The sequence below is a fragment of the Zea mays genome, chromosome 6 (genome assembly GCF_902167145.1).
Source record: "Zea mays cultivar B73 chromosome 6, Zm-B73-REFERENCE-NAM-5.0, whole genome shotgun sequence".
In the NCBI taxonomy this organism is placed as follows: domain Eukaryota; kingdom Viridiplantae; phylum Streptophyta; class Magnoliopsida; order Poales; family Poaceae; genus Zea; species Zea mays.
Window position 1 is genome coordinate 119,658,136 of NC_050101.1, and position 72,089 is coordinate 119,730,224.

The window sequence follows — 72,089 nt, forward strand, 5'->3', positions numbered from 1 at the left end:
GACAAGCTAATGTGGCATATGAGTAAAGAGGGAAGGGAATAAAGCAGTATCTTGGGTGAGATGCCACTCATGCACGAGATCATAAGCATTGAAACATGAACCATAAATGACCCACAATTCATACACTTGTACACATCTAGCATTTAATTGTCTTGTGAGGACTATGAAACAACACATGGTACTATACATTGGAATAACTATATCTTCTATAGTAACATATGATGTGACAACTTTGGATATCGTGACAAGAAACAATGGGTTGGGAATAGTCTTAGACGTGCCAAGAAGAAGAATGCGCCCATGAGACATTAGATGTGGAGAAGAAGGTTGTGTCTAGGACCATCAGATGTGCTGGAAATATGTGAGAGAAACATGTGAGGAGAGGAAAAGTTATGGGTGTTTATGGTATTTTATTATTTTTGTTCAACCATATGAAGCTCTTTTGACAAATAAGACTCCAAATTTTTTTAGCTTTATCGAAAACTTTTACGTCTATCTTAATACAATAAAGCGTAAATTGTAACCTTCCCAAGCCATCGCTCAAGAAAGCGATATAATCACATGGCAAAGAGTTTGGACTATGACAAAGATCAAGAAAAGAAACTTTTATCCAAAAGCGGTCAGAAAATAGTCGAGTACACGATGAAGGCAAAATTAACAAAGCACTAGAAGCAAAAATGTTAAGCATCTAAATTAACTTTTCAAAGATTTCAAGAACATTCTAATCTGATCTAATAAATAACTCCATTATATGAAAAGTAAACAATCATTAAATTATATCTGTAGCTAAAAATGTTGGGAAGATAAGATAAAATAGCTACTCATGTCATTTTAAATTGTAGTATATTTTAGTTTTTGTCACGAAGAAGGCCTCTTGCCGAAGGTCCATATTAACAAAAACCATTGTTCAAACAGGTTTTCAGGATTCAAGTATGAGGAAGAAGCTTCGGTTCAAGATGAAACTGATCACCGAGAAGCCGAAGTAGACAGAGAACAATTTAAATATGACAAAGCTAAGAGGTGTAGCTGAAGGAATGATAAGGTCTTAGATCATGCAAAGCTACCTTCAAAAGAAAAGAAGTAGAATACTTGTAGTAGTTGATGGAAGTTTGCATCTCTATCTTATTAAGCTTCCATACTTACTTTGTTGCTTGCCTAGGTTGCATGCTTAATACTCAAACTCAGAGCAATCCATCTCGCAACACACAAGACATATGATATTACACATTCTAGTGGCCCGAACCTGTATAATTCTTATGTTCTCTCATATTTTGCACGAACCATCGAGCTACCGTTAATCTCACCGACCACAAAAGCAGTACGCGATACATCTCGCGGTGCGTTGCCGGTGCTAAACACTTGACACCCCTCATATCTTTATTTTTATCCTTGTTGTGGTCGTTACATATGGAAGATTGCTAAATTATTTTGAGCCATTTGCAATTTTGGCATTATCATTTGTGGGCTTCACCAATTTGTCACCGGACCCACAAATCATAGACACAATGGCCCCACAAGTCATAGGCACAGGATGACATAATAACAAAGAAGCAAAACTGATAGTGAAAAAATAGCAATTTTTTCGCCGGAGCCTACGTTGTGTGCGTGGACGGAGCGAGGTCTATATCTTCGAAAGCATCATTCGACTCCCTGCATTCGTAGTCGAGATTAGTTTAGGGTTAGTTGCAGCCACTTAATGGGAGTGATCAAGGTCTAATTCGACCCTCGTCCCAACAATCACATTGGCTCTTTGAATTGATTCAACATATTTTTAATCTTTCTTCTCTCTTGACACCTTCAGAGAGAAGGACTTAAATCTATCATCATATTGTCATTGTTGTGTTACTTCTTAAAATCTCGACATATCCATAGTAGACTACAAAATAAACAAACATTTAATTACATGACCTATATATAGTTGAAAGTGAGCCAAATTTGTTTTACCTACATACAAATTATATATTTTTTCTTAAAAATATTATCATGTGATAAAAATATATTTATATAGTGACTTATTAAACATAGATGACGTTTTCATGGAACTCCTAAAACGTGGCCTAGCTATTTTCTCCTCTCTTTCTGAGATGTACTTCTCGGCTGCCGACAGAATCTCACGGCTGTTGTTTCTTTCTCGTATATTCGACCTGTTTAACTAGCAAGGAAGGCCTAGATCCACAGGGCTTGCGTGTAAGTGTAATCCCTTCGCATCGCTCTCTATTTAAGGGTTGGTTTGACAACCTCATTTTTTCAAAGGATTTTTATTTTCACAAGAGAAATTAGTTTATTTTTCTTTGTGAAAACGAGAATCCCTTGGTAAAATGGAGATCCTAAACTAGCCCTAACAGAAATTACATAATTTCAGCCAGAGGATACTCATGATTAAATGAAGTGACCGTTTTGGAATATGTTTATTTTCCTAGGGGATACTCTTTGAAGCATTATTAACTTTATTTAAGCCCCGAGCCCACATTATCAAAGTTTTAGGCTCCACCGGTAGCAAAAAAAAAAATCGCGACATGATGACCAGTACGCGCAACAACGACAGCATTGGCATGTATGGGTGAGTGGTGAGTGGTGACACACCTTTTGTTTTGTACCAATGTTTCGGCCTTCGATTTGATAGAGTGACTCTCGCACGGGCTGTCAGACTAAGGTTGTGCGCAACGCTGGCCCTGGCCATCCCCCTCCCCTTGCATGCCGGCTGTAGAAGGCACCCCACGGCCGCAGCGGTGTCCCTACAGCGCCCCCTACGTGTCGGCACCCTTTTCTCTCCTCCCAGATCTAGCGTATCACTGTTCATCACCCTAAACACTGTGCTGTGGGTCCACGAGTAATTGTTAGTAGATAAAAAATTGATAGTTGATATAGAAAATAATATTTTATAGTTGTAGTGGGGTATAGGGGTTGCGGGAGGTGAAAAAATAGGGAGGAAAATATGGGGAAAAGTGATATATGGGGAAAAATTTAGGGGTAACGGTTGGTTGCGGATTGCATAACTCACGCGGTGGAGACAAACGCAAACTTAACTCACGCGGTGGAGACAAACGCAAACGCGCACGCGCAGGCACACGCAGCCGCAAGCCCGGACCGGACTGGAACATGATCTGGAACAGAGCCTCCACAACCACGCGCTCGTGATGTGACATCGATGACACGGACGTGGCCCCGTGCAACGGGAGGGATCCGCGCCCTTTCAGCCGCAGGTGCGGTGTCCGTGTGCCGTGTGCGGTGTGCCGCGTCTCTCTGCCACACAAGTGTATTTATTAGCCCTTGACAACAGTCTTAAATTCAAGACTAATATAATTATTAGATCATGTTTGTTTCCTTACAGGATTATATAATCTAGCTATAGATTATATTTAAGCACTTAAATCTGTTTATAAATTATTATAATCTAGATATCTAGATTATATAATGCACCTAAAACAACCTATGTTGTTTATTTGCCTTTTAACTTATTTATTTAATTTGGATTATATTATAATTTTGAGAGTAAACAAACAGGCTCTTAGTCTTTGGATTAAAGTTTTAGGAACGTTCAAAGTTCTTTAATTCCGAGTTAACATCCATAATTTAGTTCGAAAACATATTCAATATAAAATGTTGTATCGAAAATAGATGTAATGAAAAGCTACGCAGATATGAGAATTTAGTTTTGGGTCCCACGCGAACCGACACATAAGATTTTGGGTTTGAGTTCCACGAAACATGAACGAGAGATTTCATACCAATTACTTTTTTAAAATCTCGCATACCATTTAGTCGTCTCGGCTGAACATAAAATTTCTATCGAAATTAATTGCCTTTTCTGACCAAGTAGCTACCTTTTTCCTCTCCTGGTGGATGCTGCTGGGAGATCATGCGCGGATCATGGATGGATGCTGGTGGTGTATCACGGCGGGTGGAACAGGAACAGCATACTATTTATGCAATAAGAAGAATATACATATTGCGGCCAAATGTCCTTTGCTCAAAATGGAGAAACCAACTGCAGCCATGAGTGGATTTGCCAAAAATGAGCTTTGTTTCTTGCGCATACCAGTTTTTGACTATAGACTTGAAACACCTGATGCTGCTTCAACTGGATTGATAAAGATGACTGGGGTAAGCTTGATGCTGCCTCAGTTCAAGCTGAATTGGCAAAATTGTCAATAGTTGAATGGGCTTGGGAAGCTTTGCAGCATGGGGAAGATTCTTTCCTAGTTGCTTTTCCATCAGAAGAAGATTCATAATTTAGTTCGAAAACATATTCCATATAAAATGTTGTATATAAAATAGATGTAATGAAAAGCTACACATATATGAGAATTTAGTTTGGGTCCCACGCGAACCAACACATAAGATTTTGGGTTTGAGTTCCACGAAACTTCAAACAGACTCACTTTTGATGGTTATTAGAGGTGTTCATATTCAAGTGCAAGCGTCGTCGGTCAATGCCGCCGGCCGGGGAAGTGAGGGCGAGGACGGGAGGCCAGGCAGGGCCGCAGGGGGCTGAGACACGGAGACATTGACAATTTGCCATTATGATTTGTGGGCTTCGCCAGTATGCCATCGGATCCACAAATCATAGACACAGATGGTCCCACCAGTCATAGACACGGGATAACATAATAATAGACAACCAAAATTGAGAGTGACAAAATCACAAATTTCTGGACAGACACGAGGCCAGCAGCTCAGCACAAAAGGGCTCGAGTGGTTAGTTGAGCACTTGAGCGGGCCGAACCTTTTCGTGGGCTCGCCATCACATATAGCAATTTGCTTTGCTGTTCGTGTTCCTATGCTTCTTGTTCCTCCTGCTAAATGATATTTAATATTATCTTTGTTTTTATTTATTTGACGCCGCACAGTCCAACTTTATACCAACGGTCTACATATAAAACCAAACGGAGAGAGTAGTATATTGCAACGGCTGTATGGCACAGGAGAGCCCACTGCCAAGCCACTCTCACTATAAAAAATAAATTTAAAATTAAAATAAACATTTACATAAAAAATAAATTTAAAATTAAAGTGGACATATGACCCATATACAAATATTAAACGGTAGATATTGTATTTTATCTTAGAAAAAAAACGAAAAAGGTATGTGTCTGCTTCTTTTTTATAGTTCGCTCGGACACTCATCCTCCTTCAGCTAGCGAGATAGTACTATTCGAAAGCGCTACGCTGCGTGCGGCTTCGTGTCGTGTTGGACTTAGGTATTTTCTCACTCTTATCTAAGAGGTAACAATCCAAGTCACCTGGCAACATACGATGACCGTGAAACCGTGGAAACTGATGATTTATAGGAGTAGAGAAGGATTACAATGGACCGGATTTGGGTCGGGTAGAGCAAAAAAACCGTCCGCGATCACACATGTGAAGTCTATCTAAATCCATCCACGATCACACCCGTGGGTGCAATTCCAAACCCGCATCTGAACCCGTCGGGTTTCGGTATCACCCATGAGTTTTTACTCAATGTACACTTTTAAACAACAATTTAGTTATAAGCAATTAAGTACTAACAATAATTAAGTTATATATATATATATATGGATTTTAAGCCTTCTCATGTTGAGCAGCAACAAAATATTTCATGAATCATTAGCCAAGTTACTTACTCAAAATAATTATTATCACATCTTAATAGTTTTTGCGCAAAATTAGAGAATGAACCAAATTTTGGTTCAGCGCGGGCCACCTGCATGTTGAAATAGAAATTCACACCCACACCCGCGAAAATTTGGATTATATACGGTGCACCCACGTGGCAAAATCTCCATCCATATTTACACATGTCCCGCCGGATTTTAGGTTTGCGATTAAATTGTATTCCCCACATGCTACTTCACTTTTCCTCTTTCAGCATGTTGGGCTACATCGTGCTTTTTTCCCTCTCACATCACACTTTGGCCTAAATAAGACCATATTCGTTTCTTCCTGATTCTACCCCAGAATCGTTCCAGCTAATCAAAACTTATGCAAATTACGTAAGCAATTCGGCTAGGAATCGTTCTAGACAACGATTCCAAAGGAATCGAACAAACCCTAAAACTTTTGAGTGACACGCTAACACAGTTTTTGCAAGCAAACGATGACGAGTCATCTTGATCACTGAATTGAAAATGACATACTTGTGTTGATTTGGATGATTGGCTACGACCAACTTGATTAAGAAAGGAAAATCTCGTATTGGCCTATATTCGATTGTTTACCATATTTTTAGCGTAAAATACAGTAAATAAAAAATATAGACTGTGTTGGCGTCTTTTTGGATCAAACACCGACAATCCCTAGATCCTGCTTGCGGGAAATGAGATCTTGAGGAATCTTTCTATGGGAGCTCGGACCGTCCATGGTAGGTCACCATACCGTCAGCGACTCCGCGTAGAGAGCTTCACTCTTCTCTGCGGACGTGTGGACCGTACGCGTGTAGACGACAGACCATCCACAAGGGCACAGTGGGCTTCATGAATCTAATGCAGAACCTAGATCTCACCTTCCAGGAGAAACCCCATCAGGGAGGAAAGATCCTAGGGTTGTCTTAGATCGATAGGCCACCCAGGACACCTCTAGACGACGTCGAGCCGAAGAAAGGTGAATATTGAGGTTGGGAAACTATGGGTAAGGCTAAATTACTCCTACTCCTAATATATAAGGTAAAGTTGGATTGACAAATCGGTTGTTGTGTGTTTCAATCAGTCGTACCCCTTTGTGTGTAGGGGATGTTTAGACTCGTTCCTAGAGGGTTTCCAATAGTTTTATCGCGTGATTTGTTAGGATAATCACACTAGGGATAAGGATTCTAGACTGAATTAATCTAATCACGGATCATCCAAGCTATCTCGTGGATTGTCTAGGGTGCGAACTCTCTGGGCCACATGGCGGAACCGTCTGGCTGTCTAGGTGCCAAATCTGGCGCTCAACACATACCCCATGCCTTTTAGTGGAGCTTAGCGAGCCAATAGAACATGGTACAATCTTTCTAGCCAATACAACTTGATGTGAGAACATTAGTATTCTAAGCATCTTGCATACACTAGGCTGCTTTAGAAAATGACCATTTAATGACTTAGATTACTTCTCACCTTGCAACGTCTCCAACATGTATGTATTACTAGAAATTATTTGTGTAACTCTGTAAGGCCCTTCCCAAGTTGTGGACCATTTGCCAAACTTCTGGTCCTACTCCTTAATGGAAAGATTGTCTTCCAGACCAGATCTTCGACCTAAAATGACTTAGCCTTTACCTTCTTATTGTAGGCTTTGGCAACTATAAGCTTGTCTTTCTCATCTCCTTCAGAGCCTTCATCCTCTTGTCAGTCACCTCATCAATATTATCCATCATTAAATCATGATAGTCACCGACAGATAGATCATTTTACCTACCAAACCTGATAGCATTTATGCTTATCTCTACAGGCAAAACAATTTTTGCCCATACACAAGCTCAAAAGAAGAAACCTTAGTATCAGACAAAAAATATGCTAATGCCTAGGATGATTAGATATTTTCTTCTTAATAAGGCAAATCAATGGCATATTACTTGATCGGCCTGACCATTGGTCTGAGCATAATATGGAGATGAATTGAGCAACTTAATCCTATATGATTTAGCAAAGAAGTCCCTAAATCTATAGTCAAAGTTTGGGGAATGCTGAATCTATGGATAATATGCCTAGTCACAAACTCAATTACCTCTTTGTGTGTCATATTCTTCAAGGAAACGACTTTGGTCCATTTGGTGAAATAGTTAGTAGCGACTAATACAAACTGATGCCCTGGAGATATGGTATTCATCTGGTCAAGGTCCGGTGCTCCATTTATCTCAGCTTTCTTTTGTTCCAAAAATTGGCCTCTCTACGTAACCGGATCTATGCACACTAGACCGAGGTCCGGCTCGCCAAGCCAACTGAGCCTAAAATAGTTTTCCCTGCGTAAATGGTCTAGTGAACACCCAAACTTGTCTGGTGCACTAATCCTATCAAATTATTACTCATATTTGTTGTTTTTACTAATGTCATAGAGGGTGAGGGTGAATAGGTGACACCTTAAAAATCACAACTTAAACACAAACTTGAATCACAAAATAAAAGTTAGTGCAAAACTAGATCCAAGAGAGCGAGCAGAAGGGGAGTTCTTTTCACTTAATTTCTTTCACAATATTGTGGAATTAACTTAGAACAATATTGCAAGTGAACATAAGAACTTGGAGTGAGGGTGGAGGAATATATCGGAAAAAATCAAACACACCAGACAAGGCAACTTTTCCTCTAGTTCGATCGAGCCTAAAATGTGTGTCTACTCCATGTTGTGGTGTCCCCACGGACAAGGGTTTCACTCAACCACTCTCAAGTGATCCAATGATCAACTTGAGTGCCACGGTTCTTCCTTATACTTTTCCCTTTGCCAGGATCTCCACAACTTGGAGTCTCTTGCAACCGTACATAATTTAATGAGAGTTACAACTCTAGAACAACATTAGGGAGAATAAGAACACACACAAGAGCAAAAGAACAACACTTCAAAGCTACAACACGAACACATAATAGCAGAATAGCACTATCTCTCTAGAATAGGTGTTCAGATCGGTTCAGTGTGTCTCACACATGAGTATGAGTGAAGTACTTGATCTTGGTATGCTTGGTGTACCGTGGAAGTCAAAATGGGGGCTATTTATGGCCCCAGGGGTCCATATGGTCGTTGGACCTTCCTCCAAAACCTGTTAGAAATTTGCTCTCAGGTGGCGCACTTGACCGGTCTGGTGCACCACCGGACCGAGAACAAGGATGGATACTCTAGGATCTTAACTGAGGCCTTCCAAGTCGGGCTAGCACCAGACTGGTCTAGTCTAGCACCAGACTACCACATGTCCGTTGCTTGTTGAAGTAGTCGTTGCATGCCAAAGAGCAATTGGAGCCAAGGTTCGGTGCACCACCAGACCCTCCACTATAAACGGTCCGATGGATTTTTATAATAAAGTTCCTGAGGCTGGCGAGTTCGTACGGAAGGGGGTTCGATGCTCCACCATACTGGTCCGGTGCACTAGGCCTTCAAAGCCTAAGTCTGGGCTCTCTGGGTACATGGTCTGGTACACTACCATACTTATCCGATCAGGCCCAAACTAGCCCAAGTTAAGCTCTTTTGAGCATAACTTCTTCACTTTGATTTGAGTGATCTTGGGAGCTTCCCTACGACTTATACAAATACTGTTAGAGCATAATCAATTGAACAAAGTCTAGGAAACTCACATATTTCTCAACTTTTCACCAAGAGTTCATTTTTGCCCAAACTAAGTCCAAAAGGCATTTTTATCTACAAAATGAGTTAGAGTACAAACACAAGTGCTAGAAACATTATAATAGCCATATGCAACATATATAAAGGTTCAAACCTCATAGTTTTAGCCTTCTATACAAATTTACATATCCTGGCTTCTTTTGAGCTTATTTGAACTTATAATCTTCAAATTGCATTCAAGCGAACCAGTACTCATACACTTGGCAAACAAGTTAGTCCGAAATATTGTGTTGGACATTCAATCACCAAAATAGGATGTAATGGTTAACTTGCCCATTTCCCTGTCAGTGCCCTAGAAGCCCAGAACTTATCTTCTCTGCGTGCCTGGTCTGGTGCACACCGGACCAATGTCTGGCGCGTCGTTGTGCACCAAACTAAGTACTTTTAGGATTTTCTTCTTTGTATAAGTTTGGTTGGCTTCTTGAGAATTTATATGACTAATACAAACATATCTAGAGTCTATCCAACTAGTCTAAGTCATAGTTCCTCGTCTTTTTTATCATCTCAACTCATTTTCTCAATCTAGCTCAAACTTAGCTCTAAAACACCAATTTTTGCATCTAAACTTTGCAACCTCTCTTAGGTGTACAAATATGTTTCTATGAGCATTTATAACTTATCCAAACACTTGAACTACTCATACTTCATCTTTTCCAAAATATGTCCCTTTTTTCTAAGTTTCGAGCTATTGCATTCACTTGATCTTTCCAATTCATGTTATGAACATGCAACCATTCACTTAGCAAACTAGTTAGTCCATGATGTTGTGTTGGTCATCAAACACCAAACTAACATAGAAATGGATTAAAGCACATTTCCCTTTCACATATGGATAAAGTGGCAACACTATTTTTTTGATATTGTTATTCTGCCTTTACTCTTTTTGCTTATAATGGTATATTCATATGGATGTGATGACACTAGTTATTTTTTCTTCGCTCATGTTCTCTCCTAATGTAATATATTCTCAACATGTCTTTTGTTATAGCTACCAATGAATCATACGTTAATTTGCTCTTTGTATGAATCTTAGGCCACTAGTTATTAATAGATGGAAGACATATAGTATGCTTTTGTGACTAATTCCACCTATATATCCTTGTTGAAAATGTCATTCATTTATCTAAGGCCAAAAGTTAATATTACCTATTAGCATGTTTATTCTATGAATGTATAATCATCTCTTTACATATTATATGTCACAAGACAATATTGTCACCAAATAGTCCTACATTAGGTTGTTGTTTTCATGTATATGAGACACTAGTCCCCTATATCTGATGGTTTGGGTATGTTACCATTAAATTAGTTTTCAATTTGCATTAAATTTAGTGTTTAGTGGTAAATTAAATACATGTGTTTTGAACACAAGTTGTGAAGTGGTGGCTTCCTATTGATGTTTTAGTGTTGGTTGTCAATTGGTATGCTCCAGTGTAGGTACCTACTTGGACTATTGTATCAAACCAAGCCTATATATATCTTGCATAAGGAAACTTATTAAGAACAATATATGTTTTTGACGATTCATTTATCCAATATAACTATTTACTGAGAGTGATTACAAGGATGGTACCAATGATTTTGAAGAGAGATTTCGATGCTTTTGAAGAAGAGGATTTGGTGTCCTCGTGAAGTGAAGGAAAACTCAACCGATCTCTGTGGCCGTTTAAGAGAGGAAAGGGGTTGAAAGAGACACATCCTTAGTGGACTTCTCAACAGGGACCTATGTTCTTCAGAGCAGAACCTTGGAAAACAAATCACTATGTTCATTGCATTGATCTTTACTTTGTGATTTGGTTCTTCCTCTCCCCTCTCTCTTGTTCTCTTTCTTGTATTTGATTTCATATCAAATTGAGTTGGCTCCCAAAGTAATTTCGCAATCGATTAAGCAACTCTTGCAAGAAGAACACTTCTCTCGCACTCTGATTGATTTTATACTCGTTCCTGGGGTTAAAGTTTGTGTTCAAGTTTGTAAATTTTAGGTTTCGCATATTCACCCCTCTCTAGGTGACTTTCAAGATGTACTACAAAAGAAGATAGGGCCCCACAATAAATAAAGTGACAATATCTATATGTCTATGTGTGTTGTGTGTTGGTTCTTTTGGCTATATATATAGATGCAAGTAGTGGTTGCACATGATATTGAAGGGGCCATGTTGTGGACTTGTTCTCAAATACTATGAATAAAGAACAAGGCAACACAGAAATTGTTAAACGTTAAAGTCCTTCGTCCTTCGAAGCATTATTTCCCTTAGGATATAATGAGTTCCGGATGAAGGTTATGAAGGACAAACCTTCATAAGTACAACAAACAACGAGAAAGGATTCACATAAAGTATGAGAAATAACATAAATATTTAAATATTATCATTAACTCATTTCTGTGAATTATTATTATTGAAAAGATAACAAATTACAAATGTACCTTCGGCTTGAAGGAAAGCAAAAGTACAAGCGTGACGCAAGAGCGAATGCCAAGTCATCGTGAACAGTACGGGAGTACTGTTCACCTATTTATAGACACGGGTCGCAGTCCATGTAAAATTACATCCAGACCCTTTGCTTTTGATAATAACTCTATAGTAATCTATCGAGGTCTAGATAGTCTTTTCCTCTTTAAGCCGGTTTCCTCTTTCCGCTATCATGCCGAAGCTCTTCTACAAACAGCTTCAGCTCTGTGCCATCCTCCATACCCCTTCTGTGCTTCTTCACGTTGTGGTTTTAACTCAAGTCCGAAGATACCTGTTCACACATTGTACTCCAGAAACATTGTTAAATTATACTTTTGAGGACCTTCGGAAGCCGAAGGCCCCCAACAGTAGCCCCTCGCAATATTAATTTGTTAGAATGATAAATTCAGATTGCGATATGGACGAAGGCCCCGAGCCGAAGGTCCGAAAAAACACCTTCCCTTTGCTAGAATAGCAACAACCACTTACAAGCGGGACCCTTCAGTTTTCAACGTACTCGGCATATAAATAGGAGCATATCGCGGATTCATTTGACACACTCCCTTGCAATCTGCTTTTGCTTGCCCAATTTTTAACCCTTGCGCACCAACACTTTCTTGGCTTTGAGTTTTTTTAAGCTTCGTATTCAAGAGTGGTTTTTCAGCACCTCCGAAGATGTCTGAAGATAAGAAAGCTGTTGCTGAAACAAAGCTGAGCCTTCTTGAGGAGAAGAATCTTGGCTTTCTTGAATCAATATCAAAGACAAATACAGAAAAGATTACAAGGGAAATTTTGGAAGGTTTGTCTGAAGATACTGGTGATAGTGACAGTTATGATGCATAAAGTGGGGGGAAGACTCGGAAGATCGACCCTGGCGGCCAAGCCACGCAGTTTTTGGAAAATCAACCATTAAGCAAAGCCATCTTGTTAATATGAGGGGTAGATATTTTTGGGATTTGTCTATTGTGAGGGCTGACGAAGGAGAGAAGACTTGTCCTACTCCCGAGGAAAATGAAGTTGTGATCTTCCGAAGCTTCTTCAAGGCTGGGCTTCGGTTCCCTCTAAGCAATTTCGTGGTTGAAGTTTTGAAGATATTTAAAATCTGCTTACATCAAATTACTCCTAAAGCAATCATAAGGATGGGAATTTTCATATGGGCCATGAAGAGCCAAGGTTTGGAGCCAAATGCAAAAAGTTTCTGCAATATGCATGAGCTATTATATGAGACGAAACCCTGGGATAAAGAACAATATCATAACAATTTTGGCTGCTATAGCTTCGGTGCTCGATCTGGGTCAAGTTGCCCCGTGCCAACATTTTGAAAGAGATGGCCTGGAGACTGGATGAGGGAATGGTTCTATGTGAAAAACGATTTGAAGGCATGAGAAGATATTAAAGATATCATCATGCGCCCTATCTGGCAGCGTTTCGGCCTTCGAAAACCGAAGGTGGATATGGATGAAGCAGCCGAAGAATGCCAGAGGGCCTTCGGCGTAGTTTGTTCTTTCATCGGGACAAGGGATTTGATCCAGGAACACATAGCCTACAGAGTGTGGCCACTTGTAGAAAAGTGGGAGATGCCAAAGGAGACCATCAGCAAACCTGACGAAGGTGGTCTAGTTAGGTTGAAATACACCTTCAGATACGAGGGTAAATTTATTGAACCAGACGATGATTGGTTGAAATGTATTGAAGCTACAAGCAATGAACTGCTTGGGCCATATTCGAAGGCGGAAGATACTGCACTATCTGCAGCCTTCGGAGGCCGGAAGAAGAAAATGCTCAACCGTGTTTTTGATGCTATTGGGTTCGTCTATCCTGACTACCGTTACCCAATACGAGGTCAAAAAAGAAAAAGTACGGCTTCTGGGAAGGAAGTTGCTTCGGCCGCTCCTAGTGAGCCAGCGCCGAAGAGAAAAAAGATGAAAGTTCTTACGCACCGGCCACGCTATATTGAGCCGGCCACAGTGCCTGAGTTTGTCAGTGAGACCTCTTCGGCCACTGAAGCTAAAGAGCCTACTCATCTGCAGAATATTGAAGAGCCGGCTGCAATGCCGGAGATGGAAAAAATGGAAGAACCAAGGGCTGAAGAGGCAAAGTCATCGAAAGTTTTAAGTCCTTCAGCAAGAGTTGAGGTGCCAAAGCCAATGCTGAAGGCACAGAAGGACCTTACAACAACCCCCAAGAGAAAGAGAATGGTTAACGTATTAGATGTGCTAGAAACAATAAAATCTTCAAGCTCTAGTACGAAGATAGCTGTCGAAGCTCCAAAGACACAAATTGAGGCCGAAGCTGCCAAAAGTCAAGTGGAAACCAAAACTAGGCTTTCAGAGCCTGCCAAGAGAAAAGAAACGGAAAAGGAATCTGTAGGAGAAATTTTATCTGGGAAAAACACCATCCCTATTCCTGAAGCATCTTCCGAAGCTCCTGAATATGTCTTACGTCATGCTTCGGGTAAAAATCTGACTGAAAAAGAAAAACGAGAAGCTCAGTTCTATGCGCAAAAATTGAAATATCCAAAAGGGGCGCTAATATTCAACGACAGCGGAGAAGAAGACTTCTTGTATTGTCTCCCTGACAGCAAGGAGATTGCTGTCTGTCGGGAGATGAGCAAGAGCTTCGGATTCCCGACATTAGAAGACGGGCTTTCGGTGTTGTCAAAAGACGAGCTGGCCGACAACTTAGCATATAATAGTTTAAAGGTGAGAAAATGAGATTTTTGTATTATTTTTTGAAGCCAAAATTTTTCATTTTCTTAAACTTATTGGCGCATTTTTTGCAGGGCCTTATACTTAGCAATGCCCTCAGGGCACAAAAAGATGCCGAAGATGAAGGGTATACCATATCCTTGAACAACCTTCGTTCCGAAGTAATTGAACTAAGGAACGAAGGTCTCGAAAACGATAAAATATTACATTCGTTGGTGAATAAAATAAAAGAAGACGAGGCTGCTTCCAAAGCTCAAGCTGAGGCCCAGAAGCGCGAAATTGAGGATCTTCGGAAACAGCTAGCCGAAGCTAAAGAAAAATGCACAGTTGCAGAAGCTAAACAAGAAATTAGTGAACAATGGGTAAATCATTTAGAGAAAAACGTTGAAGAACTTCGTGCATCCAAGGAAAGGTGTTATGAAAAGTCTATAGAGTGTGTTAAGAAAATAAAAACTAGCTTCGCCAGCGTTGGCGCGTATTCAAGCGAGGAAAATTTCGTAAAAGGTGACCCCGAGGGCCCAATTGAGTGGACCAGCCACGAAGCCGAAGCTTTTGAAGAAGTTTTGAATGGTCGCGGAGACATATGCGCCTTCTCGGGTGCTAGAGGGATTGCCACTATTTTGGAGAGAAGAGGCTGCGATCATGTGAAATCCTTGGCGCAAACTGAGGCCGCCTTATCTACTGAAGATATAAAAGATCCCTCGGCCGAAGCAAGCTTGGTTGGTGGAAAATTTTTCACCGACATCTGGGAAAATGGTGGCCGGGAGATGGCTCAAGAAATTATAAGGAAAAGTAAAAAAGGTATTCACGACGCTAGAAAAGTAGCAGAGGTCGCTGAGAAAAGTGCGGATCTCGAGAGGCGAATAGGTATTGACTACTAGTTTTTGACTTTATGTTGTAATTATATGATTTCGGACTTATTTATACTTTGTAACACAGCCGCACTATCTTCTCCCCCAAAGCCTGCCGAGCCATTGGCGGACCCCAACGCAAAGGGGGACGACGAAATTAGAAAATGGCCGAAGCTATTATGGATAAGGTTGTTGATCAATTATTAAACGAAGCTGCGGAAGTGGTCTTAAGAGAAGATTAGCTGCTATTGTAAAGACATTTAGAATGTAATATTTGCTGGACAAAGTGTGTAATATTTTCATAACCTTGAATGTAATATATAAGCTGCTTGTAACTCAATTCTTTACGATGCATGAAACTTTATGTACATACCGTTTTTGAGCCTTCAGCGAAAAAACACCTTCCCTTCTTTTCATGCTTCGTAAAGAATATCCATATTTCATAAAAACATCCAATCTTCGTAAAATCAGTAAGCAATAGATCTTTTTAGAGTTTGACAAAGGTATGCTTCTTCAATGATTATTTTGTGTCTTGGCACTGCTTCTTCAAAACAATCTCCGAAGAACAACATTGGACCCCCTTCTTGCGTCATTGATGCAATATGATGTATGATGTTATGTTATGTAAATGATGTGATGATGTGATGTTATGCAAAATGATATTTGCCGAAGATCAGCGCTTATTTTTCGCTGTAAGCCTCCCTTAGGAGCTTCTTCGCCTTCTATTTCGGCGGTATCAGCGTTTATTTTTCGCTGAAAGCTCTGCATTCCCTTTGGAACGACTTTTGAGCAGAAAACTTACGCTGCGCTCCCTTAAGAACGACTTTTTTGTATCTTCGGAGATACTTTTGTAATCACGAGCTCTTAAGACCGAGCTTCGGCAATTTTTCTGACTCCGTAAATCTATGGTTGTTACAAAAAATTGTAAATGAGAAAAAAACTTGAGCTTTAATGATTGTTCCTTATTTAAACGGAAAATGAAAACGAATGCAAGAACTGTTGCCAAGGTAGGATATCTTCTAGTAGATGTGCTTCGACTCTGGCACAGTACTGTTGACTGTGCGAGCTTCGGACTCCTCTCTGAAGTCTCGTTGCTGATGAGTGTGCTGGCTCCCTTCTGGCTGCTGGCCTCGTTGCATTGGTGGTGGAGGTGGAGGCTGTTGCCAAGACACCTGAGGTTGGCTTGCCGAAGCAACAGAAGCTGCAGGATGGTTACCCACATACTCTGGAATGTACGGTAAATGATATGAAGCAGTATGCATAACTTGCTTCGGCTGGCTCTGTTGGGCTGCAGCTTCCGCTATCTCTTTCTGTTTCTGGATGGTGACATGGCACATCCTGGTAGTATGGCCCTTGTCCTCACCGCAGAATAAGCAATAAATTTTCCTGGGCTGGTCCCCAAATCTTCCTCCGAAGCCCCTGGCGCCTCTGCCCCTTGGAGCTGGCGGCCGAAGATAGCTCTGTTGTTGCCCCGAAGCCTGAGAGGAGTATTGTGGCCGCTGTTGCTGGCTTCCTCTGTCATCATTTTGAGTGGAATGGATTGATCTCACATGTCTTGGGTGGATTCTCCCTCCGAAGCCCCTGGTCATTTCGGAGAACCTGTAAGCTTCCTCTCTTCTTTGATGAAAATCATTATCAGCGTGGATGTATTCATCCATCTTTTGGAGCAGCTTTTCCAGGGTCTGAGGGGGTTTCCTGGCGAAGTATTGGGCTGTAGGTCCTGGCCGAAGCCCCTTGATCATGGCCTCAATGACAATTTCATTGGGCACCGTTGGTGCCTGTGCCCTCAGACGCAAGAACCTTCGGACATACGCCTGAAGGTATTCTTCGTGATCCTGGGTGCACTGGAATAAAGCTTGAGCGGTGACCGGCTTCGTTTGAAACTGGTAATCAGCATGTCCTTCAACTTCTGCCATGACGTGATTGTTCCTGGCCGAAGAGAGGAGTACTAGGTTTGTGCAACATTCTTGACAGCCATGACGAAAGACTTCGCCATGACTGCAGTATTGCCACCATACGAAGATATGGTTGCTTCGTAGCTCATCAAAAACTGCTTCGGGTCTGAATGTCCGTCGTACATGGGAAGCTGGGGTGGCTTGTAAGACGAGGGCCAAGGTGTAGCCTGCAGTTCTGCTGACAGAGGAGAAGCATCGTCAAAGGCAAAATTTCCATGATGGAAATCCTCATACCAGTCATCCTCGTTGAAGAAGCCCTCTTGATGAAGCTCTTTGTGCTGAGGCCTTCGGTTCTGCTCATCTTGAGCTAGATGACGAACTTCTTCAGAAGCTTCATCTATCTGCCTTTGCAGATCAGCTAGCCGAGCCATCTTTTCCTTCTTCCTTTGTACTTGCTGATGGAGCATCTCCATAGTCCTGATCTCTTGGTCCAAGTCGTCCTCCTGGAGCGTTGGACTAGTGGCCTTCCTCTTCTGGCTTCGGGCCTCTCGAAGAGAAAGGGTCTCCTGGTTCGGGTCCAGCGGCTACAGAGCCGCAGCCCCTGTCGCTGAAGCTTTCTTTGGCGGCATGACGAAGGTCGATGCTTGCCGAAGGTGTTCGAAACTCGAAAAGTGGAAGTGAGTTCACCGGAGGTGGACGCCAATGTTGTGGACTTGTTCTCAAATACTATGAATTAAGAACAAGGCAACACAGGAATTGTTAAACGTTAAAGTCCTTCGTCCTTCAAAGCATTATTTCCCTTAGGATATAATGAGTTCCGGATGAAGGTTATGAAGGACAAACCTTCATAAGTACAACAAACAACGAGAAAGGATTCACATAAAGTATGAGAAATAACATAAATATTTCAATATTATCATTAACTCATTTCTGTGAATTATTATTATTGAAAAGATAACAAATTATAAATGTACCTTCGGCTTGAAGAAAAGCAAAAGTACAAGCGTGACGCAAGAGCGAATGCCAAGTCAGCGTGAACAGTACGGGAGTAATGTTCACCTATTTATAGACACGGGTCGCAGCCCATGTAAAATTACATCCAGGCCCTTTGCTTTTGATAATAACTCTATAGTAATCTATCGGGGTCTAGATAGTCTTTTCCTCTTTAAGTCGGTTTCCTCTTTCCGCTATCATGCCGAAGCTCTTCTACAAACAGCTTCGGCTCCGTGCCATCCTCCATACCCCTTCTGTGCTTCTTCACATTGTGGTTTTAACTCAAGTCCGAAGATACATGTTCACACATTGTACTCCAGAAACATTGTTAAATCATACTTTTGAGGACCTTCGGAAGCCGAAGGCCTCCAACAGGCCATATCTCAAACATGGTAGTATGAAACTTAGAACTTGAAAGTAGTGGCTGCATCCATAAGGAATGATACATGCTTCAAACTTAGAATTCGTTGGTGGCATCCATCTATTATTAATTGTAAATCTAGAACTATCATGCTATCTATTAATTATGCTAACTATATGTCTATGTGTGTGCTTTTGAAATGAATTATTTTGTCTATGTGTATGTTATTGGAATAGACCATGTTTTTTGAAATGAGCTTGTTAGGCTATGCCAGAAATGATCATTAGAGGTGGCTATGGTACAACAGTAAAAACTATTGCACTATCAAGCTTCATGTGCAATGCCCGCACAATCAAACTATCAAAAGTCATAAAAAAATTTCAACTCAATATATTAAAGTTTAAGTTATAATTTCCTATATTGAGAGAAATATCTACTCAATATGAAGAATTTAAAAATTTAGATTTTTCTGTTTTTTACATCTCTTGACATAAGATGATATATTGCTAGTGCAAATAATGAAGCACATCTACAATGTTTTTATGAATTTTCTTTTAAGATTTTTGGTATTGTGCTTGCACAGAAAGTTTGATTGCACAATAATTTTTATCGTGATACAGCAACCATCTTTGTAAAACTAATTTACATAGAGGTAGCTCTCGATTGCAGCCACCTTTGTGAATAGATTTATAGAGGTGGTTGGTATTTTCAGATGTCTTGATTTACTAGAGATGGCTGGACTTCTGTCTCAAAAGGATAGAGACGATTAGGACAGACAATCACGTCTATGGAGGCATCTCAACCGCTCCTACGGTTAGAAATCATACCGGCGATTATCAAATAAATATTTAAACAATAGTAACGAAAAAATGAATCTAATACCACCGACTACTTTTGGTATTCTTCTTCAACAAACAAAACAAAAAACATAAAAAATCGTAGCGCATCAGAGAGTGCACGTGCATCAGAGGTGATGGATCCTAATCATTTTGATGACAACTCCTGTATAATCGTTTTAAAAAAGATGCCAAATGCTTCTTTCCTCACGCACGTGCGGAGGACATACTTCGTTGTGCACACACTAGAAGCCAAAAAGATTCTAGACAAACTCAGATGTTGCCGCGGCGGAAGGAGTAAAAACTGAGATGTTACGGTTTTGGGTTTCGGGGATTTTCACGCTTTTGGGACTTAGCCATTTCTAACAGTCTCTGTATCTGAACTTCTATCTCACTTTCTATTTCAATATTCACAATATGTAAAATAGTATTTTACATGGCTAGGCCTAAGGAAACTTGTAGGGAGGATTGGCTATAGTAGTAGTCGAGACGGTGGCCGAGGACAAGGCAGTGAGGGCACTGCTCATTGGCGGTGGGAGGAGCTGGTTAGACGGTGCTAGACATCCGCGGGAGAAGAATGAGAGAAGCTTGGTATTACCGTGACGGTGGTGCCAGAGGCACTCACACAGGATCCGAAGGAGAAGCTTAGTTTAGATTGGTTGTGGTTGACGTTACCATAGAGGCAAAGTGTATATTATTAGACTATCTCCCACAGCTTACCTATCCATATACTCATATTCAAACTCTACTCTGCGAACATTAAAGGTGTAAAACAACGTTTTGGATGACCATACGAGTAAATTATTGGACACGGTTTTAAGCCAGACAAGGGTGAGAAGGCTATAGAGGAGCATTAGAAGAGGGTGAGAAGGCTACAGAGGAGCATTGGAGGAAGGAGATACGCTGGGGAGGACCGAGGATGCTTCCACACATAGGAAGGAGGTGACCTAGGGTAATGGTCGCCAGCGCACATAGGTCGTAGTAGAATATTTTAAAGCCAAATTAGAGAAACAATATAACCCTATAAATTTGTAACTAGTAGAGTTTTCTTAAGAATCTTTGACGTATTTAGGGCTAGTTTGGTAACTCTATTTTTTTTCAAAAATTCTCATATTTTTAAGAAAAAAATGAACAAATTTCAGTTAGAAAAATGGAGTTACCAAACTAGCCCTTAAAGTGTCTTTTCATCATTGTGGTTGGAGGTGCAAGTGGTGTTGATAATTATTCGATCTGAATCCTAATTATACGGATATGGCGGTTGAGTTATTATATCCATGCGGATATGGATAATCTGAATCTGATCTATGTGTGGATGCAGAGTATGATATGATATCACCAAAATCCGACGGATATGGAGTATCTGATATTTTACGCGGATTATCCGATGCTTAAAATAGGATAATATCAGATTATTTTGTCAAGTACTCAATAATGATTGATTATTGTACAAATAAAACTAAAATTTATATATGGTAGAATAGGAAATGAAACGCTATACACGACAGAAATCAATCGCCACCCCCAACCCAACAGGCAACAAGCCAACATAAATCAATCATCGATTAGTCGATCACACGATGTATAGTGTGTGACATGATGCTATTTATTATTTACATACTTAGTTATTTATTATAGCTATATTCAAGTTATGTTGTCAACTATTAAACTTTAATTTATGAATTATTGATCGCTATAAAAATAGATGTATACATGCATTATTCGACCTTTGAAATATGCTTCTGCCACGCTTTCGCTTCGACTCCGCACCATTTCCAACATCCTAAAATATCCATATCTATCCGCAACCACATAGTATCCGCTTCGATTCGAATCCAACGACAAAATTAGGAGTAAGATATAAAAAAGACATTATTCGCTTCGATCCGATCTATTTGCACTTCTACTTGTGGTGGACTGGTGGTTGATAAATTTGTAGCAAATTACGGGTAATGCCACTAGTGATGCCTTGGACTAGGCCCCTGTGGGTAGGGGTGGATATCGAGCCAGCTCGGCTCGGTTCGGCTCAACCGAGCTCGAGATGGCTCGTTAAGGAAACGAGCTGGCTCGGCTCGACTCGTTAAACAATCGAGCCAGAGAACCAGCTCAGCTCGGCTCGTTTGCGAGCTCGAGCTGGCTTGTTTAGCTCGCGAGCCACAAAAAAATAGTATACATGTATATATATACAACAATATAATCAATTGCTAGTTAATTTCATACTAATTTAACACAAGAAAAGACTAACAATAATCATAATTTTATATATCACATCATTTAAACCCTAAATTAACATAGTTCATCACTTATTAATTCATCAAATACAAGTATAGGCTTTGTTTTACAGATAAATGCTAGCTCATTTGAGCTAACGAGCTGGCTCGAGCTCATGTCGAGCTGGCTCGTTAACGAACCGACTGAGATGAGCTCGTGATATAATTGAAACGAGTCGAGCCGAGCCGAGCTGACCATGAGTCGAGCGAGCTCACGAGACACGAGTATTTTGTCCAGCCCTATCTGTCGGGTATGAGAGATGCTACCTTTCACGGTTCCACTCCCTTTAGGCCTAGTCGGATGATCCGAGTCGCCCATTGGAGATCGACGGTTAGACTCCAATCTCCCATTTCAGTTTCAGGAGGAAGGATGTCCTACACGTCATTGCAGCCAAACGCCAAAGCCGGTGCAGACCAACGACTGGGCACAAGTCAGAACTCAGAAGCGAGCGCGCGGCACGCTGCACGCGCGGCAGGGGCAGAGCCCCCAGCGACCCACCACTTCTCCCCGTGCGCGCGCGCGTGAGGCGCTGCTCTCTTTCTTTGCATGTGAAGGAGTGAGAATGAGAGAGTGGGGACAGCGTGGGAGAAGGGGAGCAATGCCGTTCGTGTCCGAGTGCGGGCGGCGGGGCGGCGGCAGTGGCAGCTCCAGCGGGTCGTCGTTGTCAGCGCGGCGGGGAAGTGATAGCAGGGCTGGGGTGCTGCAATGGGATGAGGTGGAGGAGATCGATGGAGAGGTGCAGAGCTCGTACAGGGGACCCTTCGACACAATGGACGCGCTCCAGGACGCGCTACCAAACAAAAGGTCAGCCCAATCCGCCAAAGCTCGCGCCTTTGTCAGTCTTGTTCCGGTGATTCGTAATCGCTCTGGATTTGATTTAGTATGGATTTTGAGGTGGATTGTGTTGGCCTTTACCACTTCTTGTGTCATACGGTGCAGTGCAGATAGAAGGGGTTATAACACTATAGAGTGTTATATGGATGGAATGATGTAGGTGTATTTTTTTTTTCATTCTGTAGTCTCCAGTGTGCGTGCCTGGAGGATATTGAGGGGTTTTGTTTGACTAGAACAGTGCAGTGAAATTTGTTTTGGTTGTGACATTTTGTGGCATTTTGGGTGTATCTGAATGAATCTGTGGAATTTCTCTGCTCTCTGGTGATCATCCGCGCAAAGTGGTGGAGGCACTCAGTATGGATCCTTTGGTGGCTGCAATGCGCATATCAGCATAAGCATTGTAGAGGAACTGCGACTCCTGATTGTCTTCAAAGTTTATTTCTTGATCGCTCTGGTTGGTGGGTGCTATGGTACAGAGGCTGGACAAAGACAGTAGTGGATTTAGTATGTTTGGCTGGCCGCTCAATTGCATCTGTCATATGGGGCCTCTTATGGAGTTTTTATTTCTTAGTATGCCTATGGGGTGCCATGGCAGTACCATAAAGATTTCAGACAATTTGTTGGGGAAGATCCATTGGAGTTTTGATTAGAGCTGGTCATGGTTCTTCCATGTAAATTATGAGTAACTTCTTATTTGAAATGTTATCATTTTCACTAAAGACTTGCTCTTGGGTCTTGGGTATGCCTTTTGCTTGTGACAGTTTAGTGCTATTGTAGGGTTCCTTGCAAATCTTCATAGGATCTTTGTATGATTATGTCATAGTTCATGTCAGCCTGAACAATGTGATTAAATATTTTCTGCAGACATACTTCAACCTTTGTGACATGTACAGCAGTTCACATATATGGTCAACCCAAAACACTGTTTTGCACTGTAGACTATATTGTTCATCACAGAGTGGAGTTTGAATATGGCTATGGGGATGGGTAAGCTGCTAGAGATAGCTTAGTAGTATAGGATAGATATGTCAAGAACCCAAAGGTCTTGAGTTGATGTTCAATTATGATGAAGTTGGTTAGGATTGCTTAAGGTTGATAGTAAAATGGATATTGAAGTTAAAAGGTTCTTGATACTTCACCACTAGCTGTTCCCAGCTAATTTTGAGACTAATAAGCAATAGTAACCTTTGGAATACTGCACACTCTTTTTAAACATTTGTCCAGGGGGTAATTATTTTTGGAAGTAGCAGTTTTTTTATTGATATGTTTGCACAATACATAGAATTATATATTCATATATAAGAAATTCATCATGTTATCTAACCTAGAATTTTTAGTTTTAAAATTACGGCCAAGCTTGTAGCTGATGGAATTTAATGTTCTTCACAGTAACAGAAAATTATGGCTGGTCTTTGGTTTCTGTTTGCTGTGTGCTTCCTGAATCTTTATTGAGCATTTTCATGTACATATGGTTTGATATGGTGCAGTCCTACCTACTACCTCCGTTCTCGAATATTTGTCGCTCGCTAATTTATTTTTAAACTAAAACGCGACAAATAAAAAAACGGAGGAAGTAGTTGTTTTGTCAGTGTTATCTCTGTAGATTGCATTAACCAGAGACACCTTCCACATGCCATAACAATGAGCTTCTTTGATCATTTTCAAGGATAACTGCAGCTTGCACGCTTTCTTTGCAGTTTTGCTTTTTAGTAGGCTGTTGTGTATATGACCATGTTAAGAGAAGTGCCATAGACAGTTTTGAAGTTTTTAGGGTTTAATAGGGTAAGATATTCACCACTCAGCGGTATCAGTGACCCTGTGGCCTCTTGAATTGATGTGCAAATAAGTGCCAAAAGTTGTAATAGTATACAAATGGTTACAAAGTGATTATAGTCTTTTTTCATGTTTTCCCAAGCGTGGTTAAACATAATCATTTTTATCTATCATGTATTTAATATCGTGGGCACATGATCAAAGGGGCATAACTCACATGCATTTGTTAGCTAGCTTTCAGAGTACAAATTATATAGGTTATTAAGTATTTAGATACTCGTCTTATTTCCTGTCGCTACTCGTGCACCTGCTATCTTTAAATATTTCGTTCTCACAAACTGACTGGAAATTGTTTGTCTCTGACAGTGCTAGATGCGGCTGCGTAATCATATACTCCCTCTGTCTCAAATTAAAAATTGTTTTATCTTTTTAATAGATTCATACAATAGTTAATGTATGTGTTCTATATATGTATCTAGATTCATTTTCATCCATATAAGTATAGATATAAAAATATAGAGCTAAAACGTCTACTATTTTAAAGGGAAATTTGGATCCATACCATTAAAAGATCACCACTTTGGATCCATACCATTACTATCTCACTTACATGTGGGTCCACATGAGTCAATGACATGTGGGGTCCATGGTATATATCTAAAGTTTGGATCTTTTAATGGTATAGATCCAATTGTTCCTATTTTAAAACGGTGGGAGTAATTTACTGCATATATACTTCTTCCTTTTATTATAACCGATGTTAATTCTTACATACAACAGGAAAGGAGCATCCAAATTCTACAATGGCAAAACGAATTCTGTGGCAGATGCTGCTCAACCGGCAAAAGGCACTGCTGATCCTGTGAACCCATCCCCTAAGAAGCGCAAGGGCTTCCTTTCATTCGGCTTCAGCTGGACCAAGTCTTGGAGCAGACGTGGTGCAACCAGCAGCTCAGAGAACTTCGGGAAGACGCTGTCTGCAGCCCTTACAGGCAGTGCTCAAGGCAACAGCAGGGGCGGTGTCCATGAGCACCAGGGCTGTCAAGACCCTGCTGCCCACTGCCTGCATCTGCACAGGAGGTCCAACATGCCTGGCGTCTCTGCTTCCCCGCCTGGACCTGGTGCCCTTCGGCCTCAGCTGATCTCAGTGCAGATGCAGTCGGTGTCTGTGGCTGGTGTGGAGGACGTGGCGGAGTCCACCGCCTCAGTTTCTCCCAGAGAGAAGCGCAGGAGGAGCTTGCAGTAGTGACAGTTTCGTCTGTCCAGTTCAGTTAGTTGCTCCACCCACTGGTGCCCGTTTTAAGAACGCGGAATCCAGTTGCCGGTGCTCCCAAATTCTCAGTGCAATGGATGCTTTATAATGCAAGGTTGAAGCTGCAATTGTGTATAGTGGTGCTATAGCTGCTAAGTTTCTTACCCTTATTATACATATATAAAATAATGGACTAATGATAGATATGCTGAACTTGGAAAAGTGATGCGTGATCTTATAATTAGAGTTGCGTTGCCTATTCTGATTACTTTATCCGATGTTATTCTGGGGTTGTGCTCCTGGCGGTTGATTCAATGGTACGCAGGAATTGCAGAGCTTAAGCTTGCTACATCCTCTTACTTAGGAAGCAACCTATTTAAGGTCGGTCTTGTTGGGTTATTCCTATCTTATATGTATTGAACGGCTTTATCTCAGTACCTATTAATGTGGGAAACTTTAAACCTGACTTAGGATGAGTGATGTATTAATAGTCTTATGTTAACTGGGCCTGACCCACGAAATAGGGGTGAGAGAGTAATTACACGGAGAGAACCACAAACCCTAAACGGGATTCTAAAACCCCCGCAGTCGTAACTCTATCCTATACAGATGTTGAGACTGGATCGAAAATCTAAGAATACACTCTACGATAACCCCTTGTGAAGATGTCGGCGGACTGCAGCGTGGTGGGGACGCTAAGAATCTAAACGTCACGACAGCGACACGCTCGCGGACGAAGTGCAGGTCGATCTCCACGTGCTTCGTGCGCTGATACTGCACGGGATTGGTGGAGATGTAGACCGCACTGACTTCACAGTAGACGAGGGTGGCGCACTGAAGGGGGATGTGGAGCTCGTGGAGCAGCTGGCGCAGCCAGGAGGCCTCTGCCACACCGTTGGCCACGGCGCGGTACTCGGCCTCTGTGTTGGAGCGGGAGACGACGGGCTACCGCTTGGTGGCCCAGGAGACAAGGTTGGCACCTAGGAACACGACATAACCGGATGTGGACCGACACGTGTCGGGGCAGCCAGCCCAGTCACCGTTGGTGTAGACGATGAGCTTAGGCGTCGGGGATGGTCGGAGGAGAAGTCCGTAGTCGAGAGAACCTCAGAGGTAGAGGAGGATCCGCTTTAGGGCGGTGCGGTGGGGCTCCTGTGGGGTGTGCATATGTAGGCACACCTGCTGGACGGCGTAGGCGATGTCGGGCCTATAGAAGGTAAGGTACTGGAACGCGCCGGTGAGGCTCTAGTAGGACGACGCGAACGGAGGAGGGGAGCGGGGAGACGTCCGAAAAAGTAGCAGTCATATTAGCGGCCAGGATCAGCCGGTCGACGGGGCGAAGAACGCCGGCGGTGCGCCGAGTCACCATCGGGTGCACGTGCCCGTGGTCGCGGTGAATGGCGACCAGGTGGTACACAGGCGGCTCGAAGCGAGCCACCGGGACGTCGGAGGCTGGGGGCATGGCTGGCTCACGTCGGTGATAGATGATGGCAGGGTCGGCAAAGCGAGCCGCGCTCGTCGATGGGCCCGATCAGTGGGCGTCGAGGGAGTGGCGCGCCCGCGGAGGTGGTAGACACGGGCGGGGTCGCTGAAGTGAGCCACGCTCATCGACGGGTTCGTGCATTGTGTGGGAGGGGTTGACAGGGCAGGCATGGTCGATGGGGCCACGCACGACGCAGGCATGGTCGATGGGGCCGCGCGAGGCACAACCAGGGTCGACGGGACCACATGTGGCACAGGTAGGGTCAACGAGGCCGCGCGAGGCGCCGCTAGGGTCGATGGGGCCGCATGTGGCGCGGGAAGAGGCGCGAGGAGGGGGTTGAAAGTCGCCTAGAGGGGGTGAATAGGCGTAATCTGAAATTTACAACTTTAAACACACACTACAAGCCGGGGTTAGCATTAGAACTAAAATCAAGTCCGGGAGAGAGGGGGAAAACAAATCAAATGAGAATCAAGCGAATGAACACGGTGATTTGTTTTACCGAGGTTCGGTTCCAAAGAACCTAGTCCCCGTTGAGGAGGTCACAAAGACCGAGTCTATTTCAACCCTTTCCTTCTCTCAAACGGTCACTTAGACCGAGTGAGCCTTCTTCCTTAATCTCACGGGTCGCTAAGACCCCGCAAGGACCACCATACACTTGGTGTCTCTTGCCTCGCTTACAAAGCACTTAAGAGTAAGAATGGGAAAAGAAGAAAGGCAATCCAAGCGGCAAGAACTCAAATGAACACAAAAATCTCTCTCTCGCAAGCCACTAAGTGTTTGGAGTGAATTTGGGACTCGGAGATGATTTGATCTTTTGTATTGTGTCTTGGAGTGAATGCTAGAGCTCTTGTATTGAATGTTATCTTCAGAAAACTTGGATGCTAGAAGTTGTGGTGGTTGGGGGGTATTTATAGCCCCCAACCAAGGTAGCCGTTGGGGAGGCTGCTGGCGATGGGCGCACCAGACAGTCCAGTGCGCCACCGGACAGTCTGGTGCGCCACCGGACAGGCACTGTTCAGTGTCTGGTGCGCCGCCACGTCACCCAACCGTTATGGTTCAGAGCCGAGTCTATCGTTGGGGCTTTGTCCTCTTGCGGCACCGGACAGTCTGGTGCCCTCTGACTTTGCGACTCTGACTTCTACCGCGCAATGTGCTGCACTATTCCCGCTTGTCAGAGTCAACCGTTGCGCGTAGGTAGCTGTTGCCCGCTGGCTCACCGGACAGTCCGGTGGCACACCGGACAGTCCGGTGAATTATAGCGGAGCGCGCCTGCGTTTTCCCGAGAGTGGCTGCTTCGGAGTTGTATGGGCATGGTGCACCGGACACTGTCCGGTGGCACACCGAACAGTCCGGTGCGCCAGTCCACAGCACACTCAAGTCTTTGCTCCGTTTCAAATTGAGTCCCTAACTTGAATCTTTTATTGGTTTGTGTTGAACCTTATGCACCTGTAATACATGAGTTCTAGAGCAAACTAGTTAGTCCATATGTTTGTGTTGAACATTCAACCACCAAAATAAATTGTAAGAAAAGGTTAACCCTATTTCCCTTTCAGGCGTCGAGGCCGCATGTGGTGCAGGCAGTGGCACAAGTTGTGGCGCTAGAGGTGGAGGGGGAACTAGATCGAACTCAAGGAGGGAGTCGAGATCGATGGGTGGGGAGGAGCCATTAAGGGGGAACACAACTTCGTCGAAGATGACGTCACGAGAGATGATGATGCAGTGTGAGGCGAGGTCAAGACAACGATACCCCTTGTGGTCAGGGGAGTTGCCAAGGAAGAGGCAGCGAGTGGAGCGAGCAGATAGCTTATGAGAAGCGGTGGCAGAAGTGTTAGAATAGCAGGCATAGCCAAACACACGAAGGTGGTCATTGGAGGGGGTTGTGTCGTACAACCCTAATTGGGGAGTAGGGTGGCTCACCGCCTTCGAGGGAAGATGGTTGAGGAGGTGTGTGGTTGTGTGCAGGGCCTCTGCCTAGTAGCTGGTGGGGAGAGACGCCTGTAAGAGAAGGCAGCAGATCATATTAGTGATGGTGCGCATCATGCGTTTAGCCTGGTCATTTTAGGCACAGATGTAGGGGCGCAAGAGACTCAACTAGATGCCATTAGTGAGAAAGAAAGAACCGGAGGCATGGTTGTCGAACTCGCGGCCATTGTCACACTGCAGGGCACGGACCGATCGATGAAACTGGGTGGATACCCAAGCGAAGAAGTGTGTGAGGGTGGTGAATGTGTCAGACTTCAACCGAAGAGGAAAAGTCCAAAGAAAATGGGAAAATCATTCAAAATCACCAAATAGAATTTATAACCAAATTGACTGAGTACAGGGGAGGTCCAGAGATCGCAATGAACCAGGTCAAAAGCCTGCTCAGCCTGAGAAGAAGAAGTAGTAAATGGGAGACGAGTATGTCGGCCTAACTAACAAGCATGACAGAGACCCTCAAAATGTCCTCTACTACATGAAGGATCTATACTGTTGGTAATCTTGCTCATTACATTGGATCCTGGATGGTTGAGGCAATGATGTCGAGTGGTGGAGGAGGTGGTGGAGTCCAGGACATGAGGTGGAAACACGTCGGTGGTGGAAGGGCGGAGTGTGTAGAGTGGCCCCGCACTGTCACAGCGGGCGAGAGGAGTCCCGAAGGCCAGATCCTTCACAGAAAAACCAGAGGGGTCAAACTCAATGGAACAAGAATTGCCCATGGTGAACCGACAAACAAAAAGGAGATTATGGGTGATGTGTGGGGCTACGAGAACATCGTTGAGATAGAAGGGCCCAGGGAGAACCGAGGCACCAACTGAGGTGACCGGTAGAGTGTAACTATTTCCGACGACGATCGAGGAGGGATGGGAGGAATGAGGGAATGGGAGTGAGAGAGTGTGCCTGCATTGGGGCGGTGTGGTAGGAAGCGCCGAAGTCTATGACCCAATCAGATGAGTTTGGGGCCATCACCATGGTGCTTAAAGTGGTGGCGAGGGAGGCATGGTCCCATCCTCCAGCCATCGGGGACCAAGGAGTCAGGGTGGGGGTCCCCGGGGGCGGGAGCTAGGGCAAAGCTAGCGATGCCGGTACGTAGTAGGGCGGCGTGGTCAAGAGAGCTAGCGTCGTAGGACGGGAGGCACTCGGGGCCTGACCCAGCCACATGGAGATGGTCCCGGTCGAGGGGTTGTAGAATGACAGCCATGACTGGCCACCACCTAGGCCGAAGGGACCACCTCAGGTGGAGCCGCCACCCCCGCGGTCGCCCTTGCGGGGGCGACGACTGCCTACACGGACAAGGAGCCGCAGGGGCTACGGGAGGAGGGCGAGTAGGGCCCCCGGTCGACAGAGGACGAGGAGCCTGCCCCTAGAGGGTGCCAGACCACCGGGAGGAGCGTTGTAGAGGGCCGGAGCCAAAGTGGGTGCCTCAGTCACCAAGGTGAGCTCCTCAAGGAGAAGCTCGTTCGGCACGGCATGGAACGTGGGAAAGGGCATTGTCCTCTTGATGAGAGACTTCAGGGGGGCCATAGCGAGGGCTAAGGCCATGCAGAAGGTTCAACACCAAGGTATGGTTAGTGACTGGCTCGCCAAGGTTGCAGAGGGAGTCCACCATACCCTTCATTTGGCGGCAATACTCCCCTACTGAGAGGTCCCACTGAGAGAACTAGTGGAACTGGGCATCGAGGTGGAGGGCCCGAGCATCCCGGTTCCTGAGGATCTGTTCCTCACTGAAAGGGAAATAGGGTCAAACCTTTTCCTAAATGATTTTGGTGGTTGAAATGCCCAACACAAATAATTGGACTAACTACTTCGCTCTAGATTATATAGTCTACATGTGCTAAAGGTTCAACACAAACCAATAAAAAGATCAAAGTTAGGGTTTAAAACAAAGGAGCAAAAGAAACCGAAGAGAACCCTGGTCTGGCGCACCGGACTGTCCGGTGTGCCACCGGACAGTGTCCGGTGCACCAGGGACCGTACAGACTGAACTCCTCACCTTCAGGTTTCTGGAAAGCCACTCTGCTATAATTCACTAGACTGTCCAGTGGGTCACCAGATTGTCCGGTGTGCCAGCGGAGCAACGGCTAAGAAGCGCACCGGTCGACTCCAACGGTCGCCTGCAAACGTGAACAGTGCACGGACAGTTCGCGCAGAGTTAGAGCAGCGCCAGAGGGCGCACCAGACTGTCCGGTGCCCCAAGATGTGAGAGCTCCAACAGTCAAAACCGTAAGAACCCTAACGGTTGGGTGACGTGGCTGGCGCACCGGGCAGTGTCTGGTGGCGCACCGGACTGTCTGGTGTGCCCATCGACAGACAGCCTCCCCAACGGCTGGTTTGGTGGTTGGGGCTATAAATACCCCCCAACCACCACCACATCAAGCATCCAAGTTTTTCAGACTTCTCATTCAATACAAGAGCTAGTGAAATCAATACAAGACACAATTCAATAGAATCAAAGCCTCTCCAAGTCCTAAATCCACTCCAAACAAATAGTGACTAGAGAGAGAGTTTTGCTCGTGTTCTTTGAGCTCTTGTTCTTGGATCGCTTTCTTCTTCTCTTTCTTGTTCTCAAGACACTTGTAATCAAAGCAAGAGACACCAAGTTGTGGTGGTCCTTGTGAGGGGTCTAAGTGACCCATTGATTAAGGAGAAAGCTCACTCGGTCTAGGTGATCGTTTGAGAGAGGGAAAGGGTTGAAAGAGACCCGGTCTTTGTGACCACCTCAACGGGGACTAGGTTTGCAAGAACCGAACCTCGGTAAAACAAATCATCGTGTCACTCGCTTTATTTCATGGTTGATTTGTTTTCGTCCTCTCTTTCGGACTAGATTTTATTTCTAACGCTAACCCCGGCTTGTAGTTGTGCTTAAAGTTTATAAATTTCAGATTCCGCCTATTCACCCCCCCTCTAGGCGACTTTCAGTTGGTATTAGAGCCCGGTACTTAATTAGAGTCTAACAACTCGAAGTGATGTCGGAAGGATCCGCCAAGAGGGAGATGGAAACGACCACAAGCCACGGGAAGGCTCCATCAAATGAGTCCGGCGCCAAAGGAAGGGAGGAATCACCTCCCCGTGTCAAGTCGCATCGGAGTGGCGACAAGAAGAAGAAGATGAATAAAGTGGTCTACTACGAGACCGATTCTTCGTCGCCCTCCACCTCCAGCTCCGACGCTCCGTCCGTCACTTCTAAGCGCCATGAGCGCAAGAAGTTTAGTAAGATATCCCTACGCTATCCTCGCATTTCAAAACGCACTCCTTTACTTTCCGTCCCATTAGGCAAACCACCAGTTTTTTACGGTGAAGATTATTGTATGTGGAGTGATAAAATGAGGCATCATCTACTCTCACTCCACTCTAGCACTTGGGACATTGTTGAGTTTGGAGCGCAGGTACCATCCATGGGGGATGAAGGATATGATTCGGACGAGGTCGCCCAAATCCGACACTTTGACTCCCAAGCCACCACTATACTCCTCGCCTCTCTATGTCGAGAGGAGTATAACAAGGTGCAAGGGCTAAAAAGTGCCAAGGAGATTTGGGACGTACTAAAGACCACGCACGAAGGGGATGAGGTGACCAAAATCACCAAGCGGGGGACGATCGAGGGGGAGCTTGGTCGATTCATCCTCAACCAAGGAGAAGAGCCACAAGCAATGTACAACCGGCTCAAGACCTTGGTCAACCAAGTGCGCAACATCGGGAGCACCAAATGGGATGACCATGAAATGGTCAAGGTTATTCTTAGATCACTCGTATTTCGTAATCCTACTCAAGTTCAATTAATACGTGGTGATCCTAGATATAAGCTAATGTCTCCCGAGGAAGTAATAGGAAAGTTTGTGAGCTTTGAGTTGATGATCAAAGGCTCCAAACAAATCGTCGAGCAAGGCACCACCTCCACACCTAAGGTGCAACCCGTCGCATGCAAAGCGACGGAGGAGAAGAAAGAAGAGTCTATATCAAGTAGGCTCCCCATCGACGCCTCCAAGCTCGACAACGAGGAAATGGCGCTCATCATCAAGAGCTTCCGCCAAATTCTCAAGCAAAGGAGGGGGAAGGATTACAAACCCCGCTCCAAGAAAGTGTGCTACAAATGTGGTAAGCCCGGTCATTTTATTGCTAAATGTCCATTATCTAGTGATAGTGACAGGGGCGACGACAAGAAGGGAAAGAGAAAGGAAAAGAAAAGATACTACAAGAAGAAGGGTGGCGATGCCCATGTATGCCGGGAATGGGACTTCGATGAGAGCTCCACCGACTCCTCCTCCGACGAGGACGCCGCCAACATCGCCGTCAACAAGGGTCTCCTCTTCCCCAACGTCGGCCACAAGTGCCTCATGGCAAAGGACGGCAAAAAGAAGAAGGTAAAATCTAGAGCCTCCACTAAATATACGACATCTAGTGATGATGAAGATGATTTGCTTGCTCTTTTTGCCAACTTAAACATGCAACAAAAAGAAAAATTGAATGAATTGATAGGTGTCATTCATGAGAAGGATGAATTCTTAGATAGCCAAGAGGAATTCCTTATTAAGGAAAACAAAAAGCATGTTAAAGTTAAAAATGCTTATGCTCAGGAAGTAGAGAAAAATGAAAACTTGTCTAAAGAGCTTAGTGAAAGTCGCCTAGAGGGGGGGTGAATAGGGCGAAACTGAAATTCTCAAAAATAATCACAACTACAAGCCGGGTTAGCGTTAGGAATATAATCAAGTCCGCGAGAGAGGGTGCAAAACAAATCACAAGCAAATAAGAGGTGTGACACGCGGATTTGTTTTACCGAGGTTCGGTTCTCGCAAACCTACTCCCCGTTGAGGTGGTCACAAAGACCGGGTCTCTTTCAACCCTTTCCCTCTCTCAAATGGTCCCTCGGACCGAGTGAGCTTTCTCTTCTCAATCACTTGGAACACAAAGTTCCTACAAGGACCACCACAAGATTGGTGTCTCTTGCCTCAATTACAAGTGAGTTTGATCTCAAGAAAGAATAAAAAAAGAAAGCAATCCAAGCGCAAGAGCTCGAAAGAACACAAGCAAATCTCTCTCACTAGTCACTAAAGCTTTGTGTGGAATTTGGGAGAGGATTTGATCTCTTGAGTGTGTCTAGAATTGAATGCCTAGCTCTTGTAAGTGGTTGGAAGTGTGAAAACTTGGATGCCATGAATGGTGAGTGGTTGGGGGTATTTATAGCCCCAACCACCAAACTAGCCATTTGGTGGGGCTGACTGTCGTATGGTGCACCGCACAGTCCGGTGCACACCGGACATGTCCGGTGCGCCAACCACGTCACCAAAGTCGTTGGGATTCGACCGTTGGAGCTCTGTCTTCTGGGCCCGCCTGGATGTCCGGTGGCGCACCGGACATGTACTGTAGAGTGTCTGGTGCGCCAGTATGGGCGTGCCTGACTTCTGCGCGTGCTGGCGCGCATTCAATGCGCTGCAGGTAGCCGTTGGCGCCGAAGTATCCGTTGCTTCGATGGCACACCGGACAGTCCGGTGTACACCGGACATGTCCGGTGAATTATAGTGGACTAGCCGTTGCGAATTCCCGAAGCTGGCGAGTTCCTGAGGCGCCGTTCCTTGGAGCATCGGACACTGTCCGGTGTATACCGGACAGTCCGGTGAATTATAGCGGAGCGCCTCTGGATTTTCCCGAAGGTGACGAGTTTGACTAAGAGTCCTCTGGTGCACCGGACACTGTCTGGTGGCACACCGGACAGTCCGGTGCGCCAGACCAGAGGTGCCTTCGGTTGTCCCTTTGCTCTTTTGTTGAACCCAATACTTTGTCTTTTTATTGGCTAAGTGTGAACCTTTGGCACCTGTATAACTTATACACTAGAGCAAACTAGTTAGTCCAATTATTTGTGTTGGGCACTTCAACCACCAAAATTATTTAGGAACTAGGTGTAAGCCTAATTCCCTTTCAATCTCCCCCTTTTTGGTGATTGATGCCAACACAAACCAAAGCAAATATGGAATTACATAATTGAACTAGCTTGCATAATGTAAGTGCAAAGGTTGCTTGGAATTGAGCCAATATAACTACTCATAAGATATGCATGGATTGTTTCTTTGTTTTTAACATTTTGGACCATGCTTGCACCACATGTTTTGTTTTTGCAAATTCTTTTGTAAATCCTTTTCAAAGTTCTTTTGCAAATAGTCAAAGGTAAATGAATAAGATTTTGCAAAGCATTTTCACGATTTGAAATTTTCTCCCCCTGTTTCAAATGCTTTTCCTTTGACTAAACAAAACTCCCCCTAGATAAGATTCTCCTCTTAGTGTTCAAGAGGGTTTTGATGTATCAATTTTTGAAATACTACTTTTCTCCCCCTTTTGAACACAATAAGATACCAATTTGAAATTTACCAATTGAAAAATCATTAGTTTTTAAAATTAGGTGGTGGTGCGGTCCTTTTGCTTTGGGCTAATACTTTCTCCCCTTTTGGCATGAATCGCCAAAAACGGATATTTAGAATGAAATATAAGCCCGTATTAGAACTTTCTCCCCTTTGGACATAAATAAATGAGTGAAGATTATACCAAAGATGGAGTCCTTTTGCTTTGTGCTCATGCTTTCTCCCCCAAAAATGGAGAGTTGCTTGGAGTGATGACGAAGGATGAGTTACGGAGTGGAAGCCTTTGTCTTCGCCGAAGACTCCAAATTCCCTTTCAATACACCTATGACTTGGTTTGAAATAGACTTGATAACACATTAGTCATAGCATATGAAAGAGACATGATCAAAGGTATATAGAAGAGCTATGTGTGCAAATCAACAAAAGAAGTTCCTAGAATCAAGAATATTTAGCTCATGCCTAAGTTTGTTAAAAGTTTGTTCATCAAGAGGCTTGGTAAAGATATCGGCTAATTGATCTTTAGTATTAATGTAAGAAATCTCGATATCTCCCTTTTGTTGGTGATCCCTTAAAAAGTGATACCGAATGGCTATGTGTTTAGTGCGGCTATGCTCAACAGGATTATCCGCCATGCGGATTGCACTCTCATTATCACATAGAAGAGGAACTTTGGTTAATTTGTAACCATAGTCCCTAAGGGTTTGCCTCATCCAAAGTAGTTACGCGCAACAATGTCCTGCGGCAATGTACTCGGTGAAAGGGAAATGTGCCTTTGGGCCATTTCTAAGTATTTTGGTGATTGAGTGCAAACACAAGTGCTTAAATGTGAAAATATGCCTAAGGATGATCAAAGTGCAAATCACAAGTTAAGGTATGTTTCTAAGCCTTAGTACATTGGTTTTGTGTACTAATATATTTGTCTAAGTGTTAGAAACAGATAGAAGAAGAGAAGAGAAGACTTGGCTGTGTACAGCCAAGGGGCTGCTTCGGTCTGGGGCACCGGACTGTCCGGTGGTGCACCGGACAGTGTCCGGTGGTGCACCGGACAGTGTCCGGTGCGCCAGGCTGCCTCGGCCGAAGAGGCCGCTCTCGGGTTTTTCTCCGGCGACTTCGGCTAAAATTCACCGGACTGTCCGGTGTGCACCGGACTGTCCGGTGAGCCAACGGTCGGCCGGGCCAACGGTCGGCCGCGCGATCGGCGCGCGACACGTGGCCGAGCCAACGGTCGGAAGGAAGCACCGAACTGTCCGGTGTGCACCGGACTGTCCGGTGCGCCAGATCTGCAACGGTCGGCAACGGTCGGCTTCGCTTTTTAAGGAAACAAATCGGGCACCGGACAGTGTCCGGTGTGCACCGGACTGTCCGGTGCGCCACGAGACAGAAGGCAAAGATGGCCTTCCAGATTTGTTCCCAACGGCTCCTAGCTGCCTTGGGGCTATAAAAGGGACCCCTAGGCGCATGGAGGAACACACCAAGCATTCCTTGAGCACTCTTGATCACTCACACATCAATCTCGCGCACTTGTTCGACATTCTAGTGATTTGAGCTCCGTTCTAGTGTGCTAGTCTTTTGAGCTCAAGTCTGGGTCTTGTGTGTGCGTATTCGCTGTGATCTTTGTGTCGTGTGTGAGTTGCTAATCCCTCCCTTGCTCTGTGATTCTCTGTGAACATCTTTTGTAAGGGCGAGAGGCTCCAAGTTGTGGAGATTCCTCGCAAACGGGATTAAGAAAAGAAAAGCAAGAACACCGTGGTATTCAAGTTGATCATTGGATCACTTGAGAGGAGTTGAGTGCAACTCTCGTCCGTTGGGACGCCACAACGTGGAGTAGGCAAGTTTTGTACTTGGCCGAACCACAGGATAACCACTGTGTCATCTCTGTGATTGGATTCTTGTGGTTATTGTGTTTTGACTCCTCTCTAGCCACTTGGCATAAACTGTGCTAACACTTAACAAGTTTTTGTGGCTTAAGTTTTGAAGTTTTTACAGGATCACCTATTCACCCCCCCTCTAGGTGCTTTCAATTGGTATCAGAGCCGTTCTCTTCAAGAAAGGGACTAACCGCCCGAAGAGATGGATCCTAAGGGGAAGGGAATTGTGATCAACGACAAGGAGAAGGAGTCCTTCGTCAACGAGCCAAGGGATGACAAGTCCAATGACTCGGGCTCGGGCCACAAGCGAAAAGATGGGAAGAAGAAGAAGACAAGACGCATCAAGGAGATCGTCTACTACGACAGCGATGAGTCCTCTTCTTCCCAAAAGGACGACGACCACGACAAACAAAAGACGGTTAACTCAAACTTTTCTTTTGATTATTCGCGCATTCCATATAGCTCAAATGCTCATTTGCTCCCCATTCCACTTGGCAAGCCTCCTCACTTTGATGGAGAGGACTACGGATTTTGGAGTCACATAATGCGTACTCACCTATTTTCTCTCCATCCAAGCATTTGGGAGATTGTGGAAAGTGGAATGAAATTTGATAGCTCGGATAGCCCTTCATTCATTAATGAGCAAATCCATAAGAATGCACAAGCTACCACTGTTCTTCTAGCTTCATTATGCAGGGATGAATATAACAAAGTGAGCGGCTTGGATAACGCCAAGCAGATCTGGGACACCCTAAAGATTTCTCATGAGGGGAATGACGTTACCTTGCTCACCAAAATGGAGTTGGTGGAAGGCGAGCTTGGACGATTCGCGATGATAAGGGGCGAGGAGCCAACTCAGACATACAACCGGCTCAAGACCCTTATCAACAAAATAAGGAGCTACGGAAGCACGCGATGGACGGACCACGACGTCGTCCGACTAATGCTCAGGTCCTTTACCGTTCTTGATCCTCATTTGGTGAATAATATTCGTGAGAATCCCAGGTACACCAAAATGTCGCCCGAAGAAGTCCTAGGAAAATTCGTCAGCGGGCGAATGATGATCAAGGAGGCAAGGTATGTGGACGACGCCTTGAATGGACCGATCAACGAACCGCAACCTTTTGCTCTCAAAGCCACAAGGAGCAAGGAGGCACTACCCAGCAAGGTGGCGCAAATTGAGGCAGCCGGTCTTAATGATGAAGAAATGGCCCTCATCATCAAGAGATTCAAGACGGTGCTAAAGGGTCGCAATGGACAGCCGAGCAAGACTAAGACCAAGGGGAAGCGATCATGCTTCAAATGCGGTAAGCTTGGTCATTTTATTGCTAACTGTCCTGATAATGAAAGTGACCAGGAAAAGGGGAACAAAAGGGAGAAGAAGAAGCACTACAAGAAAGCCAAGGGCGAGGCGCATCTAGGCAAGGAGTGGGATTCGGATTGCTCCTCCTCCGACTCCGACAATGAGGGACTCGCCGCCACCGCCTTCAACAAATCGGCCCTCTTCCCCAACGAGCGTCACACGTGTCTCATGGCTAAGGAGAAGAAAGTAAGTACTCGAAACTCTACTTATGCTTCTTCTAGTGATAATGATTCCAGTGACGATGATGAAATAGACTATTCTAGTGTATTTAAAGGTCTAGATAGAATTACAATTGGCAAAATTAATGAATTAATTGATGCATTGAATGAGAAGGATAAACTCTTAGAGAAACAAGAGGATTTATTGTATGAAGAGCATGATAAATTTTTAGAAGCTCAAAAATCTCATGCTCTAGAAGTTAAAAGAAATGAGATGCTTACTTGTGAATTATCTTCATGCCATGAAACAATTTCTAAATTAAAGAGCATTAACGATGAGTTGAATGTTAAGATAGAAATAGCTAGTAAATCAACAACTTGTGTAGAAAATGTTGCTATTTGCAATAGATGTAAAGAATTTGATATTGATGCTTGTAGTGAACACATAGCCTCTATTGCAAGGTTAAATAATGAAGTGGCTAGTCTTAATGACCAACTTAAGACTAGCAAAAGTGAATTTGATAAGTTAAAATTTGCAAGGGATGCTTACACAATAGGAAGACATCCCTCAATTAAGGATGGGCTTGGCTTCAAGAGGGAAGCCAAGAACTTAACAAGCCATAAGACTCCCATCTCCACCAAGGAGAAAGGGAAGGCTCCTATGGCTAATAGTGTTAAGAAGAATCATGCTTTCATGTACTATGATAGGAGATATTCTAGAAATGCTTTTAGAGGTCATGATGTTTTTGATTCACATGCTTATGACTCTTATGCTATGACTGCTTCTAGCTCTCATGTTATGCATGGTAGAAATGGGCTTAGAAGAAATGTTGTTCATCAAATGCCTAGAAGAAATGTTGTTAGGAAAGTAGTGAATGAACCTTCTACAATTTATTGTGCTTTGAATGCTTCCTTTGAAATTTGTAGAAAGGATAAGAAAATTGTTGCTAGAAAGTTAGGGGCAAAATGCAAAGGTGATAAAACTTGCATTTGGGTCCCTAAGGAAATTGTGACTAACCTTGTAGGACCCAACAAGAGTTGGGTACCTAAGTCCCAAGCCTAAATTTGCCTTGCAGGTTTATGCATCCGGGGGTTCAAGCTGGATTATCGACAGCGGATGCACAAACCATATGACGGGGGAGAAGAAGATGTTCACCTCCTACGTCAAGAATAAAGATTCCCAAGATTCAATTGTATTCGGTGATGGGAATCAAGGCAAGGTAAAAGGTTTAGGTAAAATTGCAATTTCTAATGAGCACTCCATATCTAATGTATTTTTAGTAGAGAGTCTTGGATATAATTTGCTATCTGTTAGTCAATTATGTCATATGGGGTATAACTGTCTATTTACAAATGTAGATGTGTCTGTCTTTAGAAGAAGTGATGGTTCACTAGCTTTTAAGGGTGTATTAGACGGCAAACTTTATTTAGTTGATTTTGCAAAAGAAGAGGCCGGTCTAGATGCATGCTTAATAGCTAAGACTAGCATGGGCTGGCTGTGGCATCGCCGCTTAGCACATGTGGGGATGAAGAACCTCCACAAACTTCTAAAGGGAGAACATGTGATAGGTCTAACCAATGTTCATTTCGAAAAAGATAGACCTTGTGCAGCTTGTCAAGCAGGGAAACAGGTGGGAGGAGCACATCACAGCAAGAATGTGATGACCACTTCAAGACCCCTGGAGCTGCTGCATATGGACCTCTTCGGACCCGTCGCCTATCTGAGCATAGGAGGGAGTAAGTATGGTTTAGTTATTGTTGATGACTTTTCCCGCTTCACTTGGGTGTTCTTTTTGCAGGATAAGTCTGAAACCCAAGGGACCCTCAAGCGCTTTCTCAGGAGAGCTCAAAATGAGTTTGAGCTCAAGGTGAAGAAGATAAGGAGCGACAACAGGTCCGAGTTCAAGAACCTTCAAGTGGAGGAGTTCCTTGAAGATGAAGGAATCAAGCACGAGTTCTCCGCTCCCTACACACCACAGCAAAATGGTGTGGTAGAGAGGAAGAACAGGACGCTCATCGACATGGCGAGGACGATGCTAGGAGAGTTCAAGACCCCCGAGTGCTTTTGGACGGAAGCCGTTAACACTGCTTGCCACGCCATCAACAGGGTCTACCTTCATCGCCTCCTCAAGAAGACGTCGTATGAGCTACTAACCGGTAACAAACCCAATGTATCGTACTTTCGTGTATTTGGGAGTAAATGCTACATTCTAGTGAAGAAGGGTAGAAATTCTAAGTTTGCTCCCAAAGCTGTAGAAGGGTTTTTATTAGGTTATGACTCAAATACAAAGGCGTATAGAGTCTTCAACAAATCATCGGGTTTGGTTGAAGTCTCTAGCGACGTTGTATTTGATGAGACTAATGGCTCTTCAAGAGAGCAAGTTGTTGATTGTGATGATGTAGATGAAGAAGATGTTCCGACAGCCGCTATACGAACCATGGCGATTGGAGAAGTGCGGCCACAGGAACAAGATGAGCAAGATCAACCCTCTTCCTCAATTATGGTGCATCCCCCGACTCAAGACGATGAACAGGTTCATCATAAGGAGGCGTGTGATCAAGGGGGAGCACAAGATGATAACGTGATGGAGGAAGAAGCGCAACCGGCACCTCCAACCCAAGTTCGAGCGATGATTCAAAGGGATCATCCCGTCGACCAAATTCTGGGTGACATTAGCAAGGGAGTAACTACTCGATCTCGATTAGTTAATTTTTGTGAGCATTACTCCTTTGTCTCTTCTATTGAGCCTTTCAGGGTAGAAGAGGCCTTGCTAGATCCGGACTGGGTGTTGGCCATGCAAGAGGAGTTAAACAACTTCAAGCGCAATGAAGTTTGGACACTGGTGCCTCGTCCGAAGCAAAATGTTGTGGGAACCAAGTGGGTGTTCCGCAACAAACAGGACGAGCACGGGGTGGTGACGAGGAACAAGGCTCGACTTGTGGCAAAAGGTTATGCCCAAGTCGCAGGTTTGGATTTCGAGGAGACCTTTGCTCCTGTGGCTAGGCTAGAGTCAATTCGAATCTTGCTAGCATATGCCGCTCACCATTCTTTCAGGTTGTACCAAATGGATGTGAAGAGCGCTTTCCTCAACGGGCCAATCAAGGAGGAGGTGTACGTGGAGCAACCCCCGGGCTTTGAGGATGAACGGTACCCCGACCATGTGTGTAAGCTCTCTAAGGCGCTCTATGGACTTAAGCAAGCCCCAAGAGCATGGTATGAATGCCTTAGAGATTTCTTAATTGCTAATGCTTTCAAGGTTGGGAAAGCCGATCCAACTCTTTTTACTAAGACTTGTGATGGTGATTTGTTTGTGTGCCAAATTTATGTCGATGACATAATATTTGGTTCTACTAACCAAAAGTCTTGTGAAGAGTTTAGCAGGGTGATGACGCAGAAATTCGAGATGTCAATGATGGGCGAGTTAAACTACTTCCTTGGGTTCCAAGTGAAGCAACTCAAGGACGGCACCTTCATCTCTCAAACGAAGTACACGCAAGATCTGCTAAAGCGGTTTGGGATGAAGGACGCCAAGCCCGCAAAGACGCCGATGGGAACCGACGGACACACCGACCTCAACAAAGGAGGTAAGTCCGTTGATCAAAAAGCATACCGGTCAATGATAGGTTCTTTGCTTTATTTATGTGCTAGTAGACCGGACATTATGCTTAGTGTATGCATGTGTGCTAGATTTCAATCCGATCCTAAGGAGTGTCACTTAGTGGCGGTGAAGCGAATTCTTAGATATTTGGTTGCTACGCCTTGCTTCGGGCTCTGGTATCCAAAGGGGTCTACCTTTGACTTAGTTGGATACTCAGACTCCGACTATGCTGGATGTAAGGTCGATAGGAAGAGTACATCGGGGACGTGCCAATTCTTAGGAAGGTCCCTGGTGTCATGGAACTCTAAGAAACAAACATCCGTTGCCCTATCCACCGCTGAGGCCGAGTACGTTGCCGCAGGTCAGTGTTGCGCGCAACTACTTTGGATGAGGCAAACCCTCCGGGACTTTGGCTACAATCTGAGCAAAGTCCCACTCCTATGTGACAATGAGAGTGCTATCCGCATGGCGGAGAATCCTGTTGAGCACAGCCGCACAAAGCACATAGACATCCGGCATCACTTTTTGAGAGACCACCAGCAAAAGGGAGATATCGAAGTGTTTCATGTTAGCACCGAGAACCAGCTAGCCGATATCTTCACTAAGCCTCTAGATGAGAAGACCTTTTGCAGGTTGCGTAGTGAGCTAAATGTCTTAGATTCGCGGAACTTGGATTGAATTGTAGCATACATGTGTTTATGCATTTGATTAGGTTCATTCTGCATTTTGTTGCTTATTGTGGTGCTCAAGTTGTACCAACACTCCCTGGACCTCACAAGTCCGTTGCAAAGTGATGCACATGTTTAGGGGGAGATGTGTTACAACTTGACCCTTTGAGACTAACCATTTGCTTGAGTTTGCTTGACTTAGTCTTGAAGGAGGATTGAAAGGGAAAAGGTGGACTTGGACCATGAAAGACTTCCACTGCACTCCGATGAGAGGGTAACTAATTCCAAGTTCATCTCATGAAATCTTATTGCCATTTGCTCTTAATTGAAGACTTTGGTGAGGCAATGGGGTTAATAGGCCAAGATTAATCCCGTTTTGGTGCTTGATGCCAAAGGGGGAGAAAATAAAGGCCAAAGTGATAAATGGATCAGCTACCACTTGAGAGATTTTGAAAATAGTAGAATAGAGTTTTTGTTGTGTCAAAAGCTTTTATTGTCTTTTATCGTCTCTATTGTCAAAAGTTGGCTTCTTGTGGGGAGAAGTATTGATTATGGGAAATAGGGGGAGTTTTTGAAATCTTTGATCAATCTCTTTTGGAATGACTCTCTTTATACTTCAACATGTGTGTTTGACTTAGAGATAGAGATTTGAGTTTGATTTGCAAAAACAAACCAAGTGGTGGCAAAGGATGATCCATATATGCCAAAATTGAATAAAACCAATTTGAGTTTTTATTTAAAGTGATTTTGCACTTGTTCTAGTCGCTTTATGTTGTGTTGGCATAAATCACCAAAAAGGGGGAGATTGAAAGGGAAATGTGCCTTTGGGCCATTTCTAAGTATTTTGGTGATTGAGTGCAAACACAAGTGCTTAAATGTGAAAATATGCCTAAGGATGATCAAAGTGCAAATCACAAGTTAAGGTATGTTTCTAAGCCTTAGTACATTGGTTTTGTGTACTAATATATTTGTCTAAGTGTTAGAAACAGATAGAAGAAGAGAAGAGAAGACTTGGCTGTGTACAGCCAAGGGGCTGCTTCGGTCTGGGGCACCGGACTGTCCGGTGGTGCACCGGACAGTGTCCGGTGCGCCAGGCTGCCTCGGCCGAAGAGGCCGCTCTCGGGTTTTTCTCCGGCGACTTCGGCTAAAATTCACCGGACTGTCCGGTGTGCACCGGACTGTCCGGTGAGCCAACGGTCGGCCGGGCCAACGGTCGGCCGCGCGATCGGCGCGCGACACGTGGCCGAGCCAACGGTCGGAAGGAAGCACCGGACTGTCCGGTGTGCACCGGACTGTCCGGTGCGCCAGATCTGCAACGGTCGGCAACGGTCGGCTTCGCTTTTTAAGGAAACAAATCGGGCACCGGACAGTGTCCGGTGTGCACCGGACTGTCCGGTGCGCCACGAGACAGAAGGCAAAGATGGCCTTCCAGATTTGTTCCCAACGGCTCCTAGCTGCCTTGGGGCTATAAAAGGGACCCCTAGGCGCATGGAGGAACACACCAAGCATTCCTTGAGCACTCTTGATCAGTCACACATCAATCTCGCGCACTTGTTCGACATTCTAGTGATTTGAGCTCCGTTCTAGTGTGCTAGTCTTTTGAGCTCAAGTCTGGGTCTTGTGTGTGCGTATTCGCTGTGATCTTTGTGTCGTGTGTGAGTTGCTAATCCCTCCCTTGCTCTGTGATTCTCTGTGAACATCTTTTGTAAGGGCGAGAGGCTCCAAGTTGTGGAGATTCCTCGCAAACGGGATTAAGAAAAGAAAAGCAAGAACACCGTGGTATTCAAGTTGATCATTGGATCACTTGAGAGGAGTTGAGTGCAACTCTCGTCCGTTGGGACGCCACAACGTGGAGTAGGCAAGTTTTGTACTTGGCCGAACCACGGGATAACCACTGTGTCATCTCTGTGATTGGATTCTTGTGGTTATTGTGTTTTGACTCCTCTCTAGCCACTTGGCATAAACTGTGCTAACACTTAACAAGTTTTTGTGGCTTAAGTTTTGAAGTTTTTACAGGATCACCTATTCACCCCCCCTCTAGGTGCTTTCACTCGGCTTCGGCGGTAGAAAGAGCTACGGAATTTTGCTTCTTTGAAGCCCAAGACACCAAGGATCTTCCCAAGAACTGGCAAGTCCCCGATGTGCTCTTTCTATTAATTTTACACCCCGCCCAATCGGCATCCGAATAACCAATCAAATCAAATGTGGATCCCCTAGGATACCAAAGCCCAAACTTAGGAGTATAAACCAAATATCTCAAGATTCGTTTTACGGCCGTAAGGTGAGCTTCCTTAGGGTCGGCTTGGAATCTTGCACACATGCATACGGAAAGCATAATATCCGGTCGAGATGCACATAAATATAGCAAAGAACCTATCATCGACCGGTATACCTTTTGATCGACGGATTTACCTCCTTCGTCGAGGTCGAGATGCCCATTGGTTCCCATGGGTGTCTTGATGGGTTTGGCATCCTTCATTCCAAACTTGGTTAGAATATCTTGAGTATACTTCGTTTGGCTTAGGAAGGTGCCCTCTTGGAGTTGTTCACTTGAAATCCTAAGAAGTACTTCAACTCCCCCATCATAGACATCTCGAATTTCTGTGTCATGATCCTACTAAACTCTTCACATGTAGATTCGTTAGTAGACCCAAATATAATATCATCAACATAAATTTGGCATGCAAACAAATCATTTTCAGGTGTTTTGGTAAAGAGTGTAGGATCGGCTTTTCCGACTTTGAATCCATTAGTGATAAGGAAATCCCTAAGGCATTCATACCATGCTCTTGGGGCTTGCTTGAGCCCATAAAGCGCCTTAGAGAGTTTATAAACATGGTTAGGGTACTCACTATCTTCAAAGCCGGGAGGTTGCTCAACATAGACCTCTTCCTTGATTGGTCCATTGAGGAAGGCACTTTTCACGTCCATTTGATAAAGCTTAAAGCCATGATAAGTAGCATAGGCCAATAATATACGAATTGACTCAAGCCTAGCTACGGGTGCATAGGTTTCACCGAAATCCAAACCTTCGACTTGGGAGTATCCCTTGGCCACAAGTCGTGCTTTGTTCCTTGTCACCACACTATGCTCATCTTGCTTGTTGCGGAAGACCCATTTGGTTCCTACAACATTTTGATTAGGACGTGGAACTAAATGCCATACCTCATTCCTAGTGAAGTTGTTGAGCTCCTCTTGCATTGCCACTACCCAATCCGAATCTTGAAGTGCTTCCTCTACCCTGTGTGGCTCAATAGAGGAAACAAAAGAGTAATGCTCACAAAAATGTGCAACACGAGATCTAGTAGTTACCCCCTTATGAATGTCGCCGAGGATGGTGTCGACGGGGTGATCTCGTTGGATTGCTTGGTGGACTCTTGGGTGTGGCGGCCTTTGTTCTTCATCCTCCTTGTCTTGATCATTTGCATCTCCCCCTTGATCACTGCCGTCATCTTGAGGTGGCTCATTTGCTTGATCATCTATTTCATCAACTTGAGCTTCATCCTCATTTTGAGTTGGTGGAGATGCTTGCGTGGAGGAGGATGGTTGATCTTGTGCATTTAGAGGCTCTTTGGATTCCTTAGGACACACATCCCCAATGGACATGTTCCTTAGCGCGATGCACGGAGCCTCTTCATCACCTATCTCATCAAGATCAACTTGCTCTACTTGAGAGCCGTTAGTTTCATCAAACACAACGTCACAAGATACTTCAACTAGTCCCGAGGACTTGTTAAAGACTCTATATGCCCTTGTGTTTGAATCATATCCTAGTAAAAAGCCTTCTACAGTCTTAGGAGCAAATTTAGATTTTCTACCTCTTTTAACAAGTATAAAGCATTTGCTACCAAAGACTCTAAAATATGAAATATTGGGCTTTTTACCGATTAGGAGTTCATACGATGTCTTCTTGAGGATTCGGTGAAGATATAACCGGTTGATGGCGTAGCAAGCGGTGTTGACCGCCTCGGCCCAAAACCAATCCGAAGTCTTGTATTCATCAAGCATGGTTCTTGCCATGTCCAATAGAGTTCTATTCTTCCTTTCCACTACACCATTTTGTTGTGGCATGTAGGGAGAGGAGAACTCATGCTTGATGCCCTCCTCCTCAAGGAAGCCTTCAATTTGAGAGTTCTTGAACTCCGTCCCGTTGTCGCTTCTAATTTTCTTGATCCTTAAGTCGAACTCATTTTGAGCTCGTCTCAAGAATCCTTTTAAGGTCTCTTGGGTTTGAGATTTTTCCTGCAAAAAGAATACCCAAGTGAAGCGAGAATAATCATCCACTATTACAAGACAATACTTACTCCCGCCGATGCTTATGTAAGCAATCGGACCGAATAGATCCATGTGGAGTAGCTCAAGCGGCCTGTCGGTCGTCATGATGTTCTTGTGTGGATGATGGGTACCAACTTGCTTTCCTGCTTGGCATGCGCTACAAACCCTTTCTTTCTCAAAATGAACATTGGTTAGTCCTAAAATGTGCTCTCCCTTTAGAAGCTTATGAAGATTCTTCATCCCAACATGGGCTAGTCGGCGGTGCCAGAGCCAACCCATGTTAGTCTTAGCAATTAAGCAAGTGTCGAGTTCAGCTCTATCAAAATCTACCAAGTATAGCTGTCCCTCCAACACTCCCTTAAATGCTATTGAATCATCACTTCTTCTAAAGACAGTGACACCTATATCAGTGAATAGACAGTTGTAACCCATTTTGCATAATTGAGATACAGAAAGCAAATTGTAATCTAATGAATCTACAAGAAAAACATTGGAAATAGAATGGTCAGGAGATATAGCAATTTTACCCAATCATTTGACCAAACCTTGGTTTCCATCCCCGAATGTGATCGTTCGTTGGGGATCTTGGTTTTTCTCGTAGGAGGAGAACATCTTCTTCTCCCCTGTCATGTGGTTTGTGCACCCGCTGTCGATGATCCAGCTTGAGCCCCCGGATGCATAAACCTACAAAACAAGTTTAGTTTTTGACTTTAGGTACCCAAACGGTTTTGGGTCCTTTGGCATTAGAAACAAGAACTTTGGGTACCCAAACACAAGTCTTGGAGCCCTTGTGTTTGCCCCCAACAAACTTGGCAACTACCTTGCCGGATTTGTTAGTAAGCACATATGATGCATCAAAGGTTTTAAATGAAAAGCTATGTTCATTTGATGCACTAGGAGTTTTCTTCTTAGGCAACTTAGCACGGGTTGGTTGCCTAGAGCTAGATGTCTCACCCTTATACATGAAAGCATGGTTAGGACCAGAGTGAGACTTCCTAGAATGAATTCTCCTAATTTTATCATCGGGATAACCGGCAGGGTATAAAATGTAACCCTCGTTATCCTGAGGCATGGGAGCCTTGCCCTTAACAAAGTTGGACAATTTCTTAGGAGGGGCACTAAGTTTGACATTGCCTCCCTGTTGGAAGCCAATGCCATCCTTGATGCCAGGGCGTCTCCCACTATAGAGCATACTTCTAGCAAATTTAAATTTTCCATTTTCTAAATTATGCTCGGCAATTTTAGCATCTAATTTTGCTATATGATCATTTTGTTGTTTAATTAAAGCCATGTGATCATGTATAGCATCAATGTTAACATCTCTACATCTAGTACAAATGGTAGTGTGCTCAACGGTAGATGTAGAGGGTTTGCAAGATTTTAATTCTACAACCTTAGCATGCAATATATCATTCTTAGTTCTAAGGTCGGAAATAGTAGCATTGCAAACATCAAAATTTTTAGCCTTAGCAAGCAATTTTTCATTTTCATTTCTAAGGCTAGCAAGAGAAATGTTAAATTCTTCAATCTTAGCAAGTAAATCATCATTATCATTTCTAAGATTGGGAATTGAAACATTACAAGCAATAGAATCAACCCTAGCTAATAAATTAGCATTCTCATTTCTAAGGTTGTCTATAGTCTCATGGCAAGTGCTTAGTTCACTAGATAATTTCTCACATTTTTCAACTTCTAGAGCATAAGCATTTTTAACTTTAACATGCTTTTTGTTTTCCTTGATTAGGAAGTCCTCTTGGGAGTCCAAGAGATCATCCTTCTCATGGATGGCACTAATCAATTCATTTAACTTCTCTTTTTGTTGCATGTTTAAGTTGGCAAAAAGAGTGCGTAGGTTATCTTCCTCATCACTAGCATTTTCATCACTAGAGGACTCATATCTAGTGGAGGATTTAGATTTAACCTTCTTCCTTTTGCCGTCCTTTGCCATGAGGCACTTGTGGCCGACGTTGGGGAAGAGAAGGCCCTTGGTGACGGCGATGTTGGTGGCGTCCTCGTCGGAGGAGGAGTCGCTAGAGCTTTCGTCGGAGTCCCATTCCCGACAAACATGGGCATCGCCGCCCTTCTTCTTGTAATACCTCTTCTTCTCCTTTCTTCTCCCCTTCTTGTCGTCACCCCTGTCACTGTCACTAGAAATAGAACATTTAGCTATAAAGTGACTGGGCTTACCACACTTGTAGCAAACCTTCTTGGAGCGGGGCTTGTAATCCTTCCCCCTCCTTTGCTTGAGGATTTGCTGAAAGCTTTTGATGACAAGCGCCATCTCCTCGTTGTCAAGCTTGGAGGCGTCGATTGGTTGTCTACTTGGTGTAGACTCCTCCTTCTTCTCCTCCGTGGCCTTGAATGCAACCAGTTGAGCTTAGGACGTGGAGGGGCCGTCAAGCTCGTTGATCTTCCGTGAGCCCTTGATCATAAATTCAAAGCTCACAAAAATCCCGATTACTTCCTCGGGAGTCATTAGTGTATATCTTGGGTTGCCACGAATTAATTGAACTTGAGTAGGGTTAAGGAAAATAAGAGATCTTAGAATAACCTTAACCACCTCGTGGTCATCCCACTTTTTGCTCCTGAGGTTGCGCACTTGGTTCACCAAGGTTTTGAGCCGGTTGTACATGTCTTGTGGTTCCTCCCCTTGGCGAAGACGGAAGCGACCGAGCTCCCCCTCGATCGTTTTCCGCTTGGTGATCTTGGTGAGTTCATCACCCTCGTGCGCCGTCTTGAGCACGTCCCAAACTTCCTTGGCGCTTTTTAGACCTTGCACCTTGTTGTACTCCTCCCTACTTAGAGAGGCGAGGAGTATTGTTGTGGCTTGGGAGTTGAAGTGCTCGATTTGGGCCACCTCGTCCTCATCATAATCCTCGTCCCCTACGGATGGTACCTGTGCTCCAAACTCAACAACATTCCATATACTTTTGTGGAGTGAGGTTAGATGAAATTTCATTAAATCACTCCACCTAGCATAATCTTCACCATCAAAGGTTGGTGGTTTGCCTAATGGAACGGAAAGTAATGGAGTATGTCTAGAGGTACGAGGATAATGTAAGGGGATCTTACTAAACTTCTTGCGCTCATGGCGCTTAGAAGTTATGGAGGGCGCGTCGGAGCCGGAGGTGGATGGCGATGAAGTGTTGGTCTCGTAGTAGACCACCTTCCTCATCTTCTTTATTTTATCTCCACTCCGATGCGACTTGTGAGAGGAAGTCTTCTTTTCCTTCTTTTCCTTCTTCTTCTCCTTCCTCTTCTCCTTGTTGCGGGACTCTTCCGATGAAGCCTTCCCATGGCTTGTAGCGGGCTTCTCGCCGGTCTCCATCTCCCTCTTGGCGAGTTCTCCCGACATTACTTCGGGCGGTTATGCTCTAATGAAGCACCGGGCTCTGATACCAATTGAAAGTCGCCTAGAGGGGGGTGAATAGGGCGAAACTGAAATTCTCAAAAATAATCACAACTACAAGTCGGGTTAGCGTTAGGAATATAATCGAGTCCACGAGAGAGGGTGCAAAACAAATCACAAGCAAATAAGAGGTGTGACACGCGGATTTGTTTTACCGAGGTTCGGTTCTCGCAAACCTACTCCCCGTTGAGGTGGTCACAAAGACCGGGTCTCTTTCAACCCTTTCCCTCTCTCAAATGGTCCCTCGGACCGAGTGAGCTTTCTCTTCTCAATCACTTGGAACACAAAGTTCCTACAAGGACCACCACAAGATTGGTGTCTCTTGCCTCAATTACAAGTGAGTTTGATCTCAAGAAAGAATAAAAAAAGAAATCAATCCAAGTGCAAGAGCTCGAAAGAACACACACAAATCTCTCTCACTAGTTACTAAAGCTTTGTGTGGAATTTGGGAGAGGATTTGATCTCTTGAGTGTGTCTAGAATTGAATGCCTAGCTCTTGTAAGTGGTTGGAAGTGTGAAAACTTGGATGCCATGAATGGTGGGTGGTTGGGGGTATTTATAGCCCCAACCACCAAACTAGCCGTTTGGTGGGGCTGACTGTCGTATGGTGCACCGGACAGTCCGGTGCGCCAGCCACGTCACCAAAGTCGTTGGGATTCGACCGTTGGAGCTCTGTCTTCTGGGCCCGCCTGGATGTCCGGTGGCGCACCGGACATGTAATGTAGAGTGTCCGGTGCGCCAGTATGGGCGTGCCTGACTTCTGCGTGTGCTGGCGCGCATTCAATGCGCTGCAGGTAGCCGTTGGCGCCGAAGTATCCGTTGCTTTGATGGCACACCGGACAGTCCGGTGAATTATAGCGGACTAGCCGTTGCGAATTCCCGAAGCTGGCGAGTTCCTGAGGCGACGTTCCTTGGAGCACCGGACACTGTCCGGTGTACACCGGACAGTCCGGTGAATTATAGCGGAGCGCCTCTAGATTTTCCCGAAGGTGACGAGTTTGACTGAGAGTCCTCTGGTGCACCGGACACTGTCCGGTGCGCCAGACTAGAGGTGCCTTCGGTTGTCCCTTTGCTCTTTTGTTGAACCCAATACTTTGTCTTTTTATTGGCTAAGTGTGAACCTTTGGCACCTGTATAACTTATACACTAGAGCAAACTAGTTAGTCCAATTATTTATGTTGGGCACTTCAACCACCAAAATTATTTAGGAACTAGGTATAAGCCTAATTCCCTTTCACTTAGCATTTTCCATGACACTGTCTCTAACCTTAGAACTGAGAATGTCAAATTACTTGCTAAGGTTGAGAAGTTAAATGGTTGTGATAATTCTATTGTCAATCTTAAAAATGATAATGCTAGTCTAATTGCTAAGATTGATAAATTGAATGAATCACCTTCTAGCCTTAAAATTGAAAATGACAAATTAATTTCTAAGGCTAAAGATTTAAATGTTTGCAATATTTCTATTTCCAATCTTAGAGATGAGAATGCCATGTTACATGCTAAGATTAATGAATTAAATGCTTGCAAACCATCTACATCTAGTGTTGATCATGTTACTATTTGTACTAGATGTAGAGACATTAATGTTGGCTATCCATGATCACATTGCTATGATTAAACAACAAAATGATCATATAACTAAATTAGATGCTAAAATTGCTGAGCATGAACTAGAAAATGAAAAATTTAAATTTGCTCGTAGCATGCTTTATAATGGGAGACGCCCTGGCATTAAGGATGGCATTGGCTTCCAACAGGGAGACAATGTCAAGCTTAATGCCCCCAAAAAATTATCTAATTTTGTTAAGGGTAAGGCTCTCATGGCTCAGGATAACGAGGGCTATATTTTATATCCTGCTAGTTATCCCGAGCATAAAATTAGGAGAATTCATTCTAGGAAGTCTCATTCTGGTTCTCATCATGCTTTTATGTATAATAATGAGACATCTAGTTCTAGGCATTCTACTCATGTTAAAATGCCTAAAAAGAAATCTCCTATTGCATCAAATAAGCCTAATGTTTCATTTAAGACTTTTGATGCTTCTTATGTTTTAACTAACAAATCAGGCAAAGTAGTTGCCAAATATGTTGGGGGCAAAAACAAGGGCTCCAAGACTTGTGTTTGGGTACCCAAGGTGCTTGTTTCTAATGTGAAAGGACCCAAGATTGTTTGGGTACCTAAGAACAATGCCTAAATTGTTTTGTAGGTTTATGCATCTGGGGGCTCAAGTTGGATAATTGATAGCGGATGCACAAACCACATGACAGGGGAGAAAAGGATGTTCTCCTCCTACGAGAAAAACGATGATCCCCAAAGAGCTATCACATTCGAGGATGGAAATCAAGGTTTGGTCAAAGGACTTGGTAAAATTGCTATATCACCTGACCATTCCATTTCCAATGTTTTTCTTGTAGATTCTTTACATTACAATTTGCTTTCTGTTTCTCAATTATGTAAAATGGGCTACAACTGTCTATTTACTGATGTAGGTGTTATTGGCTTTAGAAGAAGTGATGATTCAGTAGCATTTAAGGGAGTGTTAGAGGGTCAGCTATACTTAGTTGATTTCAATAGAGCTGAACTCGACACTTGCTTAATTGCTAAGACTAATATGGGTTGGCTCTGGCATCGCCGACTAGCCCATGTTGAGATGAAGAATCTTCACAAGCTTCTAAAGGGAAAGCATATTTTAGGACTAACAAATGTTCATTTTGAGAAAGACAGGGTTCGTAGCGCATGCCAAGAAGGAAAGCAAGTTGGTGCCCATCATCCACACAAGAACATAATAACAACGGACATGCCACTGGAGCTACTCCACATGGATTTATTCAGCCCGATAGCTTACATAAGCATCGGCAGGAGTAAGTACTGTCTAGTTATTTTGGATGATTATTCTCGCTTCACTTGGGTATTCTTTTTGCAGGAAAAATCTCAAACCCAAGAGACTTTAAAGGGATTCTTGAGACGGGCACAAAACGAGTTCGGATTAAGGATCAAGAAGATAAGAAGCGACAACGGGACGGAGTTCAAGAATTCTCAAATAGAAGGCTTTCTTGAGGATGAGGGCATCAAGCATGAGTTCTCTTCTCCCTACACACCTCAACAAAATGGCATAGTGGAGAGGAAGAATAGAACTCTACTGGACATGGCAAGGACCATGCTTGATGAGTACAAGACTCCGGACCGGATTTGGGCTGAGGCGATTAACACCGCCTGCTACTCCATCAACCGGCTCTACCTTCACTGAATCCTCAAGAAGACATCTTATGAACTCCTCACCGGTAAAAAGCCCAATGTTTCATATTTTAGCGTCTTTGGTAGCAAATGTTTTATTCTTGTTAAAAAAGGTAGAAAATCACTACACGACGGTTGATCTTTAGCGACCCTTATTAGGTACCAACTGTTGGTTGCTAAAGGTTAGGGACCGACGGTCAGTCGCTAAATCTTTTTGTAGCAACGGTCGGTTGGTCGCTAAAAGTCTAGAAATTTAACAACTTATGGTTGGTCGCTATAGATGTCGTCGGGGACTAGCGGTGGGTCGCTATAGAGCAAGGATCACTATCAAATCTTATAGCCTGAACGTACCTGTAGATGTTAGTGACTAAAAATTAATTAAAACTAGTAAACATTGATCGCTAAATTGCATGGTGATTTATTTTTTTAATATTGCTTGTATGTTTATTTCATGGTTTGTTTATGTATAGACATGACTATAGTATGCAACCGTGTTCTTTGTGCTTTTATGATATTAGATTTGAGTTGAAAGTCGTTTCAAATGTTTATTATTTATTTGCATTCGTAATAATTTATTCAAATGTTTATTATTTATTTGGTAAAATTTTTATGAATTTTTGAGTAATTTAAAAATGCATTTCGAAATAAATAAAAAAAAGAAAACCCTACATAACCCTAAGGCCCACTAGGGGCCCATCTACCTAACCCTAGCCGCCGCCTCTATCTCATCCTACACTTCTTCTCTCCACCGCCATCCCGCACCACTAACCCTAACCAACTATCACATCCAGCCGCCGGCGGCCTAGGCACGGCGGCTCCGGGCGCAGCACCCCCGGCGGCTCGGGTGCCTAGGGCACGCTGCACGGCCACAGCGGCCCCTGGCGGCCCCCCGGTGCGCAGGCGCGGGGGCCCTCTGGTGGCGGGTGGCGCGGTGGTGGGCGCTCAGCCCCCGGCCTAGCGCGACAGCGCAGGAATCGTTCGCGGCTGCGGCGGCGGTGCTGCTCCTGCTAGTCCTGTCGTCGCAACAAAACCTACTGTTGCTGTTGTAGATAAGACGACGCCACCGGCAGCGGCGGCTGCTACCGCTGAAACTACGGCGACTTCAGAGCAGCAGCCCACCCTGGATGACCCGTCCAGTGACAGCAAGAGGAAGGTGCCCAATGGACCTGATCCTATTCATAACAGGTACTGGTCTCGTTTAATATAATAACTAGTATTCCTTATTGTCCTATGCTTCTAGTTACAATAGCACTGCAAATTCAACCCATGTACAGAGCTTGTACTAAAGAATGCATGCGGGCGATCGATCGATCGATTCGCCGATGCTGATTTTATTTTAACTAGTAATTTACTCGCGCTCCGCTCGAGTCTTTAACCATTTGTTTACAAAGCTAAGAGAGCATTGCTGTAGAAATATTGGCATGGCACACACCTCAGGGCGGTGGTAGATCTCGGAGCCTCTCAGCGCCACTGCCTGCTGCATTGCATTGGCATGAACTGAGAAATTTGGGGAACACGCAGCAGGTGATGGTCATCAGAAGCTTCAAGTGTCAAAAGGTATCAATAATGTTGCTTGTTTTGATACAGATATGATATATAGCTCTAAAGTCACATACATGGTCACATTATCGAGTGAGCATATATGTCAGCGAAGGCCGCATAGGAAAGTTGCAGATCTGAGTATCCATTTGTTATTTCAGTGGGACCCTAAAAAAAGAAATAATGAGCTTTTATTTTTGTAGAGTTGTTCAAGTTTTGGCAATAAATATGTAAGATAAGGACTTTAGGACCACACAAAACTCACATTTTTAAAACTATTAACATCCAGATTATGTCTGAACATTTATGTCTAATTTGTGTAGGGCGAGAGAATTATTTCAGTTATTGTCAACTGCTAATGACAGTATCGGGTGAATATGTCCAATTGATCCTAATTATAGAATTTGCCATCTCCCAGTGCCGTGCATGCGCCCTGACCTAACTAACCATCGTCCATATATTCACTTGCTTTATGTTCAGGAGAGCCAGATGGGGAAAAGCACCGTCCAAGAGAGTGTAGGGTGGCGACGACGATGCAGCTACCAGTGCTATGCAGAGGCTAATTAATGGGGTATATATCATATATGCATGCATGTATTAGAGGGTGAGCGAGAAAGGAGCTGCTGGGAGACCAAGATCGTGAGGCCAAAGTGGTCTCTGGTCGATCGAGATCTTCTGATCTATATCGATGAGCGAGCGAGGTTTTTCATGTTCTTCTCTTTTTTTCATTTCTTCTTTGGGATCGGAGGGGCTTAACGGTGTTAAAAGGAGCAATTGTGCCATCATATCAATGTACTGAACAAAGAAATCAATGTTGTTCATCTGAACCTTCATGCTCTAGCCAGGCTAACATGCTCTAGCCGGTATGTTCATGATATGGATCTATCATTGTGCAATACTAATTAAATTTGTATATCTATGTGATTATGTGTATAAAAATTGGTGATTTGTGATGCTTTTGTATATATAACAATTGTTGAATGCTAATTAATGGTATATTATCACTATTAACGACTATAACTAGGGGCAACTTTCTGTTGGTTGCTAAATGTATAGTATAACGACTCACGATTAGTTGCTAAATATATAGTACAACAACCCACGGTTGGTCGCTAAATATACAATAGTAGCAACGGACGGTCGGTCGCTAAAAAGATGTCGGTCGCTAAAGCCTTTAGCGACGGCACTTACAACGACCATCCTTATGGGTCGCTAAAAGTTTTTAGCGACCAACTGTAGGTCGCTGAAGGCCGTTTTAGCAACCAACCGTAGGTCGCTGTAAGTGAACCGTCGTGTAGTGAATCTAAATTTGCTCCTAAGGCTGTAGAAGGCTTTTTACTTGGTTATGGCTCAAACACAAGGGCATATAGAGTCTTCAACAAATCCACTAGATTAGTTGAGGTTTCTTGTGACATTGTGTTTTATGAGACTAATGGCTCTCAAGTAGAGCAAGTTGATCTTGATGAGCTAGATGATGAAGAGGCTTTGTGTGTCGCACTAAGGAACATGTCCATTGGGGATGTGTGTCCTAAGGAATTCGAAGAGCCTCCACAAGCACAAGATCAACCATCACCTTCTATGCAAGCATCTCCACCAACCCAAGATGAGGATCAGGCTCAAGACGATGAAGAAGAAGATCAAGAAGATGAGCCACCTCAAGAGGAGGAAAATGATCAAGGGGGAGATGACAATGATCAAGACAAAGAATATGATCAAGAAGAACAGGGTCAAAGACCGCCACACCCAAGAGTCCACCAAGCGATTCAAAGATATCACCCCGTGAACTCTATCCTCGGTGACATTCATAAGCGGGTAACAACTCGATCTCGAGTCGCTCATTTTTGTGAACATTACTCTTTTGTTTCCTCTATTGAGCCATACAGGGTAGAGGATACACTAAGAGATTCGGATTGGGTGTTGGCAATGCAAGAGGAACTCAACAACTTCACAAGGAATGAGGTATGGCATTTAGTTCCACGTCCTAACCAAAATGTTGTAGGAACCAAGTGGGTGTTTCGCAACAAGCAAGATGAGCATGGTGTGGTGACAAGGAACAAAGCCCAACTTGTGGCTAAGGGATATTCACAAGTCGAAGGTTTGGATTTCGGTGAAACCTATGCACCCGTAGTTAGGCTTGAGTCAATTCGTATATTACTTGCCTATGCTACTTACCATGGCTTTAAGATTTATCAAATGGACGTGAAAAGTGACTTCCTCAATGGACCAATCAAGGAAGAGGTCTATGTTGAGCAACCTCCCGGCTTTGAAGATAGTGAGTACCCTAACCATGTTTATAAACTCTCTAAGGTGCTTTATGGGCTCAAGCAAGCCCCAAGAGCATGGTATGAATGCCTAAGAGATTTCCTTATCACTAATGGCTTCAAAGTCGGAAAAGCTGATCCTACACTCTTTACTAAAACCATTGCAAATGATTTGTTTGTATGCCAAATTTATGTTGATGATATCATATTTGGGTCTACTAACAAATCTACATGTGAAGAGTTTAGTAGGATTATGATTCAAAAATTCGAGATGTCTATGATGGGGGAGTTGAAGTATTACCTAGGATTTTAAGTGAAGCAACTCCAAGAGGGCACCTTCATCAGCCAAACGAAGTACATTCAAGACATACTTACTAAGTTTGGAATGAAGGATGCCAAGCCCATCAAGACACCCATGGGAACAAATGGGCATCTCGACCTCGACACGGGAGGTAAATCCGTAGATCAAAAGGTATATCGGTCGATAATAGGATCTTTACTCTATTTTTGTGCATCTCGACCGGATAATATGCTTTTCGTATGCATGTGTGCAAGGTTCCAAGTCGATCCTAAGGAAGTCCACCTTAGGGCCGTGAAACGAATCATGAGATATTTAGTTTTTACACCTATGTTTGGTCTTTGGTACCCCAAGGGATCTACCTTTGAATTAATAGGATATTCAGATGCTGATTGGACAGGGTGTAAAATTGATAGGAAGAGCACATCAGGAACTTGTCAGTTTTTAGGAAGATCCCTGGTGTCTTGGGCTTCAAATAAACAAAACTCAGTAGTTCTTTCTACCGCCGAAGCCGAGTATATTGTCGCAGGCCATTGTTGCGTGCAATTGCTTTGGATGAGGCAAACCCTTAGGGACTATAGCTACAAATTGAGCAAAGTCCCTCTCCTATGTGACAATGAAAGTGCAATCCGCATGGCGGATAATCCCGTTGAACACAGCCGCACTAAGCACATAGCCATTCGGTATCACTTTTTAAGGGATCACCAACAAACGGGGGATATCGAGATTGCTTATGTTAGCACCAAAGAACAACTAGCCGATATCTTTACCAAGCCATTAGATGAGAAAACCTTTACCAAGCTTAGGAATGAGCTAAACATTCTTGATTCTCGGAACTTTGATTGACACTTTGCACACATAGCTCATTTATATACTTTTGATCATATCTCTTTTATGTCTATGACTAATGTGTTCACAAGTTTATTCCCATGCTAAGTCATAGATTGAAAGGGAAATGGAGTCTTCGGCGAAGACAAGGCTTCCACTCTACTCTATCGATATCATCTACCCTTCGCCATCACTCCACTCACAATTGGTATAATCTTCACTCTTATTACTCATACCAATGGGGAGAAAGTAAAAGGTCTCACATTTCACCCACAAAGTATTCGTTTTTGGCGATTCATGCCAAAGGGGGAGAAAGTATGAGCCCAAAGCAAAAGGACCGCACCACCACTTTCAGAAAGTTTTTAAAGAAGTTTTCAATTGGTATCTTATTTTTGATATATTTCAAATTGGTATGACCACTTTCGAAATTGGTATCTAAAACCCTCTTGAACACTAAGAGGAGAATTTTTATTGAGGGGGAGTTTTATTTAAGTCAAAGGAAAAGCATTTGAAACGGGGGGAGAAAATTTCAAATCTTAAAAATGCTTCTCGAAATCTTTTCATGTACCTTTGACTATTTGCAAAAAAGACTTTGAAAAGATTTTCCAAAAGAATTTGCAAAAACAAAACAAGTGGTGCAAGCGTGGTCCAAAATATTAAAAGAAAGAAAGCAATCCATGCATATCTAGTAAAAGTAAAAATTGGTTTAATTCCAAGCAACCTTTGCACTTGCCTTATGCAAACTAGTTCAATTCTGCACTTATATATTTGCTTTGGTTTCTGTTGGCATCAATCACCAAAAAGGAGGAGATTGAAAGGGAAATATGGTCAAACATTTTCCTAAATGATTTTGGTGGTTGAAATGCCCAACACAAATAATTGGACTAACTAGTTTGCTCTAGGTTATATGTTCTACAGGTGCTAAAGGTTCAACATAAACCAATAAAAAGATCAAAGTTTAGGGTTCAAAACAAAGGAGCAAAAGAAACCGAAGAGAACTGGCGCACCAGACTATCCAGTGTGCCACCGGACAGTGTCCGGTGCACCAGGGACCGTATAGGCTGAACTCCTCACCTTCGGGTTTCTGGAAAGCCACTCCGCTATAATTCACCGGACTGTCCGGTGGGTCACCGGACTGTCCGGTGTGCCAGTGGAGCAATGGCTAAGAAGCGCAACGGTCGCCTGCAAACGTGAACAGTGCGCGGATAGTTCACGCAGAGTCAGAGCAGCGCCAGAAGGCGCACCAGACAGTGAACAGTGCCTGTCCGGTGCGGCACCGAACTATCCGGTGCCCCAAGATGTTAGAGCTCCAGCAGTCGAAACCGTCAGAACCCTAACGGTTGGGTGACGTGGTTGGCGCACCGGGTAGTGTCTGGTGGCGCACCGGACTGTCCGATGTGCCCATCGACAGACAGCCTCCCCAACGGTTGGTTTGGTGGTTGGGGCTATAAATACCCCCCAACCACCACCACTTCAAGCATCCAAGTTTTTCAGACTTCTCATTCAATACAAGAGCTAGTGCAATCAATACAAGACACAATTCAATAGAATCAAAGCCTCTCCAAGTCCCAAATCCACTCCAAACAAATAGTGACTGGAGAGAGAGTTTTGCTCGTGTTCTTTGAGCTCTTGTTCTTGGATCGCTTTCTTCTTCTCTTTCTTGTTCTCAAGACACTTGTAATCAAAACAAGAGACACCAAGTTGTGGTGGTCCTTGTGAGGGGTCTAAGTGACCCATTGATTAAGGAGAAAGCTCACTCGGTCTAGGTGACCGTTTGAGAGAGGGAAAGGGTTGAAAGAGACCTGGTCTTTGTGACCACCTCAACGGGGACTAGGTTTGCAAGAACCAAACCTCGGTAAAACAAATCACCGTGTCACTCGCTTTATTTCTTGGTTGATTTGTTTTCGCCCTCTCTTTCGCACTCGATTTTATTTCTAACGCTAACCCCGGCTTGTAGTTGTGCTTAAAGTTTATAAATTTCAGATTCCGCCTATTCACCCCCCCCCTCTAGGCGACTTTCACTCACGGTCGAGCCACGCCTGTCGGCCCGTGTCCGCCTAGTTATGGATGATGTCCTGTAGCTCGACGGTGATGGTGTCGTGGAGCCATGAGAGCACCACACGTCCATCAGGCACCAGGATGGAGACGGTGGGGGACGATGTCGTCGAGGATGTGGTCGGCGAGAGCATTCTACTGAAGCGTGAGGAGGACCTGGTGTTGTACAGCTTGGTGGTTTGTGCATGGGAGGACGTTTGTCAGAGTGGGAGCACGTCAGGTCCAACTCGATGGACACGAGGGGCTGGATGTTGTGCATCTTGGCGGTCTGTGCGTGAAGGGCAGCGATGTGATCGACGTCGAGACCAGGGCGGGGGGGCTTCAGGAGGGAGCGTAGGAGCCTCATGGACGATCGAAGGATGATCGAGGATGAGGTGCTACGCGGTGGCCATCTGGGCAGTCAGAGCGGTGCCCATGCAACGCTCTCGCTCTAGGGCGAGTGTCGCGGCACGCTCGTGGCCCCTGGAGGCAGCCACGATAGCCTAGATTGTGGCAATAGTCGTAACCAGCGCTAAGGAAGCTGACGGAGGAGCGGACGGGGAAGCGACAACGTCAGTCCATGTAGAAGGAGCAAGGGCAAGGAAGCCCGGAGGGGAACCTTGATATTGTTGAGCAATAGCGGTTGCGTCGGGGAGGGGCCCAAGACTGACGATGTAGGGGGCTCCTGCAACAGCAAGGTCACCGCGGAGTGAGCCGGCGAGGGACGGGCGCCCGCTCAGGGCAGCACGCAGATCAGTTGAGTATGGGCCCACACCTAGGGAGAGACCAGCGGTGCTACCCAAGATAGGGTACAGCTCGGCCAAGGGAGGGGCCACGCCTAGGGTCGCGCCGAGGGCGCGTACGCTGTTGCGGCGGCATTGGCGAGAAGGGGTGCCATGCTAGAACGCGAGGGCGCCACGCTGTGAGCGGTAGCACTCGCGACCAAGGTCACGATGGCATACATGTCGGGATGTGAGGTGAGGTCGGTGGACGCCGCGCCAGGCTGGGGCTCTACGCCGGTGGCCAGCACAAAGGACAGGGGGTGGGGTGGGAACGCCGAAGGGGGCGCTCCATGGTAGGCTGGTGGCTGCAGGGGCGATGGACGACTGCTAGGAAGGAGAGGTCGGCGTTAGGGGAGGGGAGGCCGACGGCTAGGAGGCCAGCGGCAGGGGAGGGGATGGGGTGGGGAGAGAGAAACTAACCTAGCCCTATACCATGTGGGATACTGAAAGAGAAATAGGCTTATACCTTTTCCTAATTGATTTTGGTGGTTGAATTGCCTAACACAAATAATTGGACTAACTAGTTTTCTCTAGATTATAAGTTTTACAGGTGCCAAAGGTTCACAACAAACCAATGAAAAGACCAAGAAAGGGTTCAAACAAAGAGAGCAAAAGACTACCAAAGTGTGCCCTGGTCTGGCGCACCGGACTGTCTGGTGTGCCACCGGACTGTGTCCGGTGCACCAGGGAACCCAACTCTGAACTTGCCACCTTCGGGAATTCTGGGAGCCGCTCCGCTATAATTCACCGGACTGTCCGGTGTAGCACCGGACTGTCCGGTGCGCCATCGGAGTAACGACTACACAGCGCCAACGGTCGTCTGCCATGAACAATAAATGCGCTACAGTGCGCGCCTGCGCGCGCAGAAGTCAGAACAGGCGCCAGAAGGCGCACCGGACAGTGAACAGTGACTGTCCGGTGCACCACCGGACTGTCCGGTGGCCCAGCTGTCAGAAGCTCCAACGGTCAGAACCCAACGGCCGGGTGACGTTGTTGGCGCACCGGACAGTGTCTGGTGGCGCACCGGACTGTCCGGTGGCGCACCGGACTGTCCGGTGCGCCATACGACAGCAGCCTCCACCAACGGTTCTGTTGGTGGTTGGGGCTATAAATACCCCCCAACCACCACACTTCAATGCATCCAAGTTTTCAGCCTTCAAACCTCATACAAGAGCTATAGCATTCAATACAAAACACAAACAAGAGATCAAATCCTCTCCCAAGTCCAAAGATCATTCCAATCAAATAGTGACTAGTGAGAGAGACAATTGTGTTCTTTTGAGCTTTTGCGCTTGGATTGCTTTTCTTCTTCCTTCTTTCTTGTGTTCAACTTACTTGTAATCAAAACAAGAGACACCAAGTTATGGTGGTCCTTGTAGTGGACTTAGTGTCCCATTTGATTGAGGAGAAAGGCTCACTCCGTCTAAGTGACCGTTTGAGAGAGGGAAAGGGTTGAAAGAGACCCGGTCTTTGTGACCACCTCAACGGGGAGTAGGTTTGCAAGAACCGAACCTCGGTAAAACAAATCATTGTGTCATCCGCTCTTATTCGCTTGTGATTTGTTTTTGCCCTCTCTTTTGGACTCGTTTATATTTCTAACGCTAACCCCGGCTTGTAGTGTGTGCTTAAGTTTATAAATTTCAGATTTGCCTATTCACCCCCCCTCTAGGCGACTTCAATTGGTATCAAAGCCCGGTTCTTCATTAGAGCCTAACCGCTCGAAGTAATGTCGGGAGATCACGCCAAGAAGGAGATGGTGACCGGCGAGAAGCCTGCCACAAGCCATGGAAAGGCTCCATCCGGGGAGTCCGGCAACAAGGTGAAGGGATCCCCTTCACACGACAAGTCGCGTCGGAGTGGTGAGAATAAAAAGAAGATGTAGAAAGTGGTCTACTACGAGACCGACTCTTCATCGCCATCCACCTCCAGCTCTGACACGTCGTCCGTCACTTCTAAGCGCCATGAGCGCAAGAAGTTTAGTAAGATTCCCTTACGCTATCCTCGTATTTCCAAACGCACCCCTTTACTTTCCGTCCCACTAGGCAAACCACCGGTTTTTTACGGTGAAGATTATTGTATGTGGAGTGATAAAATGAGGCACCATCTAACCTCACTCCACGCTAGCATTTGGGACATTGTTGAGTTTGGTGCGCAGGAACCATCCGTGGGGGATGAAGGCTATGACTCGGACGAGGTAACCCAAATCCGGCACTTCAACTCCCAAGCCACTACTATACTCCTCGCCTCTCTAAGTCGAGAGGAGTATAATAAGGTGCAAGGGTTGAAAAGTGCCAAAGAGATTTGGGACGCTCTAAAGACCGCGCACAAAGGAGACGAGGTGACCAAGATCACCAAGAGGGAAACGATCGAGGGGGAGCTCGGTCGCTTCATGCTTCATCAAGGGGAGGAGCCACAAGCAATGTACAACCGGCTCAAGACCTTGGTGAACCAAGTGCGCAACCTCGGGAGCACCAAATGGGATGACCATGAAATGGTCAAGGTTATTCTAAGATCACTTGTATTTCTTAATCCTACACAAGTTCAATTAATTCGTGGTGATCCTAGATACAAGCTAATGTCTCCCGAGGAGGTGATAGGAAAATTTGTGAGCTTTGAATTGATGATCAAAGGCTCCAAGAAAATCATCGAGCAAGGCACCACCTCAACACCCGAGGTGCAACCCGTCGCATTCAAGGCGACGGAAGAAGAAAAGAAGGAGTCTACACCAAGTAGGATTCCCATCGATGCCTCCAAGCTCGACAACGAGGAAATGGCACTCATCATCAAGAGCTTCCGCCAAATCCTCAAGAAAAGGAGGGGTAAGGATTACAAACTCCGCTCCAAGAAGGTTTGCTACAAATGTGGTAAGCCCGGTCATTTTATCGCTAAATGTCCTTTGTCTAGTGATAGTGACAGGGGCGACGACAAGAAGGGAAAGAGAAGAGAAAAGAAGAGGTACTACAAGAAGAAGGGCGGCGATGCCCATGTTTGCCAGGACTGGGACTCCGATGAGAGCTCCACCGACTCCTCCTCCGACGAGGACGCCGCAAACATCGCCGTCACCAAAGGCCTTCTCTTCCCCAACGCCGGCCACAAGTGCCTCATGGCAAAGGATGGCAAAAAGAAGAAGGTAAAATCAAGATCCTCCACTAAGTATGCTACTTCTAGTGATGAGGATAATTCTAGTGATGACGAGGATAATTTGCTTACTCTTTTTGCCAATCTTAACATGCAACAAAAAGAGAAATTGAATGAATTAATTAGTGCTATTCATGAGAAGGATGAACTCTTGGTTAGCCAAGAGGACTTCCTTATTAAGGAAAACAAAAAGCATGTTAAGACTAAAAATGCTTATGCTTAGGAGGTAGAGAAAAATGAAAAATTAACTAATGAGCTTAGCACTTGCCATGACACTATTTCTAGCCTTAGAAATGAAAATGCAAAATTGATTGCTAAGGTTGAGAAATCAAATGTTTGTTATGATTCAATTGTTAATCTTAGAAATGATAATGCTAGCTTAATTGCTAAGATTGACATGTTGGATGAATCTCTTACTAGCCTTAAGTTTGAGAATGCCAAACTAATTGCTAAGGCTAAGGAATTAGATGTTTGCAATGTTTCTATTTCCAATCTTAGAGATGAGAATGCTATTTTACATGCTAAGATTGTTGAATTAAATAATTGCAAACCCTCTACATCTACCGTTAAGCATGTTACTATTTGCACTAGATGTAGAGATATTAATGTTGATGCTATTCATGATCACCTAGCCCTAATTAAGAAATAAAATGATCACATAGCTCAACTTAGTGCCAAAATTAATGAGCATGACTTGGAAAATGAAAATTTTAAATTTGCTAGAAGCATGCTCTATAGTGGGAGACGCCCTGGCATTAAGGATGGCATCGGTTTCCAACAGGGAAAAATTGTCAAGCTTAATGCCCCTCCTAAAAGATTGTCTAACTTTGTTAAGAGCAAAGCTCCCATGCCTCAGGATAATGAGGGTTACATTTTATACCCTGCCAGTTATCCCGAGCACAAAATTAGGAGAATTCATTCTAGGAAGTCTCACTCTGGCTCTCATCATGCTTTTATTTACAAGAGTGAGGCATCTAGTTCTAGGCAATCAACCCATGCTAAATTGCCTAAGAAGAAAACTCCTATTGCATCAAATGAACATAACATTTCATTTAAGACTTTTGATGCATCCTATGTGCTTACTAACAAATCAGGCAAGGTAGTTGCCAAATATGCTGGGGGCAAACACAAGGGGTCAAAGACTTGTGTTTGGGTACCCAAGGTGCTTGTTTCTAATGTCAAAGGACCCAAGACCGTTTGGGTACCTAAGAACAAGGCCTAAATTTGTTTTGTAGGTTTATGCATCCGGGGGCTCAAGTTGGATCATCGATAGCGGGTGCACAAACCACATGACAGGGGAGAAAAGGATGTTCTCCTCCTATGAGAAAAATCAAGATCCCCAACGAGCTATCACATTCAGGGATGGAAATCAAGGTTTGGTCAAAGGATTGGGTAAAATTTCTATATCTCCTGACCATTCTATTTCCAATGTTTTTCTTGTAGATTCCTTATATTACAATTTGCTTTCTATTTCTCAATTATGTAAAATGGGTTACAACTGTCTTTTTACGGATATAGTTGTTACTGTCTTTAGAAGAAGTGATGATTCAGTAGCATTTAAGGGAGTGTTAGAGGGTCAGCTATACTTAGTTGATTTCAATAGAGCTGAACTCGACACTTGCTTAATTGCTAAGACTAACATGGGTTGGCTCTAGCACCGCCGACTAGCCCATGTTGGGATGAAGAATCTTCATAAGCTTCTAAAGGGAGAGCACATTTTGGGACTAACAAATGTTCATTTTGAGAAAGACATGATTTGTAGTGCATGCCAAGCAGGGAAGCAAGTTGGTGTTCATCATCCACACAAGAACATCATGACGACTGACAGGCCACTGGAACTACTCCACATGGATTTATTCGGCCCGATAGCTTACATAAGCATCGGCGGGAGTAAGTATTGTCTAGTTATTATGGATGATTATTCTCGCTTCACTTGGGTATTCTTTTTACAGGAAAAATCTCAAACCCAAGAAACGTTAAAGGGATTCTTGAGACGGGCTCAAAATGAGTTCGGCTTAAGGATCAAAAAGATTAGAAGCGACAGCGGGACGGAGTTCAAGAACTTACAAATAGAAGGCTTTCTTGAGGAGGAGGGCATCAAGCATGAGTTCTCATCTCCCTACACACCACAACAAAATGGTGTAGTGGAGAGGAAGAATAGAACTCTATTGGACATGGCAAGGACCATGCTTGATGAGTACAAGACTTCGGATCGGTTTTGGGCCGAGGCGGTCAACACCGCATGCTACGCAATCAATCGGTTATATCTTCACCGAATCCTCAAGAAGACATCATATGAACTCCTAACCGGTAAAAAGCCCAATGTTTCAAATTTTAGAGTCTTTGGTAGCAAATGCTTTATTCTTGTTAAAAGAGGTAGAAAATCTAAATTTGCTCCTAAGGTTGTAGAAGGCTTTTTACTTAGTTATGATTCAAACACAAGGGCATATAGAGTCTTTAACAAGTCCTCTGGACTAGTTGAAGTTTCTTGTGACATTGTGTTTGATGAGACTAACGGCTCTCAAGTAGAGCAAGTTGATCTTGATGAGCTAGATGATGAAGAGGCTCTGTGTGTCACGCTAAGGAACATGTCCATTGGGGATGTGTGTCCTAAGGAATCCGAAGAGCCTCCACAAGCACAAGTTCAACCATCTTCCTCAATGCAAGCATCTCCACCAACTCAAGATGAGGATCAAGCTCAAGATAATGATGATGAAGATCAAGAGGAGCCACCTCAAGAGGAGGACAATGATCAAGGGGGAGATGCTAATGATCAAGACAAGGAAGATGACAAGGGTCCAAAACCGCCTCACCCAAGAGTCCACAAAGCAATCCAACGAGATCACCCCGTGAACACCATCCTCGGTGATATTCATAAGGGGGTAACTACTCGATCTCATGTTGCTCATTTTTGTGAACATTACTCCTTTGTGTCTTCTATTGAGCCATACAGGGTAGAAGATGCATTAAGGGATTCAGATTGGGTGTTGGCAATGCAAGAGGAACTCAACAACTTCACGAGGAATGAGGTATGGCATTTAGTTCCACGTCCTAACCAAAATGTTGTAGGAACCAAGTGGGTCTTCCGCAACAAACAAGATGAGCATGGTGTGGTGACAAGGAACAAAGCCCGACTTGTGGCCAAGAGATATTCACAAGTCGAAGGTTTGGATTTCGGTGAAACCTATGCACCCGTAACTAGGCTTGAGTCAATTCGTATATTACTTGCCTATGCTACTTACCATGGCTTTAAGCTCTATCAAATGGACGTGAAAAGTGCCTTCCTCAATGGACTACTCAAGGAGGAGGTCTATGTTGAGCAACCTCCCGGCTTTGAAGATAGTGAGTACCCTAACCATGTTTACAAACTCTCTAAGGCGCTTTATGGGCTCAAGCAAGCCCCAAGAGCATGGTATGAATGCCTAAGAGATTTTCTTATTGCTAATGGCTTCAAAGTCGGAAAAGCCGATCCTGCTCTATTCACTAAAACTATTGCAAAAGATTTGTTTGTATGCCAAATTTATGTTGATGATATCATATTTGGTTCTACTAACAAATCTACTTGTGAGGAATTTAGTAGGATTATGATTCAAAAATTCGAGATGTCTATGATGGGGGAGTTGAAGTATTTCTTAGGATTTCAAGTCAAGCAACTCCAAGAGGGCACCTTCATTAGCCAAACAAAGTACATTCAAGACATTCTTGCAAAGTTTGGGATGAAGGATGCCAAACCCATCAAGACACCCATGGGAACCAATGGGCAACTCGACCTCGACACGGGAGGTAAATCCGTAGATCAAAAGGTATACCAGTCGATGATAGGATTTTTACTCTATTTATGTGTATCTCGACCGGATATTATGCTTTCTGTATGCATGTGTGCAAGATTTCAAGCCGATCCTAAGGAAGTTCACCTTAGGGCCGTAAAACGAATCTTGAGATATTTAGTTTATACTCCTAAGTTTGGCCTTTGGTACCCCAGGGGATCCGCTTTTGATTTAATTGGTTATTCAGATGCTGATTGGGCAGGGTGTAAGATTGATAGAGAGAGCACATCAGGGACTTGCCAGTTCTTGGGAAGATCTCTGGTGTCTTGGGCTTCTAAGAAACAAAATTTTGTAGCTCTTTCTACCGCCGAAGCCGAGTACATCGCCGCAGGACATTGTTGCGCGCAATTGCTTTGGATGAGGCAAACCCTTAGGGACTATGGTTACAAATTGACCAAAGTTCCTCTTCTATGTGATAATGAGAGTGCAATCCGCATGGCGGATAATCCCATTGAGCACAGCCGCACTAAACACATAGCCATTCGGTATCATTTTTAAGGGATCACCAACAACGGGGGATATCGAGATTGCTTATATTAACACCAAAGAACAATTAGCTGATATCTTTACCAAGCCACTAGATGAGAAAACATTTACCAAACTTAGGCATGAGCTAAATATTCTTGATTCTAGGAATTTTGATTGATATTTTGCACACCTAAGCTCATTTATATACCTTTGATCATATCTCTTTCATGTGCTATGACTAATGTGTTTTCAAGTGCATATTATGCTAAGTCATAGATTGAAAGGGAAATGGAGTCCTAAGCGAAGACAAAAGGCTTCCACTCCACTCCATCGAATTATTCATCCTTCGCCGTCGCTCCGCAACGCTCTCCAACTTGGTATAATCTTCACTCATATAGTATTTGCCAAAGGGAGAGAAAGTAAAGGGCTTATATTTCACTCACAAGTATCCGTTTTTGGCGATTCATGCCAAAGGGGGAGAAAATATTAGCCCAAAGCAAAAGGACCGCACCACCACCAATTTCAAAAATGTAGTCTTTCAAATTTGAGTTAAGAAAAGATTTTTTTAATTGGTATCTTATTTTTTATATAAATTTAAATTGGTATACCCTCTTCACAATTAATATCTAAAACCCTCTTGAACTCTAAGAGGAGGATTTCATTAAGGGGAAGTTTTGTTTAGTCAAAGGAAAAGCATTTGAAACAAGGGGAGAAAATTTCGAATCTTGAAAATGCTTCTCAAAAATCTTGTTCATATACCTTTGACTATTTGCAAAAGATTTTGAAAAAGAATTTCCAAAACATTGCAAAACAAAACAAGTGGTGCAAGAGTGGTACAAAATTTTAAATAAGAAGAAAGCCATCCATGCATATCTAGTAAAAATAATTATTGGTTTCATTCCAAGCAACCTTTGCACTTACCTTATGCAAACTAGTTCAATTCTGCACTTTTATATTTGCTTTGGTTTGTGTTGGCATCAATCACCAAAAAGGGGGAGATTGAAAGGGAAATAGGCTTACAACTTTTCCTAATTGATTTTGGTGGTTGAATTGCCCAACACAAATATTGGACTAACTAGTTTGCTCTAGATTATAAGTTTTACAGGTGCCAAAGGTTCACAACAAACCAATGAAAAGACCAAGAAAGGGTTCAAACAAAGAGAGCAAAAGACTACCGAACTGTGCCCTGGTCTGGCGCACCGGACTGTCCGGTGTGCCACCGGACAGTGTCCGGTGCACCAGGGAACCCAACTCCGAACTTGCCACCTTCGGGAATTCTGGGAGCCGCTCCGCTATAATTCACCGGACTATCCGGTGTAGCACCGGACTGTCCGGTGCGCCAGCAGAGTAACGGCTACACAGCGCCAACAGTCGTATGCAACAAACAATAAATGCGCTACAGTGCGCACCTACGCGCGCAGAAGTCAGGACAGGCGCTAGAAGGCGCACCGGATAGTGAACAGTGACTGTCCGGTGCACCACCGGACTGTCCGGTGGCCCAGCTATCAGAAGCTCCAACGGTCAGAACCCAATGGCCGGGTGACATGGCTGGCGCACCGGACTGTCCGGTGCGCCATACGACAGCAGCCTCCACCAACGGTTCTTTTGGTGGTTGGGGCTATAAATACCCCCCCAACCACCACACTTCAATGCATCCAAGTTTTCAGCCTTCAAACCTCATACAAGAGCTATAACATTCAATACAAGACACAAACAAGAGATCAAATCCTCTCCCAAGTCCAAAGATCATTCCAATCAAATAGTGACTAGTGAGAGAGACAGTTGTGTTCTTTTGAGCTCTTGCGCTTGGATTGCTTTTCTTCTTCCTTCTTTATTGTGTTCAACTTACTTGTAATCAAAACAAGAGACACCAAGTTGTGGTGGTCCTTGGAGTGGACTTAGTGTCCCATTTGATTGAGGAGAAAGGTTCACTCGGTCTAAGTGACCGTTTGAGAGAGGGAAAGGGTTGAAAGAGACCCGGTCTTTGTGACCACCTCAACGGGGAGTAGGTTTGCAAGAACCGAACCTCGGTAAAACAAATCATCGTGTCATCCGCTCTTATTCGCTTGTGATTTGTTTTTTCCCTCTCTTTCGGACTCGTTTATATTTCTAACGCTAACCTCGGCTTGTAGTGTGTGCTTAAGTTTATAAATTTCAGATTTGCCTATTCACCCCCTCTCTAGGCGACTTTCAGATATCCTAATCCTGACTTAGGGATGGGTGATGTATTATTAGACTTGAGTTAACTGGGCCTAACCCATTACATAAGGGTGAAAAAGTAATTATACGGGAAGAACCCCAAACCCTAAACACGATTCTAACAATTAAGCCAATAATGTAGACCACAATATTGTGCCCCGCCTCCCCCTCTCCTGCATTCCGACGACTGCACGTGCCCCCACCCCCATATCGCAGATCCCGCCCACACCCCGCTCCTTCACCCATCCCCGTCTCCGTCCTCATTGAAAGTCGCCTAGAGGGGGTGAATAGGCAAATCTAAAATTTATAAAGTTTAAGCAAAACTACAAGTCGAGGTTAGTGTTAGAAATATAATCGAGTCCGAAAGAGAGGGCAAAAACAAATCACAAGCAAATAAGGCGGATGACACGGTGATTTGTTTTACCGAGGTTCGGTTCTTGCAAACCTACTCCCCGTTGAGGTGGTCACAAAGACCGGGCCTCTTTCAACCCTTTCCCTCTCTCAGACGGTCACTTAGACCGAGTGAGCTTCTCTTCTCAATCAATTGGGACACTAACTCCCCACAAGGATCACCACATAATTGGTGTCTCTTGCCTTGATTACAATTGAGTTGGAAACAAGAAAGAATGAAGAAGAAAAGCAATCCAAGCGCAAGAACTCAAATGAACACAATTGTCTCTCTCACTAGTCACTATTTGATTGGAATGATCTTTGGACTTGGGAGAGGATTTGATCTCTTTGTTTGTGTCTTGGAATGAAGTCTAGAGCTCTTGTATGAGGTTTGAAGGCTGAAAACTTGGATGCATTGAAGTGTGGTG

The 72,089-nt window shown here is 44.2% G+C and overlaps 1 protein-coding gene across 1 annotated transcript; it reads left to right on the forward strand.

Annotated features, from left to right (window-relative positions):
• The first annotated feature begins 21,983 nt into the window (after nt 1–21,983).
• LOC100284914 (MTD1) lies at nt 21,984–25,773 on the forward strand. The gene is made up of 2 exons (NM_001157809.3): nt 21,984–22,451; nt 25,035–25,773. Exons 1-2 carry the CDS (start codon nt 22,210–22,212, stop codon nt 25,498–25,500), a joined length of 708 nt encoding a protein of 235 aa, NP_001151281.2. The 5' UTR covers nt 21,984–22,209; the 3' UTR covers nt 25,501–25,773.
• Nucleotides 25,774–72,089: the final 46,316 nt, after the last annotated feature.

Excerpts from the sequence above, each read along its gene's own strand:
- LOC100284914 (NM_001157809.3), top strand. The coding sequence starts at position 22,210 with ATGAGAGAGTGGGGACAGCGTGGGAGAAGGGGAGCAATGCCGTTCGTG. Across the intron at positions 22,452-25,034 it reads GACGCGCTACCAAACAAAAG|GAAAGGAGCATCCAAATTCT; the intron begins GTCAGCCCAATC and ends TACATACAACAG.